General features: G+C 37.4%; 3 protein-coding genes and 3 long non-coding RNA genes across 6 annotated transcripts; 2 read left to right on the forward strand and 4 right to left on the reverse strand.

The window, feature by feature from the left end:
• Positions 1-12560: 12560 nt before the first annotated feature.
• Positions 12561-16363, reverse strand: LOC139130077 (uncharacterized). Its single transcript, XR_011551775.1, has 3 exons — positions 16169-16363; positions 15430-15558; positions 12561-14003 (listed from the first exon to the last, which is right to left on the reverse strand). It is a non-coding gene; the product is annotated as an uncharacterized lncRNA (long non-coding RNA).
• Positions 16364-16715: 352 nt separating this feature from the next.
• On the reverse strand, positions 16716-23565 carry LOC139130078 (bone morphogenetic protein 1-like). The gene is made up of 7 exons (XM_070695798.1): positions 23475-23565; positions 21150-21252; positions 20578-20694; positions 19909-20036; positions 17824-18085; positions 17218-17393; positions 16716-16926 (listed from the first exon to the last, which is right to left on the reverse strand). Exons 2-6 carry the CDS (start codon positions 21226-21228, stop codon positions 17293-17295), a joined length of 687 nt encoding a protein of 228 aa, XP_070551899.1. The 5' UTR covers positions 21229-21252; positions 23475-23565; the 3' UTR covers positions 16716-16926; positions 17218-17292.
• Positions 23566-27227: 3662 nt separating this feature from the next.
• On the reverse strand, positions 27228-29121 carry LOC139130091 (nicotinamide N-methyltransferase-like). Its single transcript, XM_070695812.1, has 3 exons — positions 28937-29121; positions 28191-28398; positions 27228-27763 (listed from the first exon to the last, which is right to left on the reverse strand). The coding sequence occupies exons 1-3, from the start codon at positions 29091-29093 to the stop codon at positions 27343-27345; spliced, it is 786 nt and encodes a 261-aa protein (XP_070551913.1). The 5' UTR covers positions 29094-29121; the 3' UTR covers positions 27228-27342.
• A 9395-nt stretch (positions 29122-38516) lies between these two features.
• Positions 38517-39885, forward strand: LOC139126665 (uncharacterized). The gene is made up of 3 exons (XR_011550681.1): positions 38517-38729; positions 39316-39414; positions 39765-39885. It is a non-coding gene; the product is annotated as an uncharacterized lncRNA (long non-coding RNA).
• A 3989-nt stretch (positions 39886-43874) lies between these two features.
• On the forward strand, positions 43875-46332 carry LOC139126674 (uncharacterized). The gene is made up of 4 exons (XM_070692733.1): positions 43875-43996; positions 44337-44645; positions 45096-45215; positions 45645-46332. Exons 1-3 carry the CDS (start codon positions 43947-43949, stop codon positions 45205-45207), a joined length of 471 nt encoding a protein of 156 aa, XP_070548834.1. The 5' UTR covers positions 43875-43946; the 3' UTR covers positions 45208-45215; positions 45645-46332.
• A 4232-nt stretch (positions 46333-50564) lies between these two features.
• LOC139126685 (uncharacterized) lies at positions 50565-54980 on the reverse strand. Its single transcript, XR_011550692.1, has 3 exons — positions 54669-54980; positions 54275-54334; positions 50565-50766 (listed from the first exon to the last, which is right to left on the reverse strand). It is a non-coding gene; the product is annotated as an uncharacterized lncRNA (long non-coding RNA).
• Positions 54981-72089: the final 17109 nt, after the last annotated feature.

Raw genomic sequence — 72089 nt, forward strand, 5'->3', positions numbered from 1 at the left:
CTTGCTGTTCACTAATCATCTTGTATAGTAGTGGTCAGTGCATTTGATCTTACACCTTCCATATTTCTGAAAAGTTTAATAGAAGTGAATCTGCAGGACCTAAGGGGGCGCTCTTCAAGACAGAGCTGGCCTCACACACAGCCAGACTCAACACGCTGCCTCACTCCATAGACAGCGCTCGTCATGCCACTACTGCCAAATGTCAGTATGAGAGCAAGTGTCTGACTCAAGCACGTTGCATGGACATTTCAAACCATAAACTTGGGCATCAAATCACACCACTTCACTCACACATTCAATTTTTATACAATAAACAAGAAAGAAGTCATAAGCGACGATACAGAGCTACATTCCAGTGAAGAGAAACTCCCATATTTAACTCACACCTAGAGCTATACTAGATATGCTGGTACATTTTCCGAACAATCGACGCCATCCATTGTTATATATTAAAAAGGTTTCAAGTTCTTTTATAGATAATAAACTTACAAAATACAACACTTTATCGCCAGACTTGTAGACAATGATAATTTCTCTCGTTTTAAATTCAGATAAATTCACTATTTCTATATTATATGTCGATGTAAGCATAAATTTGGACAAAAGACCATAAATGTATATATTTATCATTTAAAAAATCAGTTCAACCGTCTGTCAAGGGAGACACCAGGCAGCAAAGTTGATGCCGTAGCATGGACATTTCAACCAAAACTTGGGCATCAAATCACACACTTCACTCACACATTCAATTTCTATACAATAAACAAGCAAGAAGTCATAAGCGTGATACAGACAAAGACAAGGAGACATCAGGCAGCAAAGTTGACGCCGTAGCAAATGTATGATAGACAATGAGGTCGCTTGGAAGAGATGTCAACAAGTTTATAAAAATAAGGCAGCTATAGCGATGGAAGAAAAGCACCATTTATTGAAGAAAAGGCGATTTGTTGGGGAAGGGCATGGTGTGCAGGACGTCAGGATAATCAGCGATAATTTCGTCTCTTGCCATGCCATTTTCCCAGCTTTGTAAATCTCTATACTTTGAAGTCGAAAATCTGTCAGATTCTGCCATTCATCTGTTAGAAACGGGAAGTTTGCTACTGGCGTAGAAACTCTTATTGTAACCACGAAATAAAAAGAGAAGCCGCAAGTTGGAATAACTGCTAAATCTGCAGGTTGTATATGATGACAAAATGTTTCAGGCTGTCAAGAATTACTTCATTGAAGGTAAGTTTATAATTCATACAGGAGGTTTCAGAGACTCTACCTTTGTACAATGACAAGAATAAGTGAGAGTTATCATTGTTTACAATGCTTCATTGTTTGCTTCAATTAGATCATGTAAAGTATCATACTCCTTGGACTTTGAAGCAGAGAGAGTATAAAAGTTCATTTTCTTTTCACAATATATATGGAAAGAGGGTGAAGTGTTACAATTCATTTACTTGAAATGATCAGACTCACTTGTCGATATGATTTGATCCTCAGCTGCTTTTCTATATATCTTGTGATCCTTGTTCCATTTTTAGACCTTGCGATCGCAATATATTAATTTTCTACTGCTGGCGTCACCTTATGTATTGTTCGCGATGGTAAGACAATATTTATATTCTATCCTTGTATGTAAACGATCCAATGCAGTGATGTAAGCATGACTATATTTACGTATATAGAAAAGACTTTATATATTATATATATATATATATATATATATAGAGAGAGAGGAGAGAGAGAGGAGAGAGAGAGAGAGAAATTTGGGTTGAAACACACTACCACACCTGGTTGTTAGGTTCCAAACGTATTTATTATACCTCAAACACAACGTTTCGCTCTAAATTTAGAGCTTCTTCAGGTGTTTTCTACAATAAAAAGTACGAACATGAAAATTACAATGGTTGAATTGTGTAGGAAAACGAGCAATGTAGAGTTATAAGTCTGTGAAAATCTGGAATGTACATGACAGGAGAGACTAAAAAATTACAATGGTTGAATTGTATAGAAAAACGAGCAATGTGGAGTTACAAGTATCTGAAAATCTGTAAATGTACATAAATGAAAGGAGAGAGACTAACCTCGAGGTTGTGAGTACGGTCAAACTGTCTGGACCTACGCCGAGAGCTGGAAATTGGCGCGCTGAAGTCCAGGGGGAGTCCCTTTAAATACTCAAAGCTGGTATGTGGGGGCGCTGTCAAATGCTATGTAAATTTTGGGCGAATGTTTAGGCCAGCTGGAGACAGTGTGTCAAGTTTTTTGATCCATTGTGATTCTAAATGTTTGCGTAGTTTGTCATCCTGTTTATTGACTTGGATGATGCCAATTATTGAAACATCACTGATACTGTGTTGATCAGAATTAAAATGTATGGCGACCGGGTATCTTTTTTATGACGCACTGAGGAGAGGTGGTTATTGAAACGAAGTCTGAGAGATGTTTTAGTTTCCCCGACATATTGTTTATGCAGCGTTGGCATGTGAGGAGGTATACGACGTTTTTGCTGTTGCAGCTGATGGCATTTCTGATTGTGTATGTTTTCTTGTTGACTGTGCTTTGGAACTGTGATGTATTAAGGGTATATTTGCAAATGTTGCAACCCCTCGTAGATTGACATTTGGTGAAACCGGGGCTGGATTCACCGGCGTTGTTAATATTCGAGCGGACAAGGAGGTCTTTGAGGTTAACATTGCGTCGATATGATATAATTGGCATGTTAGGGATGGCTTCTTTACATTTTGATGACTTATGGAGTGTTGGGAGGTTCGAGGACATGATGAATTTCAAGTTAGGGTGACGGGGATTATATGTCGAGACTAGTGGGATTCGACAGTCTCCTGTTTGTTTTTGTACTGAAGGAGAGCCGGCCTAGGGATTGATTTCGCTCTATTTATTTGTTCTTTGACGAGGTTGTGAGGGTAATCCCGTTCAATCAGCGATTGTTGTAGAATGTTGAGGCGCGCATCACGCCATTCTGGCTCCGAACAAATGCGACAAATGCGTATTGCCAGGCCGTAGGGGACACCTAGTTTCATATGTCTGGGGTGTGCTGACTGAAAATGTAAATATTGATGGGTATCAGTTGGTTTTTCGTACAAGTCTGTCATGATTTTGCCATTGTCATCGGTGTGGACTCTAACATCTAAAAATGGAATGGAAGTTTGAGAGTACTCCATGGTGAATTTTATTGTTTTGTGGAATGAATTGATGTAATTAAAGAATTCTATGATGAAGTTCAGATTTGCCGTAAACAAACTGTAAATATCATCAATAAATCTATGCCAAAACCAGGGTGACACTGTACTGGATGCCTCCTTAAGTAGTTTGCTCTCCAGGTCACCCATGAAAATGATTGCGTAACTAGGGGCCATTTTCTGGCCCATGGCTGTGCCGTGAATCTGCAAATAATGTTGACTGTTGAACACAAAGTTGTTGTTATATAGAACAAGTTTCAAAAAGCGTGTTATAGTGGAAGTTGGTGGAGTTTTGTTTTCTCTTTGATCTAGTGCTCTTTGACATGCCGCAATGCCTTCCTCGATAGGTATGTTTGGGTACAGCGATACAACATCGAAAGTAACCATGGTACTACCGGGAGGGATTTGTTCCAAATTTTGAAGTAACTGTAAAAAATGGGTAGTATCTTTGACATATGATGGTAAATTAGCAGCTAATGGTTGCAGATGGTAATCGATGTACTCAGAAATACCCTGTGTAGGATGGCTTATTGTAGAAATAATCGGTCGAAATGGAATACCCTTTTTATGAATTTTAGGTAGCATATAAAATTTTCCTGGGCGAGGGTCACTACAAATGAGGAAATCACGAGTCTGTTTGGTGATATTACCTTGTTGATACTCGTCATTTATAGCAGCTTTGATAGCAGTGTTGATCTTATTTGTTGGGTCCGATTTGAGTCTCTTGTAATGGTATTTATATATATATATATATATATATATATATATATATATATATAATATATATATATATATATATATATGTAATTATATATATATATATATATATATATATATATATATATATATATATATATATATATATATATATATATATATATATATATATATGTACTGAACACAAAGGCACAATATAACCGTTGCAAGGAATGGATGTTTCGCAATGTATTATTGATTCATTGGAAAGCAACAAGCATACTATTTTCAACAATGTCACAAGTTATCTTCATAACTACTTGTTGGCCCTACACGTAAAAATATGGGAGTGCATAAATAACATAAGAAACGTACTTTTGATAAAAAAACACATTGAACAGTAAGTTGTCTAACTGTGAACAAAGCAGCAGTAATATCACTCAACAGTCATAAATGTTTTATGAAAAACAAGATCTTTATTTAAAGGTTAGACTTCCTAATACTCGACCTTTCTAGAATGTCGATTGATTCGGCAAGTTCATAAATAAATGACCCTACTGAGCAGGCCGTTATTCGTTAAACTTCAAAATGAACGCATTAACCATAACATGAAACTCTTAAAAGGAAGAGAAAATCAGATAACAATGGATAAAGGATATAAGCGTAAAATGTGATTTATGTGTATCGATAGCTGATTTGAGTCTTTGAAAGTCAAACGCCCTGATCTTAAAGAAGTACTAAAAAATTATGTGTATGTTCTGAGCAACACATAAAACGTTACATCATCATATTTGAGATAATGAAACCTAACTACTTGTTGAGTTTCAATACTGTACATTAAATACACAAACGGAATCCTGCAGTCATTAGTAAGTTTTTAGATAAAAAATGCTTTTGACAAGTTAAAAGTACAAACTACAAAAATATATTTGGTGAAAAAAGACAATACGTATTATCATGATTGAAAAGTAAAATACAACAGGAAATACAATGTCAAAGTTGGAGAATGTCTTAAAATCGATTATACTTCAACAAATCATTTTCGTAGGGTCATGTCAACAGGAAAACACAGGAGAAGAGGCCGTCTGAAGAATACACCCATCCTATAAATATATCAAAGTCACAAATTACAATATTTGGAAATAAAACAATGTTCTTGAAACATACACATATGTTATAGTTTATTACATTTGGATGATTCCGGACACTTTTTATCTTTGATTAAACCAATTCACGAAACTTTGTTGTCCTGAAAATAGCCATTAACTGAGGAACAAGAAATACTGGGAAAATGGCGACTATTTACACGCCTTTTTGGTGAATAACGAAAAAACACAAAACAAAACATACATCAATATGTCGAAAATATACATTGATAAGTTCTGTCAAAACACGTGCAGCTATGGTACGTCGGCTAAACACATGACCAAAAGTACTTGAATACAATACTTCAATACATAATGTATATAACGATGGACATAAATAATTAGCTGTGCAACACAACGAAAACTTACATTGAAAAAACCCAAAAAGGTCAACAATCCAAGAAAATACTACATACGCTCTAGTTACAGAATTTTTATGACTCGAGATAAAAATGTCAACTGAATAATACAACATTATAAATACTACGTGTACCTCAGCGCTACAGCGGGAATTTCTTCCGACCAAACCTGCCTGATGGTAGAAATTGCAATGGCACCAACTAACGGAGGCTAATGCATACGCGTAACAGTTCTACAGTGATATGAACCGTTTGGTTGTGCTCCTTATACAACACAGAAGTGTTCAGGAATACAAATAATTAAAAATGTCTTGAAATACTACATTTTCCGAATTGTGGTAAAAAGCAAGGCTTTCCACAAATTACCAAAAATTTGAACGACGACATTTTGTCTTGACTATTTTTTCTATGGTATTTTGTCTTGGACTATTTTTTTCTATGGTTTAAGCTATCTAATGAGTAAAGCGGTCGCCTAAAGTTAAAACACAGCTGGCAGGATGCCAGCTGAGTCACTATTTATTATTCAGTACCTTGAAATGCGCCGGTACAGGGCGAAAGGTTGCCTTACTCTTCACATATTTTGGAATTTCAGTATACACAAAGCATTTTGGCTATGGCCCGAGGGGGAGCTCAGTCAACTTTGACCGTACAGGTTATCCGTTGTTTGGAATACAAGGTGCTTTAAATGTCTCTACACATGCGCAGGGTAGCCGGGGTTGGGGGTTGAAGCGAGTCAACTACAAGCTTGTATAAGGTAAAGCGGATAACAATTTCTTCACAGCTAAAAAAAGTTCACTCTGAAAAATATGCAAAATATCATCAAAGGGTTCAATGCCACTTAGAGACATTACGAGAAATTCTGACTCTAATTTGGCTGATAATTATTGATTTTTGATGAAAAAATCAGGAAAATTGTGTCAGTTATGGTTGATGATGTGTTGGTTGTTGTTCAGTTGTACAGTTGTATTTGCTGCAATATTTGCTTGACTGTCTTCTCAGATTTCTTACTGTAAATGACCTTGACAGAGGAATCAGTGATATCTTAATAAATTATTCTACCGTTTGGAAACACTGTGATGTGTTCATAGTTAACATCTACAGTTACATTTTCCTGGTATTCACCAAGTCTATCAAATTTCAATATCTTCCGAACATCTGCCACATAAATATTGTCTGCATTGTCAACTGCAACTTTGCATGGGTTCTCTGACTTAGCGATCACTTTCAAATTTCTTCAATATTTCGAGATCACTGTCTAAAACATAGTTACAGTTTTCATAACCCTGACATGACACTATAAGTTGATATTTGCTATTCATGGTCAGAGACCAGGGCTGACTAAGTTGTCGACTTGTAACAAAGTCCCTTTCTTCATTAAATTTGATTATACGGTCTGCAACCCAGTTTGCTATGAAAACATTTGTCTTTGTCAACAAGTACACCAGTACGGAGTTTACCCATTCCAGTTTACCCATTCTAATTATTTGTTTCACTCTACTCTTTGCATCAATCACTACAATGCATTTGTTGTCGTCATCCGCTGTGTAATAGTCACCATTGTCTGGCATTTTTGTGTCTGTTGGTCTAAAATTCTTAGGTAAACCACGAACTGTGACAGATGTTAGAATTTTTGCAGTGTCTGCAGTTACTGCCCTTGCACTTCCAGGCTGGTCATCACGTACTCTGTCACAGACAACTACATGTCCATCCTGATTTATTGTCAATCCACATGGCACAAAGACTTCTCCTAATGATTCCTTGCGTCTTTCGACAATAAAACCCTGATAGTGTTGTTGAACGGGTCACTGTAGGGTGACAATGTCCAAAAGTGACAATTTCTTGCCAAATTTTTATCATGTAAACAAGTAAAATGCTAAATATTTTACTCATTTGCATAATTATATCGAATTTGTGATGAAATCTGCAATTTTGTATTTTGCGGCAGTTTTTGCCATATTATGGTAAAAAAATTTGATTCCTAAAAAATACTTGTTTGATAGGTTTGGTTAGACATATTCTTAGGGATGTGATTCTGTATTTGATATACAAATATATTGATATACAATTTGTAATTTTGGTATACATTTTGCAATTGTTGGTCAAAAATGATTTTTTTTTCAAAAAGCTACTCATCTGATAACTTTGATATTTGGTATAGAGGTTCCTACAAATGAACTTGAACTAATGTTGATAGCGAATTTGTGACGAAATCTGCAATTTTGTATTTTGGGGCACTTTTTGCCACATTCTGGTCAAAAATTTGTTTCTCAAAAACTGCTTGTCTGATAGTCTTTGATGTTTGGTATACACGTTCCAAGTGATTATTTAGTATGACATATTAAATTATGAGGAAATCTGTAATTTTGTTTTTTGGGCAATTTTAGCCATTTTTGAGCAAAAAAGTTGATTGTCAAAAAGCTACTAGTCTGATAGCTTTCGTTGACATTTTCTTAGGGATTATATAAATATGACATGTTCAAATTATGATGAAATCTTGAATTGTGTATTTTTGCGACTATTTTGCCATTTTTTCCATGTCATTGAAATAAGCTATCAAACATTTTTACCTTCTTCATCAACACATGTGTCAAAATAGTTATTCTCAGCGTAACACAGCGGGTCTGTATCGGCCTGTTATCGGCTTGTTACAAAATGCCGGTGTTACGCGGGCACAATTATTATCACTATGTATTTCTAGCAAAGTTTTCCGACTGAAAGTCTACACAAAAGAGCTTATTATGATGCAACTAGTTAGCCCCGGATTCATTTCCGCGCCTTGCACGAAAGACTTAAGGCCATCGTCTGGGCTAAATGTCGGTCAAAATGCTCAAAAAATCTAATTTTATTTTTTTCCTTCATTGTCACCCTCGACATGTATACTTTCAAATAAGCTATATCATTCTTCAAAAAATATTAACTAAAATCGAGAAAAATCGCGTTTTTTTCCCACTGACCCCTGGTCAATTTTATTTAGTCTAATTATATATTCAAAACAGGTAAATCGCTATTTTTGGTTGCCTAAAAACTTTGTTGAGTTATGGCATCATGTATGAAGTAGTGACCATTTGCTTGCTTATTGAAGCAGCTTTTTCAGAGGTAAAAATATGGCGTTGTGGAAATTGTGAGTTTGAGACTAATTGCAGTCTAAAAAAGCCAGATCAATGAGTAATCGGAAGAAATTTGCAACAAATGATTCTGTTTTATATTTTGTGTGGATATTACTGTAAGGCATATGAAGATTTTCATTCAGGTATAGCAATTAAACCAGAAAACAAACCATATTAGACGTTATGGTGTCCATATACATAACAAGTAAAGAATCTCACATGAATTTCATTATCATGCTGATTATAAAATCAATGTTTTTTTGATAATTAACAGTTCATTTTTCACTTAGAAAGCAATTACAACCAGGCTTTTGTTAATAGAATTCTAACTGACAATTTAAACTTGTCCAATACCCTATTTGAGGTCGTAAACTTTGCATGAAGTATGAGTATCACCTTTATGTTGTAAACATTTCAATCCAATACTCCTAACAATTGTGTTTTGTACTGCATTCGTTTCTTGTGGCAGTAATAACTCTTGAAAGAATGGTTGGAATGCAATGAAAATCAGCCAACATATGTGAAATTAAATACTTTACAAAACAAACTTCAAAAAACAAGGTCATCCAATCATGTCATAGTAGAAACTTGACGGAAAGTTGTGAAATTTATTATTTTTCAATCTTACCGAGATGACTATGATTTAATTATATTGACATCTTATACAGTCATAGATTTAGGTTCATATTGTAATACATATACATCTGAATGCTACAGAAAAATTCGGTTGTTGTATGACTTTTCGTTCAATAGATATCTTTGCCACAAATTTTCTCATATTTTTAACCCTGAAATTGTCGCCACGGCAACCGAATATCCGTTTTCCCCCTGCACTGCATTTTACCATCTACTGCAACAAAAAGATGACAAACTCTGAAAACAAGGTACTACACGGTTAGTGTTTAAAATAGCCCCTACAATAGCCTTAAATTACAGTCTTCGACACAGTCCCTGCGAGCTACCAAATAACCCTGCACATCAGGCTGGCTATTGTTGTTTTTACTCTTTCCACACTATAAGAGTAAAAGATTCTGTCACTCTAATGAAAGAGACTAATGAAAATTTACGCGGGCTTGCCAACATAGAGTAAACTCCTACCCGTCATAAACAGTCAGGAAGTAAATGCAGGCATTCAAATTCCTTTGTATCACTGCTGAAAAAAGCTGAAAACACCGATCACCTGAACGAGGTCAATCGGGTCAAACACCACACCGCCATTCTGATCACAAACAACGCTATCGTCAACATATGCCTGTGCTTCACATGTAGTTCACTTTGCCCAAATGCCTCAATTTGCATTCTCTATTTGGTTTGGTACAATGCCTGTTTGTGAAATTGTTTTTTCAATATACCGATTGTATAGTACCGCAATAACCAAACTCATGAAAAACACTGTACACATGAAGTCGTAAACTGCATTAGGGGAAAACCCATGTCCTAATATGTGAACTACGTCATCTTGACAAGCAGCAGTTGTTTATCGAGGATCGAAGCCCGTCTGAAGCAACTCTCTATTTCCGTAACAAGTACTGTCCGGTAAAATTGAAATGTGTTCCATTTGCAATGTTTTGCATTTGACTATCTATATAACAAGTTGAATACACCCCCTAGACCAGTATCCGGTCACTTTCATAAAAAACGACACTCGCGCTTCATCGGCAACTCCGATACTAGAACAATGCCACGGTTTTTGAGGACTAGAGGTCTGACATTACAAACAATCATAAATCAGGGCCAATCGGAAAAAGGTCAAAGTGAACGAGATCACCTAGCAATCGGATGCGCTAGACCAATATGCGGTCATTTGGACCTGCAACCCGGTCATATTGCAACACTTTTGTCATGAGGGAAGAATTTTAACAGGAATTGAAATAAAAAAGTACGCAATTTCAGATGCCCCGGTAAATTACGAATATGAGAACTTCCAGGGAAAAAAAGGCACTGAAGTCGGGACTTTATTATTGGCAACAGTGCACTGCAGTGCCAACGTATAGCAAGTCTAGGTGACCGGTTTACAGGTCTACAGTATCCCTTCCGACGTACGGGAAAGGCGCGTAAAAGTTTGCGTCAGTTTTGAAATCTGATATATGAACCTGTTCATGATGACACGACAAGTACTAAAACAGCAATTTCGGTAGAAAAACTAAAAAATAGTGACGACAGGGCGATGTTGAAAGTGCGGCTCTTGCGTAGCCACCGTAAAATGTGCAGTAGAAGGTAATGAACGATTGTACATACTTCTTTAATTCTGACGATTCCGCTCGAGTTCAACACGTACAGCGCCAAAATTTCAACAGATTATCAATGAATGTATCCATCAAACACTGCAATTATTGAATATTGTGTAGGTATTGCGAGAAAAAAATGAGGAACGTCTTTCCGCGAAGTGACCGGGTAATGGTACCGACCGGATACTGGTTCAGGGGGTATACTTCAATAATGAGTGAAACAACAAACCCACTCTGTAATTAAGCACATCGACTTTTCAGACACAAGTAGATTACACTCCGCAAAAACAGTAGTTAGCTAAGGGATTGAAATCTAGTTTTGTTACACACAGCATCTTCGCTTGACAAAGTCTATTGTCCAGGAAGCGTGACAATGCGTGCAGAGATACACTAATCGTGACAGCGCCAGGGTTACATAGCCGAAGCATATTTCTACACGCATGTCTGTCTAGAAGCTTTTCAACTCTATAATTTGGCATTGAGAAAGGAATATCGTTTGGAAATCATTGCGATTTGTAGCTTTAGTGACATAGGATAGGGCACAGAACAATATAAGGCCCTGTGTAACTACATTGGTATGCAATAATGAGACACTCAGGATAAGTTATCCGCATAATATATTCTGCCTAGTTCAAAACCTGTGCGAGGATAAGTGTAGATATAAGAGTCAGGTAAATCTTTTCCATTTAGTATCACACATACAAAATTAGATTAAGCATATGCAGTAACCAAATACAAAGAGTATATTCTTGTAGATCTTGCGTTTTCGGGGTATAAGGGTAAATGAAAATTGTAACGATGTTAATACTTTTCCCTTCATTGCATTTCACTATGAAAAATGCTAAAAAAAGTAATAAAGGGAAAGGTGTAATTTACAGGCAACTGATTTCATTTGTATTGTACAAGGACGAATAGTGCATTTTCAAATTATTTGGTACGCTGTACTTGCGTCATGTTAAATAAACAAACAAAACATACAAACAAAATCCCCAAGTGAACGAACTGGAAAAAACGAAAATCGTGGCGTCGATTCAACGAATGGCCTAGGCTTACCCTATGCATATTGACTACTTAGTAAATTCTGTTTTTTAAAACTAAATACTTGAATTGGCTTTTAAATCTGCCTTATTCACGCTAAGAAAATGCCCCCGTTTCTCACAATCATGGGCGAATTTTCCGATAAATTCTTGAACACAGCAGTCACATCCGTGTGACGCCTGCCTTGTACACAACTCTTGTTATTTCCACAAGCCCGTGTAGGACATGTCAAAGTGTCTTCACATGCTCCCGGAATCCGAAAAAAAGTAATTTTAAGAATAATGAATAAAGGAGGACTCAACATTATTCATTTTTTTCATTTGTAAATTGTTTGATAATTTATAGAGTAGAACGATGAATTTTTAGACTAGGAAAAAAAATAGAACATGTCGAAGGTTCACAAGAATTTCATTTTTATAGCTTGGGATACTTCTACCCGGAAGTAAAGGCAGTGGGTATTGCGATAGTTTGGCTAATACTGTGGGAGGGCGAGAGAAAATGACTATTAATTTATTGTCTCGACTCTACCTGCATGCATTTTTAATAGTTTTTAAAAATGGTAAGTTTGTTGATCAATTGGTTGTTTACCAAGCCAATGATAAAATTGAATCTCTCTACCACTGGATGGAACAAAAATTGACTTAATCTTAAAGACGTGATACGGAAATCTTCTTTATAATGAAGTTTATGTCCCTACCACAATACATGACACCGTAATGACAGTAATATATTATGTTATTTAAAACGCCAAACAGAACATTAAATGTCGTAATATTTCTCTCTGTGACATTTAATTCTTAAAATTCTATGTTTGGCATTTTTATCTGCAACATCTCACTATTGCCGTTTAAGAACATTCCATTTCGAATAATTTGTAAAACTCTACAGGCGAATAGACGTATTAATGTCTTGAGTTGAAAAGGAGTAATTCCAATAAAACTACAGCGGTATTGTAACTAAATTAGCCGATTAACGGTCCCGCCACTGCGGTATAGTCTTGCAAATAACACTTACTCTATCAATGCTACGACTAAAAGCGAATTGCATTAAAAAAACTGACATGATAGCCTACATAAAAACAACAGAGGAAATAGCTACTGTAAAACTGACTTCATATACAATTTTATCTGGATACTGCTTCTTTAATTACTATAGGGGAAAACAAACATTGTTTTCAGTCATTCACTGCACAATGTGTATCTTAAGTTAGGATGGTCCTCGGGTATATATTTGGGACTCTCACTTTTTAGAAATAATTTTTTTTTCACTTACCGCTTGTAGGGGCTCATTTTAAAGCTGAGAGAACAAGATTATGATTTGCTGTTTTACTATTTTGAAAATCACAAACTGTATTTTTCCTCGTAGACTTCATACTTGGATGGTAGCCATATTCAATATCAACTAAAAATGGTAACGCACCTATAATATCTTAACAATGTAAGGGAATCGTATTTCAATTACTCAATTGGTAGTTAAGTAAACAAATACAGAGGTCGATAGATCGCTTCTTAACAAAGAAACGCGGCCTGTACCGAGAACATGTGGCTGCTGAGTTGAATGGAGTACTCATATAGTAGAATAGAAGTGCCGTGATATCCGGAAAATTTAAGTACCTAGCGATGGCCTCGATGCCTTTTCACAAAAGTCTGGGATTGTAATCAGTGATAAAGGACGGATTATATTTTTTCTGTGTCCATTTTTGCGCAAAACAGATATAATCTAGGGTCAGTAAGTTCAGCTTATTATCTTTCAAGGCGCCACCATACAATCTGGACGTGAGGATTGCGTACAGTGAGGCGTGACAAATACATGCAAGGCATTTTTTGAAAAATTAAAATAAACATTAATACCTAAGGAGCTTCCAATGAAAAGTAAAAAAAAAACCATTTTATCCATCTGTCCAATAATCTATCTATATATCTATCTATCTATATCTATCTATCTATCTATCTATCTATCTATCTATCTATCTATCTATCTATCTATCTATCTATCTATCTATCTATCTATCTATCTATCTATTCTTTCACATGTATATATATATGTTTCTTAATTTAACAGTTGCAAAGTGCATTGGAGCACAATGATATACATTTTTAATTTAACCTTGATTAGCGATGTAGGTAAATGTGGCATAGATCACAAAATGTAAATGAAAGATTGCTTCTTGGTTTGTATTCTTGCATCATTCACAATGCTGAGACGATCGACAGCAGCAATGGAACTACGATCATCAGCGTTAATCCTGAGAGAGAGAGAGAGAGAGAGAGAGAGAGAGAGAGAGAGAGAGAGAGAGAGAGAGAGAGAGAGAGAGAGAGAGGAGAGAAGCGGAGAGAGAGGGAGAGAATGTAAAAATCAGAGAGAGAGAGAAGAGAGAGAGAGAGAGAGAGAGAGAATGTAAAAAATCGAGAGAGAGAGAGAGAGAGAGAGAGAGAGAGAGAGAGAGAGAGAGAGAGAGAATGTAAAAATCAATCTGTTGATATGACCGTTTTGAGTAACTGTCTGTGTGCTTTAAAGCAACAGAACCCAATGGCATGAGACTGCAATCAAGCTGTAATAGGAATATTTTTACAAAGGTTTGCGGTGTATTCTGCGGCCGTCGCCGTACTCTCTGGACGCTCGAGCGGGGACAGCAGAATGCGCCCAAAGCCTATGTGCCACACCCCGACGGAGTTGAATGATCTTGCACTCTCACTGGTGGGTATGGTTCTGTTAATTTTACATATGTTACAACAAAAAGCAATACACAAAATAATTGATGCTCGGTACGATATGTTCAGACGTCTGAAGTTTGACTGACTAACCTATATTGTTTTCCTACATTTATGACCAGCTTTGATGTAAGATGACATCATTGATTTCTCATAAGCTAATTATGCCAAACCTCCGGTTCTGACTGAGTAATTAATTGTTTACATGTATAAAGGTCAAAGGCTACTTCAGAGGCAGTTTGTGAAGAAAAATTCTCGCCCAAACCCACAGTACATCCGTGGGTGGAAGGACTGTGCCCAAACCTAAATTTCGCTGCAATCACGGTGGAAAAGAATAGTGCAACAGCCTATATTTCAATTAAAGACTCATTTTTTAATAATTTACATGGTTTTTAAAATGTTAAATTCTACAAACAACAAGGTAAATGAGCAGAAGCCTGTCGGAACTGGCGTGATCGTCAGGAAAGGAAACATTGGGGTTTAAAAATATCTAAGCCTTTAAAACTATTGATCTCCTTCTCTCCCTTACACAAAGACCAGTCTTTTGGGTATCTATAAATAAGCTTTAGTATTTCACATCTGCTAAAATCGTATTTTTCCCGAAATAGTATAGCCTTCGGTTTGTTTACAAGATACCAGTCGTATATAAATAATTTGTCTCGGTTATCAATGCTCATTTACATAAGGTTTTGCACTGCAGTGCTAATACCGATGCTTCTCTAATGCGCGTGAATATGTAAAATAGGCGACACTTCTTATTACAGCATGTCAAACATAGGTTGTGCTTTTATTTCGTACTCTTGTGTCAGTCCTAAAAATAACTGCCTAGAGAAATACGATTCCCAATATTAAGTATATTATATAATAAAGAAGTAAACACATGCTCTTAAATGAAGCAGTTCAATATTTATATGTTGACAAGAAAGTGAATAGTGAAATCATCACTTGCATATAACTCACCTTTCGAAGCAGTTATGACGTTGGAGGCGTTCCCACAGTGATCCATTTGTTTATCTCGAAGATATCCCGGAATGCAATGACCATTTGCGCATCTGAAATCATCCGTGTTTCGGCACTTACCATCTTTATCTGATAGGGAAATAATGGTTTACTTGACCTATTTTCTCATTAGTTTATCATTACGGCATTTAAATATTTTCTACACTTGTTATTACGGAAACAACGGCTCAGCAAGCCCGTTAATTTTGGCTTTCCTCTCGCCCGCGTCCATAAATAAACGTAAATGGTCAGCGCTGGGTCTGTTATTTCCTTATATTATCAACGAACCCCCCAAAAACCGTCAAAATTTACGAAAATTTCCGTGCGAACGACAACTTGGCCAAAGAACTTGTCAGTAAGTAGTGCGCGCCCTGCAAAAATTTTGCACATCCGGAGATTTTTCTGAAAAAATATCTAAACTTGGCCCACAAGTGCTCTATTTTATTTTGTGATTGATTATAATCTTTGTAGAAGTCACGATTTTCGTTTTAGCTGTAAAATTAATATGTTTTATTAATATTTACATTACGGGCATGACAACAAACAAATACTGTGTATTTGTGGGTAGTCACGTGGTTCTGGTCGACCAATTAAAACGCGATGGACAGGGCATGGTAATATATAATTTTACATATAAATCTCTCCATTGTGCCTTCAAATCTGCATTACAATATCCGACGGCGTGATTAGACATATATACCTGACTTGTGGAGCAGCGTGTAAATCGCTTCAAAGCCCTTTTTCGTCTCGCTGGCCTCGCTTACGTGCATCTCCAGTGTCACCCTTCCGTTCAGGAGGTAGTCCTTCCCATAATTCCCTCGGCAAAGTACGTCGACGAGCTTGCCGTTGCTTTTGATTTCGATTTTCTCACGCATGCTGTCACAGTTAGTTACGATACCTGTGTTTGAATGTTTATTGTGTTAGTACATGTATGTTTGTTTTGTTTATTAGGTTTTTTAAAGAAAATATTTGATAAAGTTTTAAGGAGATATGAAAATACAACTAATGACAGGGTAACTTGAATCTGGCCACACGATACGGTACACTGCACAATGAGCAATGAACTATACAGCTAGCCCATATCCTATTCTTGCCGTCTGTATATCACTGGATTAATCCATACAACAAATGACAGTGAAATTTCAAACATTCGTACGAAGTTCGTAGCTACTCTTAATTCCATTATCCTAGATAGTGTTTTTTTATCTTCGTCATCAAATTCTGTAATTTACCAATACGCTGCGGTACCTGAATGAAAGTCCTTCGAATCCGATGGCGACGGGATCGTGTCCTTCAACCAACAGTTGCCTTGTCTGGTGTCATAGCCGTATGACTTGCAGTTTTTATCAGCCTGGCAGACGTGGCAGCATTCTTCAGCGCTGGCAACCACCTCAGCTTCACCATCATTTATATCTGATCCGTCTCGAGCTGTGAATTCTTCGATGTTACATGCAGCATCTACGTGGCAACCACATACAGACGAGCGATTCAAAACCTATAGCCAAATCCTTAAGGTAGCGCACGAATAAGCTTTCACGAGTTCAGTGTAGGAAATAAAGGTGAGGCAGAAATACACGATCGCTTTATTTAATACGTTTCAGTGCAGCGGTACCTACATCGCTGCAACACGAGGGCAGCATGCATCGTTATGACGATGCAATTTACGAAATACTATAAAATGCTATCGTCGCGCTAGAATTTTTTTGTACACGATAAGACTCGACAATAGCAAAGCATGCTAAAAGTTACCTTCAATCTTTTCATTTGTCAGATGAACGTTCTTGAAATTCAGATATATCTCGCCGTATACTTTATCCTGTCGTATCATAAGTTCGTATACTCCACGCGGCAGTGGGGCGCTGTCACGATAGCCCCAATGGGAATACAGTGTACCTCCCCTTGCTCGTGTCTGTCATCTTCTTTTGCTGTTTGTGTAAGAAATGTTATGAATGTGAAAAAGGTAATGTCATTAACAACGTGGTTTGGTTCACTGAGAGAGAGAGAGAGAGAGAGAGAGAGAGAGAGAGAGAGAGAGAGAGAGAGAGAGAGAGAGAGAGAGAGAGAGAGAGAGAGAGAGAGAGAGAGAGAGAGAGAGAGAGAGACAGACAAGACAGACAGACAGACAGACAGACAGAGACAGAGACAGAGACAGAGACAGAGAGACAGACAGACAGAGACAGACAGACAGACAGACAGACAGACAGACAGACATTTCCATGCCTACATAAAGCATGCACAGCCAACTGAAAAGCGATCTAGTATTCTTTATTACTTCTTTTGTTGGTCACAATTTTGTCTAAATCAATTTACTCTACAAGTCATGAAGCACAGCAAGACCATCCGACCGACGCTCACCTGTATAGTCTGTTCTTGTCGATGAGGGCGTGCCATCGTCATCAATTGGTGTTGCGGTGAGGTGGAAACCACCGTCGACGACAGATCCGTCAGAGCGAAACTCAATGAAAAGTCTGGGACCGCTCGTTAGGATTGTCTCCGGTGTCTGGTTTCCACAATAATTGTTAATAATCGGACTTAGGGTATCACCTCCGTCGAAGATGTCAACAAAGTCTTTCTTACATTCATGCGAGTTTTCCAATGCAAACTTAGAAAACTTCACCTTTACGAGTAAAGGGAAAATATATATATATATATATATATAATATATATATATATATATATATATATATATATATATATATATATATATATATATATATATAATATACTTGTTTAGTTCAAGATCAGCTGGAGTAGAGTGCTCAATACTAGAGTAGAGCTAAATACACAACTGAGTTGATCAGGATAATCTAAAATATTACATTTCCACTACAAATTTGTTTCGTATAGGCTGCAGAGCCGCCTACACTCATCGGGTGGCTGTGATCGACTGAAACTTTGGGCGGGAACGATTTCTTTTGTTTTGTTTTTGTTGGCACCTGTTTGTTGCAAATGGTTGAATAATTAGTGACTGCACAGGAGAAATTTTCTCCTGTGTCTGCAGGTCGATACTAATTCGTTTCTATTGTTGAGGGAGCACATTTCTGGATATCTGAGGAGTATGAATTTCTCGTGGAGGCACAGATTGCATTTTTTTGTGACGTTGGAGTATGGATTGCATTGCTTTATTATTTTCCAGTCAATCCTGTATTCTGTCTTTGCATCTTTCAGTGACCAGATGTGCTTGCTCAGTTCGGTGCTGTTTCTGTATTTTGTGTTGCGGAATGATAGCATGTGGTTATTATATCTTGTTTTGAATGGAGTCTCCGTCAGGCCGATGTATGTTGCGTGTGTATTGTTGTCTTCTCTGGTGACCGTTGCTTGGTAAACCACGCCCTCGGTGAGGCATTTTCCTGGCAATGGGCATTTGCTCTTTTGTCTGCAGTTGCATTCTTTATTGGCGATGGTGGCGGTTGTGTTCTTGTTTTCCATTTCCTTGGCAAGTACTGATTTGTTGTGTGAAGTGATAATACTTTGCATGTTCGGCATACAGCTGTAGCTTAGTTTGAGTGTATTCCTGTTGAATATCTTCCTGAGTGGATGATCGTGGCGGAAACATTTGTCGATTAAATGTAGAAATTTGCGCCCGATGTTGGTGTTGACGCTATTGTCAAACGGTGGGTTGAACCATATGATGTTTCGTGTTCTTGTGCGTTTTTCCTGTTGTTGTACGGGTTTGAAAGTGAGTTGGTGGTCGTAGCCGCTCTTTTTGAGTGCATCTTGGTATGGTGTGATGGCTGAATTGAATGTTTGTTTGTCTGATGATATGCTGGTCAATCGTTTGTTGATGGATTCTGGTATTATCCATACTCCAACGTCACAAAAAAATGCAATCTGTGCCTCCACGAGAAATTCATACTCCTCAGATATCCAGAAATGTGCTCCCTCAACAATAGAAACGAATTAGTATCGACCTGCAGACACAGGAGAAAATTTCTCTTGTGCAGTCACTAATTATTCAACCTTTTGCAACAAACAGGTGCCAACAAAAAACAAAACAAAAGAAATCGTTCCCGCCCAAAGTTTCAGTCGATCACAGCCACCCGATGAGTGTAGGCGGCTCTGCAGCCTATACGAAACAAATTTGTAGTGGAATGTAATATTTTAGATTATCCTATCAACTCAGTTGTATATATATCTATATATATTATATATATAATATATATATATATAATATATATATATATATATATATATATATATATATAATAATATATTATATATATCAGTATACCACTTCAACTACCTGTCCTGAAGACATATAGGGTTTCTTGATATTGAACCTATTGTATAATATTCGGGAGCTTTTATTCCCGAGAATGATAAATGATGTCCGTTCACTACTGCAATGAAGACTTTCAGTATTTCAGCGTGTTCAAGCTTGAATAAATACACATGCCTAAGCGCAGCTACATGATTGACATCACAGCATTTAATACCTACCTCAATGAGTTTACCTGGCTCAGATTCAAGACGGTATGAACACCTTTTGTAAAGGGGATACTGCTGTGGATAGAAAGGTGACGTGATTTCCATCGCTTCTGTCATAAACTGTTGGTTACCGCAGTCCACTGTGAAAACATAAAACAAACTTAAATGTAAACCCCGACGTGCGTGAAGTGAGTAAAGATTTATAACATAATAAGATTTAATTTTAAGAAAAATCTGTTGACTGTACAGCTTCAGCAAGATGAATAAGTACAACTATAGCGTTACTTTAAGGAAGGCATATTGACATTTTCACCGAAGTCGACGCTCTTTAGAAATCTTGAAATCATTCTCACTTATGTTAAAAAAACCCTTCTGTACACATTCAACCTCCAATAATAGACACATCCTATAAGCATGGTTTTCATGTCCCATGTAGCCAGTGATTGTTTTATAAGTGCGACTGAATGTTGAATGCAAACATTTTGTCCTGAAGGACAAGACTGATTAATATAGCAACATTTCTTGACATAACTTAGATATCGTATAAATTTCCACCCTCTCGTTTTACTGGGGAATTTATTCGAGTCATCAAAATTTGACATTTCAAGTTCACTTGTACCGTACCTACACCCATTTCATAAAGTAACGAAACTAAACGACATGAATTTTGAATGTTATTACCGTCATGGCATTCGGTGCCTACAAAACCCGCTGCGCAGTCGCATCTGTACGAAGTGTTGTTGTCGAACACACACGTTCCGCCATTTTCACAGGGCTGAGAGAGACATGGATCAATACCTGTTGAGCAATTCGTGATGGAAACATTTTATGAAATACCATTGCCATAATGGCTATAAAAGGGTGAAAGTCACAAAGTATTTTAGTCCTGGATATACCTATCATCTACTTAGATACTTATATATTTCAGATAAGTCGTAAGTATGTGACGAACACGGTCCACTCCTTACTGCGTACAAAGACAGTACTTTATTATTAATCGATGTTTTTGTCTGTAATAATTTATTCAGTCTTCAACTCCCTGAACGAGTCAACGTACAGTAAACTCTCTACACAGTTCAAATGTGCCAGAAGGAGAGTAAAGCCACACTTTTTTTCTGAATATATGACTCGGTACAATCTTGTAATTGTAGTCCACATCAATTTCTGTGTGCAGGACATCATAATTTGCGTTGACGGTGAAATTAAACAGTGTAATATAGAAGACTGGCAACGTCTGAACTTGTCTCATTTACCTGTCACGGGCGTTTGTTCGCTTGATCGACTTGACCATGCCAGCGCGCACAAGATAAGTAAGCCGAATACTGTTTTCATCTCGTCCGGCGTTGGATCTTGAAACTTAATTTATAAGATGGAAGAATGGTGAGAAAAGAGAGAAAGATTATCTTATTTTACCACAATTATATGGAAACTGACGACAATAACGAGGGGCTCTAGCCAAAAAATAAAAGTACCTCAAAAATGGCTTATAAAACACAAAAAGGGAATTGATTTTGAAGGAAGTAACGTAGAAATAAGAATGTCATAAGAACTTTCAAATTTAACATGTTGAGTGAGCAATTCGTGTTGTTTTGAGATTTCCAAAGATGATACCGACAAATGATGCATGCAGGTTAATGGCGACAAGACTTCGCGTCATTAGAGCTTGTACTGCTCATATTTGTGATATCCAACACAAGTTTCTTATCAGTGTTGCAAAAATTTGACAGTCAGAAAAAAAATGTTACTGGGGTGTAGTAATTTCCGTGACAAATTTTGGGGGCGACTTGCAGCGATTTCGAAGCTGTTATCCAATTGGTTGGCAAATCTTAACCGTTTACAATTAAATAATACAAATAAACTCCCTAACTTGCTGTGAATAGTGACAATCGAACAATCAGATATAACCTTGCAAACACGCTGCGAGTCAGCCGCAAATTTTCTGAACTTGACTAATTACAAAATTTGTATGACAAACAAATTCATTGCCTTCTGTTCATGACCCATCCATGGGCGAAAGTTAGGGTGTGGTCAAAATCAAACCTGGCAATTATGATTTGAAAATCCCGAAAACCAATTGATATGTTGCTGAAATAAGTTACCATTCGTTACGAAGCTGCAGGGCGCCAAATTCGTACCGTGCATGTAAAAAAGCTTGCACAGCGTAGCCGTCGCATAGAGATTGCACAACAGACACCGAAATAGTCCTATTTAATTCCTCACTCCTAATCGTTGCCAGTCTAGTTTGCCTTGAAATTGTTGTTATCATCCACGGTCTACTATGCATAGAACTTACACTGCACAAAACGGAGGTTTTCTGCTGAATAATGCAATTTGCCAGTCCCCTGTGACCGTGACATTAAGCGTTGTCTTAAATTTCATATCTTATTCTATTTGCGTAGTGACGGTCTTTAGCACTCTAAAGATATGGCACACACTGCGTACATTAAAGTGAAAGTGAAAGTCTTGAACCTTTGCGAAATATTTCCTCAAGGAATCCTTCAACCATGATCTTTCAAAACCAAGAATAAAATCGGAGGTCATCGTGCAAATTGTAGTAACACAGAAGCAAATTAATCAAATTTACCGATATTTAAATTCAACATGGCGGCCGTCCCTGAGTTTGCTCTGTGGAGAAAAATAAAATTTTCGACTTTCGAAAAACTGAGACGGTGAAATTAACACCAAGAACTTTAAGATAAACCCCAACAAGTGGTATATCAGAGAAGAATTATAAACTTTACAGAGTCCGATTATCTGTCCCGAGGCGCGTTCTACCTTAATGTGCACTTCTCCACTGAGCGTTCATTTTGAGGACAGTGACTTTCATCGACCCTCATTTTGCCATAAACCTTTTGTCCCCATAACAATGGGTCTTAGATCACTTCTAAAATAGAACTTAAGCCTGTAAACCTCTATTGAACGGTATACAAGTGAGCGCGTCAGAATTGTCTTTCGACGAACATTGATTAAATCGAAAGTTCTCAACAAAACAACATCTCTTTGTTTTTAAATTTAATTCAGTAATTTGTAATATCATGACGTGTCCGTGATCTCTCAACAATTAAGCGAGAAACTACTGCCTCGAAATGTTCTTCATCTCCTCACCCTAGAGTTAGTGACAGCACGAGGGCTGTTAATTGATAACAAATAGTTCCTGCTCAATCAAAGGCAAACTTCAAGTTCATTATCGTTCAGTGCATATGGACCATATTTTAAAAAAGCACATGTACAATGACAATTCATATCAACTATCGATGATATTTTACCAATCTGATCCGCTCACTCGCAGAAACGGACGAACTGAAGAAGCCAACAAAACAGAAATGACAACTGTAAATGGCAATTTATCAAGTTCACAGACAAAAGTAGGTGCGACAATTAACAATCCTATGATCGCTGACGGTGGAAATTTCGTTGTGATAAACGTCCGTTGGTTAGGACATTGTTCACGGACGCTCTTCACAAACTAGATTTGCCCCTGTATACACATAGATACAATTGTGATACGGTTGAAACACATAAGACACGGTAAATTGGATGCGCTTATAAAAATGGAGCATGGAATGATTTACAATTACCGAAAGGCCTTTTCTCCTGAGCTTAGATCCCACGATAAATGCTTGTTCCCAGTTCTCTGTCGGAGATTTGGACGCAGGTGAGTGTGTCAACAGCCGAGGGAGATGCGTTTGTATACATGGCGTGGTATATCGTCGTTAAGAACTCTTGTCACTGGTATATTTTTAGCACAGGGGGATTTTTTGTTACTCGCCTTCGGGGATGTCCAATATTTTCAATGATTTTGACTAATGTGGGCGTTATTTAGGGAGTTGAAATTTATTCAGTTATAATATAATATACGATGTTTTCTGTTACTGTGTCGACAACATTATGACAAGAAAATATTACGCACATATCGAATCTCTCGAATAAACCCTGTGTGAGGGCACACATCAGAAATTGAGTAAGCCGCCAGTCGACGGCTATGCCATTACACAGAATCACCATATTTTCGCGTTTCGGCCATCGAAATACGAAGGCCGAACTCGTTGTAGTTTGAAACACTATAGCTGTTGTTCAATACTCATAACGTTATATCCATGGATGATGGAAGCTTAAATAACTCAAATGACTTTAAAGGTATACGCTTTTCAAGGCGACGAGTGACAAGAGATTGACTCTGAAGCAGTGAAGTATTACAATGTCCGGGCTCTTTAAAAAAATCTGCACGATCACAGGCACAGTATTAAAATAAGGTTGTGTTTTAACTTTTGGTTGCACTTTTCAGGAGATGCTAGCCCCTACCCAATAGACGCTTGACTAGCTGGCCGTACCCTATCCTATGTTCCGATACACGGAGCAATGTCGTAGACATTGTTAGAGTGCGCTGCTGACCGAACTCGAACTCAACCACTAAAATCATCTTAGGTTCTTTTCAGATTGCATTTAGCTACGAGAAGGATATATATATGAATGACTTTGAATTTCATGTCTCATATATTCACACACACATACATACATACATACATGTATATATATATATATATATATAATATATATATATATATATATATATTATATATATATATATATATATATTATATATATATATATATATATTATATATATATATATATATATATATATATATATATATATATATATATATATATATATATATATATATATATATATATATACATATATATATGATTTTTGACTTTCATGTCGCTGGTTTCACCTGTCATGTGATAAGTGATGATAATCTTGTAGGATACACCAGAATGTTAAAGATCTTTTTAATTGCTTTTTTTAAAATTTTACAAATACATGTATTAATATTTAAATTTTCTGAGGGAGTCAGTCAGTCAAAATTTCTGTGTCACAGAGGGGGTTACTCAGATTCATAATGCTTGGCAGGGATTGGGGTTATTCGAAATTTCAGAGTTTACGATGGAATTCCCCCTGACTCCTCCCAGGCCGTAAATAATGACCACACCCTAATAAATAATGACCACACCACTACTTGCCACCACAGGACAGTGATCGATTATTTTTTCGCCTGAGCGATGAGGTTATTGTATATAGTGTGACGTCAGGACAATTGTCACATGGGCGATGACCTGCTTGGTAGGGTTTGTATGCCGGGTATTTCCCGTTTGTTGTTTAATTGACTTCTTAGAAAGTGTGGACTTGCTTCATGCTGATTCAAGTCATATTCGGTAGACAGGTTTGATATGCCTATGGCAAACACTGATTACATTTTTAGTGAGTGTGGCTTGCATATTAATGAAGCTATGAAATATCTTCTTTTTTCACACGATGGTTTCCTATGGAGATAGTCATGACAGTGTGGACTCACATCAAGAAATACTGCACAAAATTTCATGAAACTTTTCAATGATAACAATCTCAGATCATTTTTTGAGTACATGTTGTTTCATTGCTCCCTATTGAAAGACTCAGGGTACTTTTTAAAACAATTATTTTGATCAAAAATCTCACTTCATTTTGATGATACTGTGAATGCCATGTCTATTATCTCCTCATTTGCATATTGTCCCATATACCTGCTACATATATGAAGGGACAGACATCTGATATGACCTTTAAAATTAATTTGTGGTATATATTGTCTATGATGTTGATCATAACACCTTCAATGAAGTTGTAAAACATGTGGTACAAGTTTAACGTTGCAAACAACTGCAATATATACTGAAACACGTGAGCATATTCAGTTTATATCTGGTCATGTATATGGTCAAAAGTATGTTTCAGTGATTGAAAGATTGTCGGCTTCGGAAACAAGCAATGGATGTTAACTAAACTCTCACGAAGATAGTGATAAAAAATAAAAGTATTGTCATGGGTTGTCACACGATATGATCATTTGTAACGTATTGTTTACTTTGCTACATGTATGTAAAGGGTATTCAAATAGCATACGAGGAAGTCATATAAGTTGGGTTAAATAAAGTAACCAAAATTCCTGGGTTGTTCAGCTGACCAATGATGTACGTGTAAAGCAATGCATACTGTTCAATAATCACCATGCACAATAATCGTCAGTAAATTGATTCTCGACTTTCTGCAAATTTTTTTGCAAGTGGACCCGTAGACTGGTGTGAGGCCTTTTAAAAATTGAAAAGAAATTACCAAAACAGATGCTGTATTTTTAGTTTCACCACATGAAGGCGCTCTTCAAAACCAAACTGGCCAGATACACAGTCAGGCCCACCAGGCCGCTACACTGCAGTGGCAGCACTTTTTAACGCCACTACTACCGCACGTCAGTTTTACAGAAAAATGCAGTCTACTCATCACCTCATCAGCAAGTGACTCAAATACGTTAGAGGGACATTCCACATCATAAATTTAGGTATCACATCACATCGTACAGTAGAGTCACAAATTCCTTTGTTGCTTACAACGAACCATTACGGAGTATGCTTATAAGCTGATTGCGGCACACACTTTGTGCTGTTTTAATTTAAAACTGTTGGAAGTTGAAAGTTTCGTTGTGCTGAGTTAAAATAAATGCAAAATCACACAAATGAATCAGTGTTTAAACAGCAGGAATGGACGAACAAAAATATACATTTTAAGTAGTGAACATTTGAAATAATTTGTGAACGTATTTATACGAGGAACAACAATATTGGAAGATTCTATGTCTTCAACTAAAAAACATGTGAAACCTCATCAGTTTTTAGCCAGGTAGATAAACCCAATACTTGGTTATTTTAACAACGGTGACATGATACATGTTTGTATAACACACCCATTTTAGATGCCAAAATGAATTCCGCTGCAGCAAAGAATATTCATACATTGCGACACATGATGACGTTAGGGCTAATATATTTTTAGCTTCGCCATATGCGGGCGCACTTCAAAGCGACCTGGCCACATATACAGTAAAATATATGTATAGTCACATTACGTCAGTGCTCAGAGGTTAGGTATGGTTACCATAACTATTTGCAGCATATCAACATGAAGACATTTAGATTCACCATTACATTGTCATACATTCACTTGCTCTCTCTCTCTTGCGGGCGCACTTCAAAGCGACCTGGCCATATATACAGTAAAATATATGTATAGTCACATTACGTCAGTGCTCAGAGGTTAGGTATGGTTACCATAACTATTTCCAGCAAATCAACATGAAGACATTTAGATTCACCATTACATTGTTATACATCTCACTTTCTCTCTCAATTATCACCATTTTTTATCAAGTTGTGGTTTACAGGCCACAAACAAAGCGTAAAACACAAACAAATTGTAGTTTTGAGAATGAGAAAAGATATAGCCTGAGAACTTCAATACTAAAACGTATCATTTTTATTTCATTATTTTATTTGCCTTTCATTTACGTAAAAACATTTTATAATGTCGATATTACTTAGATTGTACTGATCCTAGAGGGAGCGTTGGTAGTCACTCCTTCATCGCGCTTATCACAAAAGTGAAATCGTAATATGTATTTTCACCAGCGGTACTAGTCCGCTTGCGAGACCGACAGATAATCTGTGTAAAGCCTGCCTCTTCCAGCGCCGACTTCAGAAAGGCTTCATCGAGGAGAATGCCTTCAAAGACCCAGTCACCGAGTCGGTAAAATGACAGGGGTTCACAAAGCTGAACAAACAAACCTCCCGTCTTCAAAAGGCCGGCCATGTTTTTCAGGCATTTCACATATTCTGGTTTGCTTCGGCACGCTACTTCCAAACAGTAAGCAGACGACATGCAGTCAAACTTTTGCGGGGAAGCATGACCGATCAGCGGATTAGCCAGGCGGACGTCACAGGGAATGATGTCTTTGATGGTCTTACGTAGCAAAGACTCCCGTTCTTTAAATTCACTGAAATACAAAACGAGCGGTAAGTGGTCCAATTCAACAGCTGAAATTTAAGAAAAGCAGGCAAAGGATAATCTTAATTATTCAAGTTTTAATTGAAATATTAATTTGAAGTTTCATGACATGAGTTACAGTTTAGCCAGATAAAATTGGGAACATAGGGAAACCACTATTGACTTGGGAGGCATCCAAGGCGAGTAAGAGTTCCAAGGGTTTCGCACTAAGGCATATAAGTAAATACGTAAAATTATGTGATGACGGGTAGACTGGAAAAGGTGAACTTGAGCCGACCGAGCAATAAAATCCGACGATGTTGTGTGGTTATATAATTTCGAATTCAAGTTATGGGAAAGACGGGATTATCTCATCAACCCAGTGATCTTGAAAGGCTGATTAAAAAACTGCGACTTGGAATTTCACTCGAACTTACCTATGACCTTCCAACTGACACACATGTTCAATGATCGACGACCAATCGAAGCTGCCGGGTTCGTTATCAACCCACCGCTTGAGGGCGTTCCTATTTTGCTCACTGTACTCACCAACGACGATCTCCTTAAATTTTGTACACGATGACACAAATGAATAGATGCATGGACCCGTGCCAATGTCGATTAGACGATCACCTGAAACCCCCTCTGAGAAGATAAAAACAAAACAAAAACCATAAAAAAATAAAATAGCAAACACATTCCAAAGGGTTGTACAAGATATTCGAAAAAAGGACAGAAAAGATTTGTCTTTTAAACGCGTCTCAGATTGTTAAAAAGTATATTGGACGTATGTCGTAATTATCTTTCCCTCACCCCTGGGTGTTGGTCTATTTACACGGTGGGAACAAGTCTACTTTTATGAAGAAATACGTATATTATGCATAGCTTTTATGGCAGCTTATGTACATAAATTGAAATATTATTTGCCACGAGAAAATAGTTCCCATCGTAGTTAGATGTGATATGGTCTGAATTATCTAAGAATCGTAAACCTGGACTAGGCTATTTTACTCGATATGCGTACAGCTATATTTGCGTATATGAACGTATATGGAGCACCACATTAGTGGAATATGTGATGTATGTCTTTGTGTAAGGAACAGACATCGCAGTGCAAGAGTACATATAGTCTTCTTGCAATAGACGATGGTCAGGCTATTTTCATTGACAACAAAAACCTTACCATGGCTGAAAATACTGTGCAGAATCTCGAGGGTCCAGGGAAGAACGCCCTCCTCCTCTTCCACATATCCTTCCACCGAACTGTAGTATCGTTCCAAGTATGCCTTAGGGTTGAAGTGAAGGTTGTAGTTGTCGGTCACGCTTGCCTTTGACTCCATTTGCCCGCAGAATTGTACGAATCTTAAGTCGTGGCGTCTGATGTTAATATGGTAATCGTGGTGAGCTAATCTGGAATATGATCACAAAGAGAGCCCATGAATACACATTATAAACTCATGCTACTAGTATTATCATGCAGGGTACCGTCTTCAAATCTTTTTGTTTGTACTCAAACTGAACGACAAAACCCAGCACAGTCAACAGCACTTACCATATCCATGACTGACTGAAATTAATTCCCAACCTCTCACCTTTACCTGTACACGCGAGTTTCTGTGAAGCTGCAGGACTCGGTCACATGAGAGCCCTATTCTTTGATGCCTAATGCTTAGATTAAGGGCTTACAGGGCATGAAGACTGTTTTTTAAGACAGCTGCGACGGTGGCATGACGCATCGCCTAGTCATAGAAGTTGCACAGTGTTACTAATTTGTCACTCAAGCGATGAAATTTGACAAAGAAGGGCATACCCGTGGGCCTGTTGCTGCCTAATCTGGTCCGACGGTCTACCCTAGAATGTACGTAAGCCTTACGAGGCAAACTATAACCCCTCTTTCCACACACCTACGTCAAAGGGGATCTGAGACTCCCCATTTTGTCAGTGTGTCACTCTTAGGGAGCCTTCAGTAATTACAGGGGGTACGCCGGGGAATTCCATGCGCACCTGTACTGTAATGTTACCCCCCCATCCTTGCTAAAATGTGACCCTCTTCTTGTCAGGCATTCTAAAACTTGACCCTCCCCCAATCACTGCGGTATTCTCCCCAGGAATAACCAAAAACAGTATCAGCTAATTTACATAACAATTAAATTTAATTGTTTTGTAAGTTACAAACAAAAATTAAAAGGGGAGGGCTGGCGTTTTGGGAGGGAGGGTTACAATTAATCACACAAGCGTTTTTGAAAGGTCATGCATTTGCGGGAGGGTCACCATATTCTCCGCAACTATAAGGCGGCAAGATGTGGCTGATATAGTGCTTCATCCAGAAATATCAAACCATAATACATGGTAGTCGATCAGGACAACTATTAACAATTTTCCACCAAACAACAAGCTATATCTGTGCAATTATATATGTTTGATAATATATGAAAATGTACTTTGCTTGAAGTAGGAAGTAAAACACGCATGTGTGAGCAAGAAATCGGATTTTGGAATTTCACCGAAATGTTGATTCACTTTACATGGTATTCTATGACGAAACTGTGAAAATATTTTTCCAATACAAAAATAGGTATATTTGTGTATTTATGTACTCTTGATTATTCATATTAATGTACTTGATTAGACAAAGGTCGTGACAAATGGATCGATTTTTTTGCCAATATAAAACATAAAATTAATAATATCTGTGCATTTATAGACATTTGATAATTGATATACACTTTGCCATCTATCCCATATGTTTTGTCTCTTGTCTTTCATCAGTTGTAACTGTTCAAGGTGTTTAATGTAGGATACCACGGCATCTTCTTTGCTTGTGAAGCTTGTCGATATCGTGTATATATTTAAAAGAATCGCATATTTTGTCGGCAATTTCCTATTTAGGAAATATCAAACAGACATTTAAAGGTTTGGCTCTAAAATCATTTTCTGTCAAAAGTGACCCTCCTCTAAGATAATATTATAAAAAATGACCCTCCCCCTGGACAGTTTTCTAAAAAGTTACCCTCCCCCTATTTCCCCACCCCCTGTAATTACTGAAGGTTCCCTTAGGAGAAAATATTACTAATTCACATTATGTAATTGCCCCTTTTCAAAAAAAGGGCTGCCGCATATCTCTTATTGATTTTAATTTAATAACGGGTTAAGTAATACCTTGGGATTTAAAGCAGGTTGTGCTGTATGACCTGGAAAGCAAAGCTAAATTGTAGTTGTGTTTAAATAGGTCGCCATTTAGCTTGAATCGGATAGTGGTGTCGGACCATGAACCGCCCACTCCCCATCACAGACTAGTGGGGTCACCGCCATTGTATTTAAACGGCCTGGTTTGTCCAGACGGAGGCCACACCGTTACAATCTTGCTCAAAATCTGCCAATGACTGGTACCAAGATAGTCCAAAGATCGTGTCTTCGCCCTTTCTGCTATGGGGTAACACTTGCGTTTTAAATCTATGCCGTCGTCTACAGCTTTTACCTGAGAATTTTGTGTTTTATGCAAAGTCACACACAAAGGCCCTATTATGCTACGAAACGACTTTTCAAAAGCAACACACGTGACTGCCAGGGTCAGAAATGTAGGTCTTTAAAACTCATCTCCATAGACAATCTGTCTATCTGTTGATTTGATCACAGACCCAAGTTTATCTCTTGGGTATATGATTTGATCTACTCTATCAATCAACAAAGACAAACTCAACATCTGCACACTAAACGACAACGATCCAGTATATCGTAGCGTTCACGAAAACACTCTCGGACAAAGCACCTAAAAAGTTTGAGACGGCTTGACAATACGACAACGTTCGTGCTCACTATGGTCGCTGGATTCATTGCGTTCGGGTGAGCGACATTACGATAACGAATCGGCTCGAGAGTGATACTTGCCGAATATCAAACTAACGACTGACTCTCTTTCCAGTGAGAAACTGTACCGGCGCTCAAAATACAAACAACTTGAAGCAAACACACAGTCGCAGCTGTCCCCGGTGACAATGACTGACTTGCAGCCTACTAGACTCGAACACATTTCCTTTATAGTACAATTAAAGTACGGGTCAAGGTTCGGATGAAATGACCACAGGCAAAGTAAAACAGCGCCTATCACAGAGACCGAAATCACATTGTTACGGCGCCCAGTCAATACAAATTTAAGCAAGGGAAAACAAGAAGAATAGTTAAATTGAGCTTAAGCTTAAAACGTGCACAGTAACTTTGAAACAACCAACAAGGTATAAAACGTCACTTGTTTAAGTAGTATGCACCTCGAAAGTGAAAGACTTAAACTTTTGCTCTAACTTTCCTCAAGGGATCTTTCAATCATTCTCTATCAAAAATCAAATTTTGGTACTAGAGAAACAAATTATCCAAGATTTACCGATATTAGAAATTCAAAATGGCCGCCATCCCTGTGTTAACTCTATGGAGAAAAATAAAAGTTTTTGAATTTCGAAAAACTAAGCCGGTGAAAAGTTTTCTTTCACCAAGAGCTTTAAAATGAACCCCACATGTGGTATATCAGAAGAAAATTGTAAAAGTTTAAGAGTCCGAAAGTCTGTCCCCGAGGTGCGTTCTCTTTAATTTGCTGTCACTATCACTTACATATCACCCTCCGGGAAGTTGCACATCCCCGACTATCAACTCAGTGAAGATGAGGTGCTCACTGAGTAATTATACGCCAATTGTGTCGTCGTGGTCATTCGGAAGAGTTGCGATAAGAAGATAAATTATTCGTCGCAAACAAAACGAAAATAATAAGACGAGAATAATTATAAGCCCCGAAGTGTCATCATTTTTCGGCGATACCACTTGTGTGTTAGTCCCTGAAATCTTACATAGGCATCTGTCACAGACCGTCATGATGTCAATTTCAATAGGTCCACCCGGAAGAATACAACAACTTTTCGGCAGCCGCATTTGATGACGTCAATTTCAATAGGTCCATCCGGAAGAATACAACAACTTTTCGGCAGCCGCATTCGATGGTGTTCGCGACAGCAATATTGATCACCCCAGCGCCGAAGGCGAGGTTGTCGTTACAATTCGAATATCGGACAACAACTAGGGACCAATGCAAATCGCTGGCTGCCACTAGTGTTCCTCGCTAGTGCCTGTGGGAAAACAAATGTTATTTGTAACCAAAAATACAATTATAGGTCGATAATAATCGTTTAACATTGGATTTGACGCAGTTTCTGAATTAATTCCCCATTTCGTTATTTAAACAACTAACCATAGATACGTACCTTTTCTCTATAGGCCCATGAATTTACGCATTGTAAATTTAAACTTATAAACAAAACATAATGCTGTAAAATAAGGTTACTGTATAGTTTTTCGCTCAGGCTGGTTGATTTCGTGTAAACCCGAAAATGATAAGGTCTAGAAAGTACTGTTGTCTTTGTCAATTTGTCACCGGGCCGAATTTGTGTCAAACGATTTCGAAAGCATTTTCAGCATTGTTGTAGCTTTTTCCTAGTACACTTCAGGTAAACTTGTACTTAAGTATGAACTATTCTGCTAAAAGGGCACTGTCATTTGTCAGTTTTATCCATAAGCAAATTGACTACCTTGATAAAAATTTCAATGGATAACAAAGGGCATCATCTAATTACTCAATGTTGAAAAAATACTAATCCGAGAATCAGGGCTCGAGAACTGCCACTAAACCAGCATGATTTTTGCGCATGTTCAACAAGTTTGGTTAGGGGGTCATATTTAACAAAAAAGGACTTGGAGGAACATTTATGAACATGTGCCGATTTCATCCTACCCATTCCCTATCTTAATGCATGAAAGCTCCCTTAACACGATTGGAACTAATTTGGGATAATTGCATCTTCATATTTTTCAATTTTTTTTTATTTTTCAAAAATGTTAGGTGCTCTACAGCTGAATGTTGCAATATTATACGTTACTCATAGAAACGACTGTATAACTTAAACAGATAAGCAGATGACTTTTCACTTGCAGATTAAACCAACATTACTTCACCACCCATTACCCCAAATTAGTTCCAATCGTGTCCCATTTAACATTCTGGTCATGAATCTCTCTCTCTCTCTCTCTCTCTCTCTCTCTCTCTCTCTCTCTCTCTCTCTCTCTGCAGGATTAAAAAAGTTGCAGCTCTGCATTGGCTACCGACGAAGCCTGGTCTATGATAAATCCTCGTATAAAGCCACAATGACTGTGCGCCGACTGAGAACAAACTTTCGGACTTACGGCCCATTTTTATTGCAGAAATTATCGCACGCTGCTCTTCAGAATGTGAACCGGAAGATCTGTCGAACGAGGGCACTCCATACTCCACAACCAAACCCGGTAGGGCAAGCCCTTGTTCGACGGCCCGGATTTCATAGTCTCTTTACTCCTGATGTGCAGCATGCTAATAAGGTTATCTCTGATTGGTCCATTGTCATTATTCACAGCGACTTAGGGAGTCTATTTTTATTTTTTAATCATATTGGTAAGATTCAGCTACCCGATTGGATAACAGCTTCTTCAATGCCGCACAATAGCCCTCTTTTCAGGCTGCTGATACGCTTTCAGATTTACTGGAAATTACTGAAAGCCTAATAGAAATTGCAATACTTAGTTGCCGGTGACTTTCACCTAGGCTCAGACTTTCAGCTGCCAGAATATACCCTTCACAGAAGGACTTACATTGCACTTCAACAGTTTTTTTATGATTCGTTTACGCTTGACCTTTGAGTGTTATTACGAAGGGGAAGGGGACCGTCTTTGACATTTACTTCGGGAATCAAATCGCTGACAAAAGTAAATATTGACACCACATAGGTTAAGTGATTAAATAACAAGACATTACAAAATTGTGTGAAGGTGTAGTATGCTTAACTGAGAAAGGCACATCAAGTCCCGGTTAGGTGAAAGATGATTAGAGTTAACACAGGGATGGCGGCCATTTTGAACTCCAAATATCAGTAAATATTCGTTATTTGTTTCTCTTGTGGCAATCTTTGCAGTGTGATTTCTATTCTTGATTTGGTAAAAGAAAAGTAGGAATTTTCATTGAGGAAAGTTAGATTAAACATTTGCTTTTTACTTTCACTTTCACGACACAAACTATATGTAAATTATAGTGCCAAAATAAACCCCAGGCAATAAACGTTGCTTGATACGCAACTTCTCTACTAGTAAGGGTCACCTAAGGACAATGACCTGACTATCACAGTGTAAGTGTTCAATTGATACACTATTTATATAAAGTCTGCTTCAAAGAAGTGATATATGTCGGTTGCAAGTCTCAGAGAAACTACAATTCGCCAATAATGGTTGTATATTTTTATTGTAGTTATCAAAAAAGCCTTAATACATGCCTTATTACATGTGGGAAAAAATTGTTTTAAATTACAGAAGCCAATAGAATATTGAACATTGATCATACATTGTCATTATCATGTGTCTAGGTGGATACTAGAACTGTAAATTCCCCACTTCTTATTATGTGAAGACACTTTCTTTTTTAAAGGCAATGTGAAAGTCAGTTTGTACAGAGATAATCAAATCTTTTGTATGCTATAAATCTGGGTAGTACCTTTTACTACCACTTTCTGCATAGATTCAACACAGGGATGACGGCCATCTGACTTTTACATATCGGCAAATCTTACGTAATTTGTTTCTATAGTTTTTAAGAACTTTGCATGATCAACCACGATTTCTTTTTTAGTTTTGGAGAACTTTGTTTTGGAATTTTCCATGATAAAATTTTAAGCACATTTTAAAGCCATTTTTTTCAATTATGCGTCGCACATTTTCTTTACATGCAACTAAATGAAGACTCCCTTTAATAATAAATCTTAACTGCATACGAAGGACTGTCCTTGCAGAAGCCTACTGACGGAACAGAATGCAATTGGACAAGCGATATTTCAGATAAGGACAATGACACACGAATACACCATCAAGTAACACGGTTAAATCAAATAAATTATTAACTTCTTCGTCGACAAAATACACGAGAAACCATTTTATCTAGCCAAAACAATGTCACAGCGGCGACTACGAACAAAACTCACAGTTTAAGTAAGTGTGGTGATAGTTTGACAAACGGAAACGAACGCAAAATCTTCGCCAACTTCAGACAACTAAATTCGAAACTATTCTTTAATTATTTGAGAAATAGAGCAAATACAAAAGCCTTTGTCAACTTCTTTCCAGTTTAGCATCGACAATGAAAATATTTATTTGAAATGTTAGAAATTATTCCTCCTTACTTGCAGACATTATAGGGTGGGTGTGGTTTATCATTGGTAAACAGAGAAGCCTATCCTCTTTTCAGTGCTTCAGTAAACAACTTGAAGTTCCTTGGAAAATCTGCTCAGTAATTCCCAAACTTGCAGAAGCATATGTGTGATCTTGGAAAATATAAGCGGTGGGATAAAGAACCTGATACTACTCAATTGAATGACTTCAACTTCTTTGATCCTCGTGGGTCGTAGAATAATGATTCTGCTATTTGTTTTTTTCCTTGCGAGCTAGTTGAGTCTAAAAATTCCAGATTTTGCCATAAGCCATCGCTGAACTAATTCCCGCGGGAAGAGATATGCTTATTAGTTCACGTCGATGGTCAGCCGGACGCTGTCCTCTCGTGCGAGATTACAGCTGCAATGACATTCCTTACGAGTGTTGTCAGCGAATTGGAAAACGACCAGGAGCTGGGACAGCGTCGTCGGAAACCACCAGTAGGAAAGCAGCTCGGGCCTGATGCAGTACTGCGGTGGAGCCAGCCAACCATCGGTACTGGCCTGTGGCAGGAACAGTAAGTAAGCGCCTACAGGGAGGAAGATGTGAATGCATGTTTACTAAAAGCGGTTCCAACGTCAATAACCGGCTACTGCAATTATCTTTCCCAACGAGAACGTTAAAAAAGCAAACAAACAAAAAGAAAAAAGAAAAACACGAATACAACAGTCTCCGAAAGGTAAAAGTGATTAAAATTACCATTTGACATCTGCAGTGACCTTATCTAATAATCAATCCAGAAACAACACTGACGTCTGTTAAGAGAGAGTCAATCGAAAACGAATCAATATTTCCCGTAAAGTTGAATATTCGTGGTTAATGCCAAGTTGCTTGCCAGATTGGAGATAAACCGCCATCGTATGGAACATAACTCAGCAATGCAATTAATTTTACATAGTGAAAATGGCAAATAAACGAACCAGAATAGTGGAAAATGTAGCATACTAATGTGGAACTAACTGCAATTTCAAATTGATATTCTGGCATAAGATTTATTATATCCTGTATATTGATGGCGCAAATACAGCGATCTGATCGGTCGAGACGTGAAAAGAACCGTGGTATCTTCGCAGTATCGCATGGTTGGCACACGTGCGAGCTCTCGGCATGATATGAGCAAAAATCCCTTTTTGACGTTCTACACTAGAATTTACTCATACTGTTACATAGCAATAAATCACATCGATTTTGACCAGTTCGCTTCATATATGCACTCGCTATCGCTCGTGCAACTGAACTCGTGCAACTGAACTCGTGCTTGTGAACTGGTCAAAATCTTGCTGATGTACAATCGCTAGGTGTGCTGCATTGCTTAAACACAACTGGGCATAAACTACTTCTTAACTTTGCTTAAACTTTCCACAGGAAATTGTTTTACTATTAGAATAAAAATTAGGGTTCAGAACACAAAAGTTTATGTTGGAAAAACAAAAGGTGTAATTTTTACTAGCACTTAAGGAGGTACGCTACCAGTCCAAAAAAATTTGGGACATTCTTGAAGTTGACTTTTCTGAAATAATCTTAATGTGTAGATTGCAAAGATTTGAAAAAAATATGGGGTACCCATGCAAAATTTTTGAAAAAACACATGCCAAAATTGACAGAAAACCACTAAATCTCCCATTTTGCGAAATTTGCACTTACCAGCAGAATCTTTATTTTATTGCAAACGATTAACCGATCCCAGTGTGCATACCACATTTTTGCATTGCCAGGACAGCTGCATTAGGATAATCAACTAAAATTTGTGATGTCTTGTCTTAAAAATTAAATATTAGACCCTAAATTTATCATTAAATGTAAAATTAGTCTTTTTTGAAAAATATAAACTTCCTATAAATGCACAAAATAATTCTCAAAATGTTAAAAAGTACAGCAATATCTATCGAACAGACAGTGTTCTTTGATTTAGAAGCAAAAAAAGTTGGGGTCACCGCGCAAATTTTCTTACTAAACAGCAAAAAGTGACGAAAAAAGGTGAATTTTGTTAAACCTGAGATTTGACCCTCTAGCTTACTGATATTATGTCAGAGCTACAATTGTTAATTATTCTCTACTGATCTTTCAAAATAAAAATAACTGTCGATTTTTCAGAGCAAAAATATAATTTCGGTTGTTTTGATTCATAAAAACTTCTGAAAGAAATATTATAAGGTCACTAGCATGATTTTTGGCCATTTTGTCCTGTTATTCACGCTCACCAGGTTAGGTAGGCTAAAAGGAACATGTACATCTTCTGGGCAAAAGAGGGCGCTCTCCTATATAGAATGGTAGCGTACTACCTTAATATTCAGAATGGCCGTCATCCCTGTATTTACTCAATGAAGCGTGGTGGCAAGCCGGTCTTGATGAATTAACTCCCTTGCAGACTGAACAAGTTAAACGTGTCTACTGTTCCGAGGGATAACAACTCAAGATGAAACCACTATGAGTATCAGGACTTTGTGTCAAAATATGCCATCATGGAGACTGTACAGATGAACCATCTATGGTCTTCAGGGGTACCTAAGAAATCGTAGTTTTGCCAGTGAAAGAGATGTCATGACTATGCACGCAGTAGTTTTGACACAGGGTCTAGGTAGTCGCTTCGGGAAAAGTGATGCCGTGCCGGATTATCCAGAAGTCGTGACGAAAAAACAAACGTTTTGACTAAAGTTCCACCGTTGGTGGCGCTTACAACATGGCTGCTGATAAGTCACATGCTGGCGACGGTAAGAATTTTATGCAATATCTTTACTATCTTGGTGTTGAAGATCGTTTAAAGTAGTCCATACAGTGTCGAAGATGTTAGAATGTGTACCTGGAAAGTTTCTGGGTTCAATTTTGAATAATGGCTGAGAATTCAGTGTTACCGCGTCATTGCCAGTGCACTGTGCAGGTTCACAGTGACCAGCTCACAGTGAGCTCGGCCATTCACATGACACAAGAATGTCCTCAAGGCACTTCAGTTTATTCAGAGTCATGTTATCGATTTCTGTCCTACTTCAGATAGTCTGTTTTGAGATTATCATGCAGTTGTTAATGTTATTGGTAAAACTGATGGAAAGTATTTTTATTTGCTTTAAAATTTTAGAATATTGACTTCTACTGTATGTTGCAGATAGTATATAGCCATCCATATTTAATTAGGTTTGTGTCATTATTTTGGTAATTTCTTGGTATTTAGAAAGAGTGATGTTTTTCGGGTAATTTGAGTCTGCCATCATAATTGGGCACAAACTTGAGATAAAGGATTTCTGGAAAATGACTTTTATATGAAAATGTATATATTTATTGTTTGCCAAATCTACCACACAGGAGCTGAAAATTAAAAAATGCCCCCAAGAAAAAGAAAGTCGAAACATTTTCTGTCTCTGGACAGACATAAGACGAAGAGGAAGTCTGATAATCCTTCTGGTATGTATCATTGAATTCAAAAAATATAGCTTTAGTTTTGTACTTTAGAGAAATGTCTGATTACTGCTTTAGTCCATGTGATGATGTTAAAGTTTATTTATCATCTGTGTCACAATATGATAGATGCAGACCAAAATTTTCTTGTACATTGTTTTAGCGACCTTTAATTCGAATGTGTATGCTTAGAGAAAGCACTTCAATTTGTACTATTTATAATATTTCAATTGTAATGTGGATATTTAACTACTTTGGAACAACACAATATTTGTTTTCCATATACTTTGGTTTCAAGAAAGACTATAATTGTACTGTTACAATAAATAGCTCTATTTCTACCTCATGTTTTTCAGAGTGTCAAAGCAATGAAGTAGAAGATGGCTTACCAATGCCATTATTTCACAGCACGCCAATCAAACATGGCAGTGCAAATGTTTGTTGCAGCAGCACAGAAACACAAATGACAACAACAGAAGGAAGTGTTCTAGAGACAGCTCACCGGGCAGCAGATAAAAGTCAAGAAAATTTAGTTTGTTCATCTTGTAAGACATCTATCAAGAAACCAGATATATGGAACACATCTGATGATGTATATGGAATACTTTGTTCTTATTGTGGTGCAGTTACAAGAGCAGAGACTCCAACTACTGAGAAAGCTTGCCATCATTCTCTTCTCATAGCCTATGATATGTGTGACCAGTGTGGTTCTTTTAGGAAAACTGACATCAGTCATACACATTCCATTCTCAGTAGGGGTGAAGTTTGTGACAAATGTGGGTTTGGTGTGCCTAATCTCTCGGTGTAAAAGCCTGCAAAGGTGACTGCTCAGTAAGTGAAGATGCAACCAGTTTACCTGTAACAGAACAATCAGAAGTGTTTGCCAGTAGTTCACGTCCTTCTGAAACTACAGATAGTGGAAATGCAGAGCCAAACCATACTCATAGTTCAGTGAAATCAGGTGTGCATGCTGACCCAAGTACCAAGACAGATGAGGAAACAGGCTTCAGTGGTATTGACACACTAGACACTTTGGTAAGAAAATGTATGAGTATTCTAGTAGACACTGACATGGAGAACATTCTTGTGGAACTTCTCTTATGCATTACCAATGGATCACTTTCACCAGACAGTTTAACGTATCATATTTTTCTGGATACCCTCAAAGCACTCAATGCTGTATCACTGACGGAAATGAGATTCAGCTACAAGAATAAAGTTTTCTGGAAAACATTCATCAATAAATTTGGTGCAGCACCCATTCGCTTCCTGTCTTGATGGAAACACGCAGGGTGCCCTTTTACTAGGCAAAGGAGGAAAGGGCAATTTTTCTGGGGATGAAGCTGATATCATTTTGGCAATTCCGAATGAGGATGTGCTGAAAGCATTTGATCCTTACGATGGTGAATGGCCAAGAAGTATTCCTCCTGGGATATGTACAAACATCGTCAGCAAGTTGGCAGCTGCACATCAAGATACAAGTATTTGTATTTCTCTTGACGGGAAGAAAGTTGCTCCTGGACTGAAAGGGGATAAAGGGGAATATCAATCTTCTTGGTAGAGAGGGTGATATCAACAGTGTGTCACCTGCAGTTCAAAAACAACTCAACATGGAGGAAATAAATTATGTGAACTGCATTAAGAATTTGGTATGCAACAGTACAGAATCTCTGATAGAAAACATCGATACATGCACAATTTTAGAAAGGCTACAGAGTCTGCTAAAAATACTGACGGATAAGAAAGCTGAGACAAGAAATCTTCTTGAGAAGAAAAGTTATGCTCTGGAAAAACTTAAGGCCCGCGCAACAGCAGAACCCTCATCAGCCAAGTATCAATACCCTGTAAGTCTAGTGACAGCTAACATAGTAGAGCTGAAAGAACTTAATGCCATTGGTGACAAGCTGAAGGAAAGTATCGCTTCAATGTGTGCTGCGTTGGTCATGAATCCATTTCAGTGGGTGACTATTCAAGCTGTCAACATAGGTGATTGTGGTAGATACCATGCATTGCATGACATTGATCTCTTTATAGGCTCTCGTGAGGAACCTCTGAAGAAATTTGCACTACACATCATCAACCAAGGACTTCCATACATAAAACAGAGGTCTTCACTGTGGTTTCAAGCACGAAATGAGGTCAGAGTCACAGCAAGTACACTGTTTAATGCTGTAGGCTGTGCAGGATTAAAAGCACAAAGAGAACATTACCAGCATACAGTTCTTGGTTTTGAAAGACCTGCCCCTGACAACACAGTTCAGGAAGCCATGGACTGGGGCACAAAACACGAAATATGTTCATTGGCCACCTGGCAACCAAGTTCGTACCTGCCCTATATCCTGATTGCTGCTTGTTAGAAGTTGGTGCATTCCACATACAAGTAGGAAATGTTGCAATGGTTATATCACCAGATGGCTTCCTCCATTGCAACACAAGCCAAGAAGATATTGCAGCTGTCGAATGTAAATGTCCCAAAAGTGGTAAAGTGCCAAATGCAATACAGCCACACTATTACTTACAAGTACAAGCACATATAAGAAGCAAACCTGGTATTGAATGGTGCCTCTTTTGCGTGTGGACAGATGAAACAACGAAGGCATTTAGAGTAGAAAGAGATCCTGAGATATGGCCCCTTGTACAAAAAGAAGTGAATGATATCTACGGTGGAGATGTGACAAGATGTCCCACAAGACTTTCTGATACATCAAAGGCCATCAAAGAAATGATCAGAGTCAACATTCCCAAATATTGTCAAGTTGTTGCTGAACTACCATCTGTGCATGCATGCTGTTTTGAAGATGAGGTCATTACAGTATCTGCAGAAAATCCTGATCCATACACAACAAGTGTTACACATGATAGCTGTCTTTCAAGGGATCCACCCAACATACAAGAGCTACCATTATCACAACTAGGGGAAACACTGGATGAAGTGAAGTATTACTTAAAGCAACACCACCAGTTATCCAGGAAGAAAGCTACTGAAGTAGTTGCATTTGTTGCATGCAACACTGACAGACTTTGGTCTGCAGAACTAACACACGGAACACCCATTTGCTATTTTCTGAAAGGTTACAGCTTAGCTACCAGTGTTGTCAGAAACATTTTGGAAGATGTCCTTGACTACTGCCATAGCAAAGGCATTCATTGTCCAGTGCAGAGTTTTGACGGCCAGTATTTACCATTGCTGCAAACTAGTAAGGATGGGCACCCTCAAACTCTCCTGGAACTACAGAAGATTTTCGGAAGGAAGTTTGTAAGATGACCAAGCAACAAATGGTGACAGATATGAAAGTTATGAATGCTATTACTACACTGGATGATGTCTTGAAGAAAACTGTGACCTCAGCAGGAGTAGTTACTGTGACGCTTGCTTACCCAAATGTGCAACTTCCTAAAACAGCTGTTGCAAGCTTGAAGACTGTGAGAAATACAGACGGATCACTGCAAAGCCAAGCTACTGGTAATCAAGTCATTCGACAGATAATGGAAGAACTTCCAGAGAGTGTGATTTCCTTGGAATTAGATTCAGTTATTGATCAGGATAATCACCACACTGACCAACAAAATCAAGCTCTATTTGATATCAAGCTCTATTTGATATCAACTGTGACAACTTCAGTATTGAAGAAAGTGAATCCACTGCTCAAGAGGAAGACAACAATCCAACTTTTGATGGAGGGGAAGACTGTGAAACTGCGGAACATTCCACATTTGCACACACTGCTTCAGACATTGACACTACCAGTACTGGATACAGCAACATACTGGATGCAGATGACATGAACAACATACTTGCATTGTTGAAAGATCAGACTCCAAAATGGAATGACAAGAACATTAATGATTTAGAACAGCAGCTGCAAAATTGCCAAAGTCTTTCAAAGCTGACAATCACAGAATTGAAAGTTCTCATGAAATACCTCAAGGATTTTAAACACCACAATATTTTGATGTCTGGTCGAAAAAACATTCTTATCAGTACTCTGAAGAATATACTTCATCTTCCTGGTGATGTAACTGCTCCTACAGGTACAAGTCACCATCAAAGTTATCAGTGATGTGTGTAAAGCTGTTGAATAGCAGAGTGTATCCAAAGCAAGCTCTAGCCATCTCCTATGCTAATTGGAAATTTCCAGAAAGAGTATGTAAGTGGAGAAACACCTCAAAGATAAAACACAATATGGTGATTCCACAACTGGATGACAAGACAGGTATAGATTGGTTCTATATACCTGAATACTCGGCAGATAGGGGAGAACTTATGGTCAGGAAAATAGATCCACATCATCTATTAACCAGACACAGATCTGCCCTATGTAAAAGAGACATCGGTCAGGCAAGGAGAAGAGATTTCCTTGAAGTTGCAGCAGATAATACAACCTCTCTCAAACTTGTTTGCTAGAAGAGAGTTTGGATATGCAAAATACTGACTTTGCACTGATCACATTCTCAAGGATGTTCAGGATGAGTTGGCAAAGAAGGGTCACAATTCTTCAGCCAGATTCTGTCAGCTGGTACGAGATTGGTTTCACTCGATGGATGAACCAGGAATCCCTTCAGTGGAAAGATTTAAAATGAAATTGAGGTAGGTGTTAAGTAATATTAAATGTCGTAATATGAAAAATTGAAAATATGTTATCAATAATGCATCATGTAACTGCTTAATGGAGAAACATACACTGTAAACATACACTGTGCATTAAATGTACCAGCACACACATTTTGTATTGGAGTGTTTGTTGAAGAAATATGTAATTTTCGTAACAGCAAATGAGGACAATATATTAAAGTTTGGAATAAAGCACAAATATTACATCAATGAAAATGAATTATAAAGAGTTGCACTAACATCTTGGTGTCATAATGTGCAAACAGTCTATGACAGTACTCTCACAATTTACAATCTCTTATTTATTAATGAACAGATACCGAGAAAGCCTCCTATCGATGGTTGATATGTACAGTTTTCCACCACCAAGAATGTATGTCAAAGGCTATCCAAAGGCATTGTGGGAGTCTACAATTTCCAGTATTGATGCAGACCTTATACTGTGTGGGCTTGTGAAAAGACGAACTTACAATCAGCGAGCAATAAGCAGTCAGATGTGTGAAAGTTTATTTGGCAGTCTGTCATCGCTTTCAAGTTCAAGGAATGGAGTTCCAAATTGTGTAGATTTGGAGACAAACTTTGCAAAGATATGTGGAGAGATGGTTGTACGTTATGATCCAAACAGGTATGATTCCTGCACATAGAGCTGGTAAGACATACTTGTAATTACATTCTATCTGTTAATGTTATGAAATGGAATGTTTTCTGTATAATTTTTATTGAAAGCCACTTCATACACAGAATATCAGCCCTGTGAAGGCGCAGCATGCATGTTTCATCATTGTAGTATACATGATCACCATTATACAAAACTTCTGCATGATGATGACATACACATAACATACTTGCTAAAATTACTGTTTCTTTGTTAAGAGACCACTGCTTAAATGTATGGGCAGACTCATACTGGACAACAAGGACATTATGATGTAAAGTCAGACAGTAATTGTAAATTGGCTTTTGCAATGCACTGAATAATTTAATTGCTGCTCCTCAAATCATTAATATTGCTTGAACTAGCAATATCATCATGCATTAAGTTCAAAAAGTAATTTGTTGGTATCATTGCTTACAGAGGCTTTCCTGTGAGGCTTTCATCAGCTACAGTATATCCACAACAGCAATTAGAAGTGGACTCTGGACCATTGCCTCAGCCTATGCCCCTCCGGCTTTCATTTCAGAGATAACCCTACATGTAGGTAGTACACATAATGTAATGTACTCATGTAATAATGTACTCTGGCAATACTGATACACTGCTAGTAAAATTGTCAACTTTTTCATTTGTCCTTGGCAGGCTCTATACATACAGTGGGCTGTTATATGCAATCACTGCATGATTATAGCTATGACATGGGTTTGCATATGGTTTTGAGAACAAAAATTTCTGCAAGTGTGCATCAATGTATTTTCACATCTTTGATAAGTGCAAGATAAAGCTAGGAAACTGGCAAATTTACTGACCGTGCAACAGACCTTGTGACTCATAATAGATTAATTATTTTGTGTAAATCCCTTGTATCCAAATTATCAGTGAAAGAAATTGAACCAAACTTGAATCTTGAATCAGGGCTGAATTAGTTATTGCGAATTATTTATTATGTAATCCTTTCAATTCATTTAGGATCATCCATTTGATAAGCCTGCCAGGAAACGTACAGCTCGGCGAAAGTTACAAGGACTGACAAATCTCCATGAGCCAGCTAGGGGAGTCACTGGTGTCAGGGTATTTCATAGAGTTAATGAAGGACGGCTTAATGCCCTCATAAGACTGGGCAAAAGTGGAAAGACAGAGTAAACAATTATTATGACAACCCCTACCATACTACCTGAAGTCTTTGTTACCTTTTTCACAACGGATTAGCATGTGACCAAATCAGAAAGCACACAATTCATTATGCTTTGTATCCTCGGAGATACCTGAGTGAAGTCTACCATGGCTCCCATGTGTAGACAAATTCACAGACTATTGATCAAAGTTTTGAAAACGTACTTTTATGCACACCATTCCTCTTAATTCTCATTTTCAATAATTTGGAAAATTATGCATAATTGAGAGAGGAGATAGCATTTTTGTGAAATTTGCCACAGATTGTGTCCTCAGCCATACAGAATAATGTGATGGAAAGTAGGGAGACTAGTTGCACCTGTTTTATGAAACAAAAGGATATTGATTTTTTGCAATGGAAGTAACAAAAGAAATTTGCATGCTCAGTTTTCTCAGAGAATGGCCCCTTCAGTTCGTCATAACTTGCTGCCCAAAAAGCAAGGCATTTGTAGTACCTACAGAATGTGACTTTTAGGTTGTTTAGTGGTTATTTTGAAACTTTCACTGACATATCTCAACGTACTTTTACTAGATATTATTTCTCAATTATTCTGATGCTGCACATTAGTGCTTACATGCAGAACTGAAAAGGTTTTTAGAAAAGTATCCTTCAAGGATACAAACCAAAGAGAATTGTGGGTAATTTATTGTACTGTGAAGCATTGTCTATGATATATATATTCCTCCCACCATTCCATAGGTATCTAGTGACCTTGTCTGTGTTTTTCAATGTGTAAAAAGAAAAGTAGACACACAAGTTATTAACAATGTAATAGTTTAATATATATTTCTCATATATTTTGTGTTCTCATAAAAATAAATGGATAAACTAAAAATAAAATTTCACTTTCAACAAACAACAATAAATATATACTGGCAGTGAAGCTCCTGTAAACGTCAACATGTGTCATATGTAACTCAATATCCTGTTTTGCAAGTTCAGATGAAATACCAATTAACATGAATACAGCAATCCATAAAAAGAGTAAAAGAAAAAAGAGTGACTGTCAGGTTGGCTAAGATTTGCATATCATTCTTGAAACAGCTAAATAAAAATGCACATGTTAAGATATTCACAATATTATTGTTTCTGGAATGTTCTTTATACTGGACTTGTAAATATATCTTGAATACCTAAGGAATCACTTAAAATAAAGAGACACTTTGCTTACACTTGGTTCAACTTAGCAAGCCAGAGTGAGTTCACTTAACTAAGTTTATACCTGGGAACATGCATACCAAGTTTCAAAGCAATCACAATAGTTAAAGGGACAGAGTCGCCCATTTTTCATGAATTTTGTTTGATACGAGATACTACTTATATTATTTGACATGTTGAAAGATAATGAATGAATGGGTTACTATGCATATATTCGACCAAAGTTTTGGACAAATTAAATGAAATAATCACAAAAATGAATTCATGGTCATGACCATTAATTGGTTTCATGTGTTGTGTCCAAAACTGGGGTCGAATATATGCATGGTAACCCATTCATTCAGTATCTTTCAACATCTCGAATAATATTAGTATCTTGTATCAAACAAAATACATGAAAAATGGGCATGTTTGTCTCTTTAAATCAGAGAAAATAATTTTTTGACCAAAAATAAGAAGAATTGCCCTATAAATACAAATATCAACATTTAACAATTTTAAGAAATCTGACACAAGAAAACCCTAGGACCAAGAGTATCAAGTTTCAAAGCAATCAAACAAAAACTTTGGGAGAAAATGATTTTTTGACCAAAAAGGGGAAACATTGCCCCAAAAATACAAAATACAAGAAGTTCACAATGTGAAAATCTGGCCTGTGGTTATAGAGGTTTAACAATTTGCTGGATCTTCCCTTTTTTACCCCATTTGTATGATTTTGATACTGATATATACATGTTCATTTGAACAAATTCACATCTCCACCCCTGGGTGCACCTGTTCACCAAATACTAAGACGGTAGGTGCTGCAGTTTTGAAGTTTTTGATGATGGAGCAGACATACACCGGCAATAGTATACAGACGCTGCTGACTTACCATGTAAGTTCTCTTTGGTATACTGAATGTGAGCTAAAAACCGGCTGAAGTTGACTATGAAGGGAGGAAACGTATTTGAACTGAGTGATTTATGCAGATATATTTAATTTTGGAGCAGTTCTGTTAAATAACGAGAATAAATGCTATCACCCCATTTGTTCCACTACAGTTGAAAGTGGTGTTTCTCAGATTTCTATTCACTACTTCTGCTCAGACACTGCTATGAATCTTGACCTGATATGTTATGAATTGAATAGTATGACCTGCTCAAAAGTCAGATTCTGTTGTTGTGGCAGCCAATGTTATGTGCGGTCGGTTTCAGCAGCACTACAAGTAAGTATAATTATGGTTGGAGTATTTGTATCAAACCAGTGTATTAATAGTATTTTGTAAGAACTGAATTAGCAATGAGTCATACAGAAGTTGTACTACCTCAGCAAAAATTAAAGGCGTTTTTTGCTGACATTTTATACACCAAAGACACCTTACTTGGTAAGTTGGTGGAGTCTGTATGTACCAGTATGTTAGTATTTGCAGATACTCCAAAACCTCAGTACAACCATCTCAGTATTTGGTGTACAGGTCCACCAAAGGGAGGAGATATGAATTTGTTGAAATGAACATGTCAGTGTCAAAAATATAAAAATGAGGTGCAAAAAGGGAAAATCCAGCACAATGTTAAAACTCAAGATCTTGTTTGCAAGTTTGAAGTTGCTAAGTGCATAAAGTCAACAGTCTTCCCAGAGATGGTCAGTAGTATTATGACAAGGCCTCTTTCTGGCTTCATGCTTTGACAGTGCATCTTTGGTTTTGAAACTTTGGCCACACAGGGCACAAACAAAATCTCTTGCATTGCTATGCTTGGAAATCTGGTGTTTCATCAAGTCTCCCTTTCTGTAAGTTTGGTAGTCACAGGATGAACACCGAAACTCTTTGTTGCCAGAATGTGTTTTTAAATGAGTAGTGTATCTAGATTTCAGTCCAAAAGTTTTTCCACAGGTGCAGGTGTACTTCTTTGTATGACATCCTTGTTGATGTTGTTTCAACGACATCTTAAAGTTGAAGATCTTGGGGCATTCATTGCATGAATGTATCTCTGCAATATGGGAAGCCTCGTGCCACTTCATTCCTTTGAAACTCTTTGGCTCAAATCCACAAACCTTGCATTTTTTAATGCCTTTCCCACTGTGTGTGCAACTGTGCTCTTTGAGATGTCTCCTTTCAGAAATCCCTTTCCACAGAAGCAGTTGAAAGGAAACTTGCCAGTATGTTTCCTTGTATGCTTCCTGAGGCCAGTTTTTGATTGGTAGACCTTGTCACATACCTCACAGCTGTAAGATACTCTCTTGTCTTCCCCCTCGACTCTTTTGGCCGCATCGGTGTTTTCATTTTGTCCGGCAACTACCTCATCAGGAAAATCTCCAGCTTCAATACTGTCTACGTCTACTTCTAAAGAGTGAACTCTTTCTTCCAAATTCATATTTCCACTTTCCGCAACTGCCTCTTCTGAAAAATCTCCAGTTTCCACACTCTCTTGATCTAGTTCTGAAGAGTGCACTGGACTCCTGACAGCAACACCCTCAATGTCAGCAAATATTTTCAGGGCATCTGATATAAAATGACAAGCAAAAAATAAAATAATCTAGTTACACAACTGAAAACAATCCTTTGAATTTTGGGTTTGCACTGCATATTGAAAATGCATGGAAAAACAAAAATTTTGAACGATTTACACACTTTGCTCATCATGTTTGTTACACTGTAAAATACTGACAGGCAAGTAATGGTAGGAGAGGAGCTCAAGTTCACTGAACTTCAAATTGGTAATCAAATCAAAAGTGATAAACTGGCCTATGATTACTGGTTCATCTGCAATGGTATTCAATGTATGAGTTTCAATGCAATGTATACAGGGAAATTAGCAGCAGAGGAGTTGGTTTTACTCAAACTATGGACATGAAATTCCTCTCTCTATTCAGTTCTACATGTTATCATCATTATTATTCGAAAAGCAGCTCAAGATCATGAAATTTGGAAGCAAGATCGAGTAAAAGTTCAAAAAAACGTCCTGCATGAAGGTATAGGAGGTTTACCACTCACTGAGTGAACTGACGCGGTAACACTGAATTCTCAGCCATTATTCGAAAACAAAAAAGAAACTTTCCAGGTACACTTTCTAACATCTTCCACACTGTATGGGCTACTTTAAACGATCTTCAACACCAATATAGTAGAGATATGGCGTAAAATTCTTACCGTTGCCAGCATCTGACTTGTTGGCTGCCATGTTGTTAGCGCCACCAACGGTGGAACTTTAGTCAAAACGTTTGTTTTTTCGTCACGACTTCTGGATAATCCGGCACGGCATCACTTTTCCCGAAGCGACTACCTAGACCCTGTGTCAAAACTACTGCGTGCATAGTCATGACATCTCTTTCACTGGCAAAACTACGATTTCTTAGGTACCCTGGGTTTGCCAATTTTTAATTTTCCTGGTTCAAGTAATAGAGAGTTCGTGTTTAAAATGTTAATTCACGCAGTAATTTTAAGAATACAATAAGGTGCCTTTCCAAAATTGTGCCAATTTAACCCAATGAACTGCTACCTGTTTATGTTACCAATACCTGTAAAATCTACATGTATGGCAATAAATAAATAAAAAAACAAACAGTACTTACCATTTGCCATCAGATAGGTAAACAACCCAAGCATAGATATGGATAACAGAACGGCGTATCTGGCCATCGTCGAATTTTTCCAGCTTAACGTCCCGTTCCAAAAGAGGTAGACGTATTTAACGTTGGTGACAAATCCCAATGCACCACTGAACACGAAAAATGTAGACACGACCAGTAGGCCATGGCAAGTTTTTCTGTACGAAACACCTGTTGAGATATGTGAAATACATGGTGCAATCAGTAGCTGGACATTGTTACGAGACGCAGATTATGTTTGTCGTTCAAAATGCTTTTACACACTGCAGACACAAACAAGAAGTTTCAGGCCAAACAATTTTTTTTTTCTTTGCTGGCCATATAGATAACAAGTCATTGCTCATCGTGGCGTGATGTCCGTTTTCGGTCATTGTGTTAGAGCATAAAAAGTAATAGGTATATTTATGGATAATTTCAACTTGAAATGCATACAGGCCTTTATTGACTGAACGGCTTTTTTCCAGTTCTCACTAAATCTACTGTGATCGATATCAAGGGCAGCCACTTACTCGATTTAGAGAAGTTATTACACTTATCAAGTATTCACGTACTTCGACTACCCCCGTACTAATATAAAAACTTTTGACTCCCGCCGACAAATTTTCCCTCTCAAAACAAATAAACTTAAAGATTGCCCTATCCTAAAAGATAAAATTGCAGACTGATCACTCCCAGCTCCTGAAAGCTCACCAATGCCACCCGTACCTGGCACAGACCCATAAGGGAGCCGTCATTGTTTACGGCCTGGGGGTTGGAGGAATGTGAAGTGGCATGGTTACTCAAGAAGTTGAAAACTACAGGGAGTTACTCAAAATTTGAAGAGAAAAAGGGGCTACTCAATTTTTTTGGAAATATACTGACGCGTTGAGTATAGTTATTCAATGATACAAAATTAATAAAAAAATGAAAAACACTACAAATGAAAAAGTGAATAATCTTGACTCAAATTTAGTGTATATATACTAAAGAGAGCTTATATTCAGAATCTTGTGGCGTCATGCCGTCAAATTATTATTGATAATCTATCCGATTATCCAGCAATTCTGTCCCTGATTTTCCTCTATCTTCAAAATTACTAGCATTGCCAAAACTTTAAAGGAATAGCAGTGATGTAGCCCCTACGGGCCTATAAGGGAGCCGTCATTATTGACGGCTTTGGGTTGAAGGAATGGTAAAGGTCAATAAAAAGGTGAAATATACAAAAGGGGTTGACTCAAAATTTGGAGGGGAAAAGGGGGGGCTACTCGTTTTTTGCATTTTTTTGGAAAAAACCGAACCGTTGACTGAATTTATGAAACGAAACGAAAGTGATATAAAGGGATGAAAAAAATACAGATTAAGATGAGTAATTTAGCTTACATTGAGTATATCTATATTATATTATAATAAAGACAGTTTATATTATAAGCAAATGGAATCTGTCTGTCTGTCTCTATGTATGTATGTATGTATGTATGTATGTATGTATGTATGTATGTATGTATGTATGTATGTATGTATGTATGTATGTATGTATGTATGTATGTGTGTGTGTGTGTATGTGTGTGTGTGTATGTATGTATGTATGTATGTATGTATGTATGTATGTATGTATCTATGTATGTATCTATGTATGTATCTATGTATGTATCTATGTATCTATGTATCTATGTATGTATGTTTCTATGTATCTGTGTATCTATGTATGTAAATATGTATGTATCTGTGTATATATGCTTTGAAGTATGTATGTATCTATGTATGTGTATGTCTACGTATGTGTATATCTACTTATATATGTATGTCAATATCGAAAACTTTCGGTCAAAAAGTCTTCTTTACTAAAACCACTTTCCCAACTGTTTTAAAACTTTAAGTTGGTATGTATAGTCCAAAGGTTAACCACTGGTAGGTTTGTTCAAATTGCTGTGAACTTTGTATATTTGAATTTTGTGTCATTTTTTTTTCAAAATATCTTCTCTGAAATTGCTGCGCAGATAGCTTTGAAGTTTGATGTCAAGGTCAATAGGCGATGTTTCAGACCAGCTTTGAAGGTCAATAGGCGTTGATTTATATCAGTTTTGTTCAAATTGTGACAAAACCGGCAATATCGTATTTTGGGGACAATTTTTGCTTTTCTGGACTCTAAAATGCTACCCATCTCATATTTAATTCCCTGGTTCAATTGCAAAACTCGGGAACCGCTGCACATTTCACCTTTTTATTTGGCATGAGGGGCATGCTCACCTATAATGAGTATTTGTTCAAATGAAGTTATTATTTACCAAGTACACTTATGAGCAGCAAAAGCAAACTTGGTGACAATCTCAATTACTATGAGTATGAATTATACATGTTGGGTTACCTGTGATATCGTAGCGGTACTTGTGGCGTATATATCGAATGCGCTCGGGGCATTGGGGTCATCGCCACAGTCCCGCTGCGAGCCAAACCATAGGCTTCGTTGGCAGTTTACGACGAGACCGACCGGTGTCGTAGATTTAGCATGCAAAATAATAAAATAGATAAAGCTTGCAATAAATAAAATTATACCTACTGTATCACTGACTATCTACGACTCATCTTCTACTCCTACTAACGAACCCGATTGTGACAACGTGTTTTTCAGTGAGTCGTCGATGGTTCTGCTTGAATTTGAACTTTTGACCTCCAACGTATTCAGTGCGATGTACGCACAATCGAGCAAACATCGTAGAAACCGTCGACGGCTCACGGGAAAATGGACGAAAATACGTGTTCTTATCTTCAAGAAAGTTAGCAGGCGTACAGAATGAGTCTCAGATAATCAGTAATAAAGATGATACAAGTTTATTTATTGAAAGGCTAATGTAGTTCATTATTTCGCGAGCTAAATCTACGACACCGGTCGGTCTCGTCGTAAACTGCCAACGAAGCCTATGCGTTGGTCTCGCAGCTGGCTGTGGCGATGACCCGAATGACCCGAGCACGTTCGATATACGCCACAAGTACCGCTGCGATATCACAGCTAATGTTGGGTATGATCTGTAGAGAAACAAAACATGACAAACACTTTCTTTTTATATAGGGTACTCATTTGTCTGGAGAATCTGTAAAAGTAGGTAACTTTGCAGGCAGTTTATCACAGTTTGGAGTTTCAAATTAAATTTGTTCGACCCTAAAGGCAGTAATTATATGACAGCTCTCTAATGAGGTCAAGCAAAGTGTGTACTCTATGATGTGCTCGGCTTTGCCTCGTACTTTATGTTGTGCAACGTTTCTTTTTTTCTAATACGGTTCTAATATGGGGTTACATTATTGCTTAAATTAACGGACGCCTTGTGTTGACTGAGCTTATACGAATTTAGTCGTCCACAGTTTGTCGATTGCTAGGCAACGGGCCGGCAAATAGCGTTATTGGATTCCGCTTCGTGGGCTTCTTATAATGGTTACAAGTTTAAATGAACAATTCAAGAAACGCAGCCATCTTGACGGTCACCCGATGCGAGCAAGCACCCACCACTAGCCTTGAATTAGATAGAGTAAACCGTGACGACTGAAAATTGTATGCCCAGTGAATGTGTACTCTACACTGTTTAGATAAAACCCAGGTGGCAGTAAAATTTGTATCATTATTTACTCGAAAGGCATATGATCTATTTTAGTGCTCAATAAAGTTGATTGAATTGTGTGTTCTAGAACACAGTCGAAGATTACTTACCCATTGCTATAGTGATGACCTCCATGACAGAGAACACCAGGAGAAGGCCAAATAAAAAAACTGAAAAAAGACCATAAAACAAAAGAAACATGAACGTCATACTTTCTTCCGTAAATATCAGGTTGAGCATATGTTTATGTGCATAAAACATCTTTCGTTATTTTCAGATAGAGAGGGTATATACGGAATTCTTAGGTAGACAACCAAAGGCATAGAAAATTGGACATCTAACTTAAAGAAAGTTCGCCTGTGTAAATGTGGAGTGTGACAAACGTCGTATTTGCCGGAGGACGATAGATTCCTGGGCGGATATAACATAAGTCGGCCAAGAAACGGTGTACGGCCTTAGTACTGGTGGCAAACCCCCAAGCTTTGTCAAAAGTCCAACACTCACCGCTTCCTAATGCTGACGTCTGCTTGTACGTGTTCCTAGAGAGTGACTTTACATTGTATTCGTCCATGATGTACCTTCTTCTAACTCAGACACGCATCAAATCTGCGATCTTAAAAGTGAAATCTTTGCTCTTTTACGCAAATTTGAAGAGGTGGTAAGAATCTCGATTTCTCGCTTACCGATCACCTTTGATAATATGTGTGTGCTATCGGTCGGCAAAAACTTTGTTCCTCGTGTGTAGAGCGAGTAAAGGTATTCTAAGCTTATGATGACACAAACCTTCACCGTGACCCCGAAACGACAAGTCTTTCGCCTAATAGTGTCCTAAGTTAAGCGTCGGCGAATCACAAAAGCCTGGCGGCAGTACGGTGCAGTACGGTTCAACACAATGCGAGCTAATCCAGAATAGATTGAATATGCAAGTCTGGTGTTGAAAAGGCTATATACGCGATCAACTTGAATTCAAAAGCATGAGACGTGGCCTTACTGACATGAATGTACCTTGTTGAACTTTTGCATTCGTCATGTGACCTTACTAAGCAGGTTGAAGGTCGTCAGCGCAGGGCAAAGAAAAGACAAGATTTTATTTTCGACGGATCACCGGTCTTGTCAGACCGCGTCGGTTTTTTTCACTTCTGCTTGAGAAGACTGAAAACAGTTCGGGAACTTACCGCTAAAGATAGAAAATATCTTCACGTGACGTCTATTTACCAGATACAGTATGTTTTTCAAAACGAGGCGGGACAGCATGCGCTAATCTTGACCCGGAGTTGACGACTGTAAAAAACATCAAATACAGTTTGTTTTCCTCGCATCAGCCTGTTTCTAGTAGAGCTTTGTGCAACTTGTTCGAACATTAGTAGCTTGAATTCTCTCGCGGAGCCTACATTTTGTTTTTGTTTATACTGATGATAACGCCTAAGCTTGTAAGTGTGGATACGATGGAATCTGTACACGCGTTCCTATTTTGAAGTAAACGCTTATCAAGCTTACTGGCCATTGCCACGTCAGTTGGAATGTCAGCCCAATTGAAAAACAAACAAACATGCAAATCATGTCTCCCGAAACTCTAGTTGCAGGTAAAAGGAATTGTACCCTTGATATTTGTTTAAATGCGATAAAATTCAGAGAATTGTTTTTTTTGAAAATACGAAAACAGTGTCTAGAGTCCATTAGTTCTTCCAGGGTAGTGGGCTAAACAGAAATATTTTGTTATACGGGCCAAATCTGTGAAGCTCATCGTTTTCCGAAGAAACACACTGCATTTGCGCGTTGTTTCGAAGCATGCGTACATGGAAGGATTGACTGTACCCTGGGGAATGGCCTACAATTCCAACTGACCCTCCTGGGAATATTTCTTTACGCGTGCACTGTGTGTTGACAGGCCGCTCGCGTTAAGCAGGAGTGGGAGCGCAACCGATGTTAATACAGTGTTTTGCGCTGCAAATGGACGGAGGGCGAAATTTGTACTACCACTGCATCCAAGTCCATTAATTCTACACAAAACAAGACGTTGGCTTAGACAACCCACTTTTTTATTAATTTATGAGCAAGGATTGCCGAACCAGCCACATATTTGACCTTTGTTTCGCAGGATGTCGTCTTTTACCAGGTTCACCAGTCAATCGACATCACCAAAGCGGTTTGAACAAATATTGTTGTTACAATAAATGTATACTCTATTTATCATCACAGCTACCTTCGGTGTGGACGTAACTGTGTTACACAGTTGTCTATGACTCGTCCAGTAGCATTCTAGGTAAAAAGGTGGAGTTTAATAAATATCTGTCCCATCTTGAACGCTTTACTCCTGCTGTAGGTACGGCATTGGTTTCAAAAATATTGTTCATTTGATTATGACAATCAGGTACTTTGAAGATTTTCCCTTGCTCAGTACATCTGCTATAAATAGAATTGCCTTGGTATTATGACGACGTCAAATTTAGACCCAAATTAAACTGTTTTTATCACTAAGCTAGAGTCTTTTTCCGCTATGTGACTTGGATCGTTTTGAATGATAGACTGTATGTTGACGTTACGAGAAGTACGTCATGTAATATAATACACATTTCACCTTGAATCGATGGACCGGTAATTCACCAGTATGTTTCGATTAAACACTCTCACAAGTTGCCATGATAAGCCAAAGAAGAACAATGCCTAATTTTGATAAATCTTTCTGGAAATGTAGACTAAATACCAAGTATTTGCTTAGAGCAGACAAGAACAGACGTTAATTCACTAAGTCTCTAGGACCAGCCTATAGTTTTCTTTACCAATAGGCCAAACCCGGAATTCGAATCGACCACGGTACAAACAAAAAAATGTGCGCAAACGAGCATAGAAGTACGTGTATTTCCATACGCGTTGGTACGCATGTGGGTTCGTTTGTACCGGCTTCAGTGATTATTTGGCGTACTGAGTCTGTAGAATGCATCCCGTCCTTTTTATTCCGGAGTAGAACCATTGTGCTACTGTGACCTCGACCTCCTAACCACAGTATTACAAAAATAGGCCACTACAATCGATGATGACTTCAAAAGCAATCAGGGTGTGTACATTTAGATAGAACCAAGTGGCCAACGAAAGTTATCAGATGTGCTTTAATATTGGATACTTTCCTACAGTCTGTCCGAGCACCTCGACTACGTTAATATGAAAAGTGGTTAACTAAGATCTGGCTTGAATAATTAATTTGATTCTTTCAGGATAATCTTAGTCACACCCTTGAATATGGCGTGTTGGTAAACTGATCTCTTCAGCGCTGGGTCAAGGTAGATATGTCACAGACGCTTTAGGTAGAATGCACGTCGTAAAGTTGAGATAAAACTTTTGCTCAAACTTTTCTTAAAGAATCATTCAACCATTCCCTTTCAAAATCAATGATAAAAATCGGGGGTCACATGCAAATTTTGGTACTAGAGCATCAAATAACCAAGATTAAGTAACATTTACAATTCAAAACGGCCGCCATGCCTGTGTTACCTCTATCGAGAAAAAATGAAATTGTCCAATTTGAAAAACTAAACCGGTGGAAAGTTTCCATCTACCAAGAGCTTTAAAAGTAAACTCCCACAAGTGATATACTAGTAGCATGAGAGAATGGATAAAGTTTGAGAGTCCGAATATCTGTCCCCGAGGCGCGCTTTACCTTAATGAAACGCAACTGTCAATATGGGCGGAAGCTGAGGTGAAAGCCTATACCTTGATCAACTTGAAATTACTTTGGGAATAAAGACTAAACACGAAGCGTTTTACTTCAAGCAGCCAAGAATAGACCACAATTCCCTAATCTTTAGCCTTTCCAGTCAATTTAGACAGTAAGGACAGTTAGAGGTCATTTGTGCTTGACACGTTCACAATAATGAATCACATATGATATACATTTTCCATTTACAATGGCTTCAATAGCAAACATTTGGCCGTATAATTGCCTGCGTCATGATACAAAACTTTTGACAAAACCAACTTCATGACAATAGTACTTTTGAAAGTTTGTAAATCGAAAAATATAACCTGAACGGTTATCATTTGTACATAAAACCACATGACAGAATTTCTCGCTGGAAGTAGGGTTTAAGTGTACCTTTCCCCCACCCCCGCCCATCAAACAAACAAACAAACAACAAAAAACGTATCGGTTGAAGGCTGATGTTGAGTAAATATAACACCATTGGAACTAACTTGGGATAATTTGATCTTCATATTTTTCAAATTTCTCAAAAGTGTTAGGTGCCATATAGCTGGATGTCTCAATATTACAAATTACTCATAAAAACAAGTGTGTAACGTAAAAAGAAGAGCAGACTAGCTTACATTTGCAGATTTTAAAGACATTACTTCACCATCCATTTATCCCAAAATTAGTTCCAATCGTGTTATAAGTAGTATCTAAAAGAGGCCAGGTATTACTTAAATTGGATGAATTTACTGTTAAAATTTCTTGTATGCAGTTAAATGGTTTCAGTAATATTAAAAATCTATGCATTGCTCTCTAATTGAACTATCATCAACGCCCTCTAGTATCAGACGAGCGCGACGTGTAAAGGTAAAGTCCGTGAGCTTGACATATATCTCACATCGTCCAGATCTGCATGTGAAAATAAAGACAATGGCCGCTTTGGCGATTGAGCACAAAAAGTGAATTCTCTTCTCTTGGCGTGTTTGTGAATCTATGTCATCGCATGGGAGGCGTAAGGGCCTTAAGGCCGACTGTAGCTACCCGCCGTCTCATGTACTGAACCCAATTGCAAACTCTAAAATCACTGCTTTGAATTGTTCTGCTTCTACAGGCGTTAGGCTGCCTTCACAAGAAAAGTGAAAGATGGGCTGGAGGAATATAGGATGATTTAATTTTTCTGGGTAGGGGGTAGGGGGACTTAAAAGCTTTCCTCTGCCTATAAGGGGCCTGAAAATTGTTTGGTTCCTTTTTTATGATTTCAAGGATTGGTGGGTAACTCAATAAAAACTTAATAACATTTTAATGTCATCCAATTGTTATAATGTCAGTCACCATGTTGTTGCATTTCATTACCTTTGTCTCGAAATATCAAAAAATGCTTGATTTTCTAAATTTTCATTTTCTCATCACAAAATAACGCCGATGTAAAACTTTGTAAAGTAAAGACTCTAAATGAAAAGAGGTGTGACCGTATGAAATTATTTTAATTTTACTATATTTACCATTATTGCTTGTCATAATCATTTTGTGTGCTCTTCAGCAGGTGCCATTGAGCTTGCCAGAGTTTAAGTAAACTCAAGTCAGCTTCGACTGATAAATCAAAAATGTACACTGATATGTTAAACATGAATCAATTTAAGAACTTGCTTTAGGAAAATGGCACAACAAATTGCTAATAACATGTAAAATGTTTGGATTTACTGACCAACGTCACTTATCAATTTGGGTAGTTGTCGACATAGCCTAACACATTAAACAAATCAACCATGCGTCCGTCTCTTCCAAAACTTAGTCATTAAAGCTTCATTTCTCATGAAAATGTTCATTTCTTTTGTATTTAAATCATAGAAAAAGTCTACAGGGATTACGGAGGTCATTTTAATTCGATCTAAATTGACCATTCACCATTTCACTGACATCAACATCTGTTCCTGTGTTATTGAAACCACTTCATTTGCGAGGAACATCGGTGTAATATTTGATAACAACCATACATTCCAACAACATATTGGTGCCACTTGCAGTGCTATTCACTTCCTCCTTCGCAAAATTGGTCGTATCAGAAAGTACTTGTCCAGAGATTCCTGTGCCACCCTCGTCCACGCCGTTATATCTTCAAAGCTTGACTACTGCAATGCTCTACTATATGGCTTGCCCGATACACAATTACAGCGGTTACAACGTGCCCAAAACACAGCAGCTAGAATTGTTACAAAGACCAGGAAATCCGACCACATTACCCCCATACTTATGCAACTTCACTGGCTTCCAGTACATCATCGCATTGTATACAAACTTTTGCTGATTACTTACAAAGCCCTTAATGGACAAGCTCCACAATATCTCAGGAATTTAATAACACCTTGTGCCTCATCACGTGTTCTTCGTTCATCTGATAAATGCCTTCTGCACACACCTAGATGGAATCTGACTACCTATGGTCGCCGCTCCTTCTCTGTAGCAGCTCCTGTCCTTTGGAACTCTTTGCCCCTGGACATAAAAACCTCTCCTAATGTCAACATTTTCAAAAGACGCTTAAAAACTTACATCTTCCAGAGAGCATTTTCATTGTAACTCTAAGCGCCACTGAGCATTGTTTAACTTTGGATATTAGGCGCTATACAAATTTTTTAGATAGATAGATAGATAGATCCGACTGCTAACAATATACCCTTCTCAACATTTTTATAGTTCCATTTCTAATGAACATATCAACTATGTTTATATTCTAAAGACAAATTGACTGTCAAGAGATCCTGCGGAATTATTGATCGGCTGAATTACGGTTTATGATTATATTGAGAATTACAAATTTCGGTTTTCCTGCCTGAACTGAGTCCCTCCTTGGCAAGTTGACATCAAAGAAAATGTAAAATAACACGAATTGTACGACCAAAACGACTTTGTAGAGACGTTAAATACTTTCTTATTCTGTGTTAGCAATTTTCTGATTTTTTTGCATGTACTGTACAAAAAACCTATAATTACTTACAATATTAACATGGATTATTGCCTGTATTTTTGCTGTACATTGCATATACAGATGAATACAGTCAATAACTCATTGCTTGTATTCGGCAAGCGTGTATTCATGTTAACTCATGCATTATTCAATATACAGGCAGCACATTCATCTGTATTATTGCTTTGTTTGTACTGGCAAGTTTGTGATAACTAAACTTTCGAATGATATTGCAGTTACTAGTATTATTATCTCTCTTAAAATATTGATTATTCTCCAAAAAAATTTGATTACCTTCTAAAAGTAAAAAAATTCATTGTTAGATCACTAATTGCCTATAATGCAAATAATATGTTTCCAATTATATATAAGCGTATTTGCGTATTTGCGAATTTGACGTAAATTGAACGTTACTTATAATCCATACCTATGCTTGGCGTTTTAGATTGTGTATTGAAAGAAGGTACAGCGGGAATAGCAATTAAAAGTAATAAAAATCATTAATAATAAAGACATCTTGCAAAGCCTGAAATGTCATAAAAGTCAATAGAACGTTGAAAAGCTGTCTGCAATTATTATCCAGTTTAGTTGTTCTGCTCAATGTTGTCCTCTTCTGACATTCATATTTTTAGCGACAAACAAGATTAAATTGCTATATTAATCATATCAAAATTAATAAAACCAAGGTTGACCCTGGCATAAAAGACAGTGTAATGAATGTAGATTAAGCTTGGGAAGAATTAAAATTAACAAAAGAAACAAATAGCTATATTAATAATTTGAGAGACATCTCTCGAATGTACGCTTAAGAACTATTCCTAATTAAGCGATGTTCGTATGCCTTAAGTTAAAAACCTTCGGCTCGTCGATATCATATATGGTTTTTGTTTACCAGCAAATAAGATTTAAAATATGCACAGTTGTGCTCTGCACATTTTTGAATTCTGAGACATGATGTGAAAGTCATAGTGACCATCCTAAAAACTAGCATTTCATTCGAAACTGCGAGAATACATGCGCCCTCTCAAGTGCTTCTCGTTATGTGCATAATTTTGCCTGTCAGTTAGTAAAGCTGACGTTGTATTGTTATGGTGGATGATTGGTTTGAAAATTTATTTTGTCATATCGTCTCGCATGGACTGCGATTTCGCGGTCACCCTTCATTATGAGCGCAGATGGATGTCATGCTGATGTTCATTCTTCACTTGGTGCGATACATTACTTTAGGACAAGGCAAAAAATGCATCTCGATTGTAGCGCATACAACTATTTGTAAAAATGGACTTTCTGTCATTTCAAATTAGCGTTCATAATATTTAACGATTTTCTTGGAGGCCACTGCTAGTACATTGCTACATATTTGATTATTTAACAAGGAAAATTCCGAAATTGATATAAGTTATCGCATAAATAACTAACAAAATAGGTCTACGCTGAGTGACATAGTTAACGTGAGGGAAGCGGATATAAACGTCGACTTCTCGATCGTTGAAGAAATTGTAAAATTAATTAGTGTAAAAATGACTTTCGCAAATGGGTGGACTGTGTGGTGTGGAAGGTTTCGGTAAAAAGATTCCCAAAAGTTGCCCTTCAAAAATCAAGTCAATGGTTGAAAAAATAGATGCATATGAAGTATAAATGATGCTTCATTTTCGTTCCCAAAATGCCAGCACCTTCTTAATGACCTCGCACTTGTTTTTTGTACCTTTGGTCACCACATTTTCCTAAGACCTGCATTAATAAATATTTTATTTCATTAATGCCATGACCTGATTATTTTTTTGAAGCATTAAGTGGCATTATTCATTTGTTGTTCCTCTGCCAAGGCTTCTTATTCTTGCAGCCGAGAATATCTTGAATACTTAATTCAGCTTGTCTGTATAACCTGTATTGGAGATCTTATTCCAATTGTTGTTCCTTACTGTAATGTGCCAGGCTTATCATGACTAGTCAAAAAGCATTAGTTGTAAATGATTGGTTCCCCAAACTAACCTCAATATTGCCTGATTCTTATTTCTAACAATTTCAAGCACGAAATTTGCAGTGCGTTCTGACGAGGGTTGGACACGGAACTATTGGATATTGTATTTCCATTGTTGGTTTTTTTACTATGATGTGCCAGGCTTATTATGACTTGAAAGAAAGTGTTAGTTATGCAATAATGTACCCCCTCCCGGCCAATATGGACGAAAGCAAACTTTGCACGACATAACGTACTCGGCTTCGCCTCGCATTTTATAGAGTGCAAAGTTAGCTTGCATCCATTATGGGCCGGTATGGGGTACATTATTTCTATTATTTTATGGTTTTGGTAATGCCAGTGAATTTCTAATTGTAGACAGCGAATAAGAAAGGAAATTTAAACTGAGTTTAAAGCCAGTAAGCGTCGTCCGGTATGATCGGCCCCGACTCTGTACGCTGTATACATTTACATGCACTCCACACTGCACTGCACAGAACACGCACGTTAAACACACAAACAAATGAGCAGCACTTTCACGGGTCAATTTGGAATTAAAAACAGTAGTGTCGAAGGAAGTGAAAAGAAATGCGTCCCTACCGTCTATATCGAACTTGAAACATCACCTCTCAATATCATGCCATTCAAAAAGCCGACACGGTGAACTGCCAGACTTTAAGAAAACGTAATGTTCATGCATCGACATCAGCACGATCAGCGAGCTGCATGGTATCAGCTGATCAATACGATCATTATTATGTTGCTAGTAGTACAGCATTCAATTGCAAAGGATGTCAACAGAGTTCAACAATGTTATTTAAATGTTTAAGTTTCATTAATAATTGTGTCTATAAATTTAATTTTCGATGGCTTCTTGAGAAGACCTATTTTATTTCGGCGAACGAGAAAACTCGGCTTAAACGGGTGCTTGAAAGGTACACTTGTCAAACAAAATGTTGGGTCTCAGTCACTATGTCGAGAACAAGGCACGGTGAAACCATGGACAAGCAAAACAAGCGATGAATGAAAGTTGTCTCCGATTACAGTCAGTGCGCATAAGGTGCCCGAGATGTTAGATCAACGGAGAGCCCACCGGGTCGTCATGACTGCTGACAGTAGCTGACGTTGGACGGAGACTGTGGATGGCTAACAAAAAACTTATATTGGCATTTAAGCGCGTGTATATACTCAAGAAAATAATCTTCTGTGAGCGTGGGTAACAACAACTTCGTTTAAATTCACACATTTGAAACAAAATTCAGGCTGAATCAGTGTGGTAACAAATACTGCCCAATCGTAAATCTTCCATCCCCTCCCGATTATTAAATGGTCTATCCCTTAATTGCATTGCATCTTTTGTCAAAAAGGTACCTTGGCATGGAGAAATTGCTTGAATGTAGCCATATCAAATCTACATAAAGCCTAAAAACATTTTGGTTAACGTGATTATCTTTTACATGACTGTTTTGATGTTTCTTAGTAACAATTGCAAATAATAGACATTTCAGAATAAAAGCGTGCAATCATAATAAAAAGGAAACTACGATGCATGGCATGACATGTAGTAAATTTAATATTGATTGAACGCTAAAGAAAATTAAAATTTGCAGAAACAACGAAAACACGTTATTAAATTCAGGATTTAGGAGATGTACCATGAGAATTATACTAAGGATTTAAGTTAATTATGCGTGGAAAAGCATTAGTGAAAGAACAGGGTCTCATCTACTTCCACCTTGTAAAACATTTAACCCACTGTTGTCAATGTCTGGTAGTCTGTTTATGTGACAGACAAAACTTTAGTCGACATTTCGCCATAAATAACAAAATGAAATGTTGCACAATATGTGCATTCTTTGATTTGAAAGTCTTATTCACACTTTAAAGAATCCAGATGTACAATTCATCACTGTGACCATCCATTAGAAAAATTGCCTCTTTCAAAAGCTGTCAATAACGTGAATAGTAAGACAGTAAATTCATAATTTTACTGCTGTTTTATAGACAGTCTAGTACATGACACCTACACTCAGAATTGTATTGTGGTGAATAGTTCGCTTGTAAGTTCATTTGGTAAGTTGTCTTGCATGACCTACATCTCATATCTCACATGGATGTTACCGTAATAGTTATACCACATTTCAAGTACCATGTCGTTGCAGCAAGACACAGGCAAAATATATATTACTTTCATTATGTTTTTTATTAGCTTACTCGTGGCAACTGAATATTTCATCATTGGCAAATATTAGAACATCAAGCATGAAAGCACAGAAACGAAAAAGTTGTCTTGGATTCCCCATCAGAGTTGTCGTGATCGCACTGGCTATTTCCCTCCACAGATCAGGTAAGTCTGTAATTTTGTTAGGAGATATATGAATTCGCATATATCTTTTATTTTTGCCTAATGGAGTTAACACCGATACTTTATTGTACACCTAACTGTCAAAACCTCTCATTATAGCACCAGATAGAACAACCGCCTTGTGAATTTTGATGGAAAAAACTTTTTGATTCCAAACATGATCGTTCTTATATTTGTAATTGTCATACTTTTACATAAGGCCAAAGATTACTGATGATCCGACCTTACCATACAAAAAGGCAAGGTAAAAATTATATAAGCTTGTAAAGACAAAAGCTAGAGACACGGAAGATCTATGTATGCAGAGAGTTATAATCAACGTTAATCAATATGAAAACGGTGTGGATAATGTCGTGCTCTCCGTCTACTTTCGATCGGGATCGGAAAGTAATAGATACATTTCACATGAAAAAAATCAATATAGCAAATTAAGAAAAAGCTTATTCGTATATACAGGCAACGTATCTGTAAAAGAAATATTACATGCAGTGAAGAATAATTCCCAGTTAGTTTAGATCATATTAATTCCTCGTCAATTAATTACATGTCTCGGTCACACGTCTTACTTTGATTATATTTTGTTACTCTCTTTACTAATAGCTTCTGCAAGATATATATATTTTGGTATTGGAAGCCAGTATCAAGGAAGGCTGATGTGCCAACGGTTTGGTTTACGACTAATAAAAGACGACAGTGAAGAAAAACATGGACAGATAGTGGAGAAAATTAAAGATCAGTTCACTTCGTACTGGAAAGACGCCCAAGTAACATCGGATACAGAGATATTGAAGACACACGATAACCAGGAACTTACTTATAAACCTTTCGCGGAAAATCACATGCCGCAAGCGAACAACTGCATAGCTTTACTGTAAGTCAGCAATATTCAACAAGCTTAAAACCATCATGTGAAAACGACAGAGATGGCCTACATTATTCAAAATCCTTTCGTAACGAAAATCTTCAAGAATTTTGCATTTTTAGTTTACATCTTACATGATTAATAAGCACGTCAGAATGATGTAGCAGTCGCCGTTGAACAACAAAGCTGCAACTCAGGGAATGTGTCGATGATAAATTTTGCCAAAACTTGTTGATTGCAGGAAAGCAAAGTGGGAAACCATACCCTGTGATGAAAATTTGATGCCGATTTGCGAAAATGCGGGTGAGTAAGTACTTATTATTCATATGTCGATATTATCCATTAATATAATTTGCGTCATGATTCTTTTAGGCGTTTTAAAGTAGATTGTACTTTTCTTACAATAGTTTTTAACCATTAACAGCCTCAGGAGAGCCCGTCGTCATGGAAAAATGGAACAGGGCGGAGGCACTCGAACTCTGTAGGCAGTTTGGTTTGCGTGCAGTTCGAATTACGGACGAAGAAAAACATCTCGATGTGGTGAACTTTGTACATGCCTTAGGCATTCAAAAGTTCATATGGATAGATGCTTATTTGAATGTTACTTCTGGAGAGTTAACAACATGTGATGGTTTTGTTGTGACATACAGACCAGCTGTGTTTGATGTAGACACCAACAGCACCGATTCTTGCATTGTCGTGCTAACTAGGCCAGAGAGTTCGAGGTATGCTATAAATGAGTTTGTGTTATATAGATTGAAAGATTATACAATTAAAGTATTGTTCTGCAAATTTTGCCAACAAATTGATACTATGGAATAACAATCCGATGACGAATATGGAGATATTAAGGGGTCCAGGCCTAAAGAGAGCTGGTCCCTATTGAATTCTTTCGAATTCATTTTCTTTTTCAGCGAGTCTTCCTTAAATTTTGTTGCTCCTAATTTCTGAAACTACAACTTGTATCATACCGTAACCTGATTTTGGTGATAGTGATTGTTGGTAGGCTTTGATTACATCAGATCATATGACATAGTCGGCCATATTGATGTGAAGACGAAAAGGAAGTGCATATTCTCAACAATACGAACCAAAACCATCACTTCATATTATTAATAAAGCTTTAACTTGGTATGTTATAAAATATGGAAATAAAATTGAAAGAAGTCACGCGAACTTGACCATAATATTACACTTTTAGAACGTTTGTTCCATCTAAAAAAATTCTCACAAAGTTTCCTAATGTCATGACACATGAGAGAACAAGAGAACCAGAAATTTTCGAGAGACGTTTAGTCACGCACTTTGACAGCCATATAACACATGGAAATAATTCAAAATATAATCACAACTTCCCCATAAGAACAAACATATTAGATCTACAAGTATATAGTCAAAAACAAAAGTTGTCTCCGGAGAGTATGATAAAACTCAGATGACCTTTGACGCACTTTTATGTATTCCAGTTACTGCAATTTTTGGGTTGTTTTTTGGGCCTATTGTAACTAACTTTTTTCGACAATGTTGAGATGATCTAAGATGACCTCTATCTTCATCTCAGCAACTACAGATCTTTTTTTCACATAAAGGATGACCAGTGTGAGATAAATAAACCTAATTTATATGCACATACCTAATTTAAAGCTGACAAATAGGTCTGCGCAGTTTAAATTACCTTATACGTAGCTTTAAGGATCAAACATTCTCAGTTTATGAACAGGCTATAACGGTATTTATTGCAAGTTAACAGTTCATTGTGCTTAGGCCCCAGCAACGGTGCTAACAGGTGTACTTTCAATTGCTTTTAAGGCAATCGTAAGATTCTCTTCATGGTTGATATCTATTGATAACATCAAATCCATTGACACATTTAAAGTTCGACAACCAATCACCACAGCTCTATTAGTCGAGCAGTGGACTGACTTCCTTTAAAATGCCAGGGAAATCAAAGACTTGGTATCAATATACACAATCATATCGACTGACCATGAGGGTAAGAGCATATGTCTATACACCGAGGGACTGTGAGTCAACTTTAAACCAGACAGTCTGTTTTTGGGATGATTCACAAGGCCCGGGAGGCTGATACCCTCATGATCCGCCAATGTGTTATATAGCACACACTGCATGAAAACCCAATAATTCAGATAAATTCACATTAATGAGTTGCCTGTATTATAGTGTAATACACGTGAATTCACATGAATCCACATGAATACAGGCTTGCTGAAAAAAAAAAATATTCTTGACTGTATTCATCTGTATATGCACTCTTCAGCTAAAATACAGGCAATAATCCATGTTAATACAGTAAGTATTATAGGGTTTTTATGCAGTGACATCTCATCCGTTATCATGCATAAGAATGTAACATACACAAAATCGTAACATTAACTTTTAGGATGTTGGAAAAATTCAGCAAACTTCAAGCTAACAAAATGAAATGCAAGGTATATAGTGCTGTTTCCGCTAATATACGTTCAGGGTGACCTTTGACATTTTGTCATGTATCTAAGCCACTAAACAGCTAGAAAAAAATAAATTTTCTGCTACTTTAGAAACATCACATTCACGTTTTTCCTGATGTTGTTTATAAACAGGGATGTCACTGGGCCTTCAAGTCAGGACTACGCCCACAGCTGTGGAAAAATGAATTTTAAAATTGAATCTGAGCAAAGCAATTAGCTAATTTATTGAGCTCGCCTCTTAAGGGAAACACCTATTGTAACCATAAAATGATATTTAAAAAGACCTGCATTAGAACCAACAGACCATTTTAACTGAAATGAATAAGCACGGTAGCAACATTTTTGCAAATTGAATGATCTTTAATCAGCTTTGTCTTATTTAAGAAACTAAGAGTTAGAGGTCTATTTTCTGGAACAATGTCGAGCATGACATTTTTCCAGTCGAAATTGGGACGACCTATCAAGACCTTTGACCCAAATTCCCTACATTGCGGCATCTATGAGTGGTAGGAATTTAGTGTCATTTGTATATCAGTATAATCTGTATATGACACAACATGTATGATTTTAGGATTAACTATGACGTGCTTCCATCAATCGTTGCCTCAACGAGTGCCCAAGGTTTAATTTTTATTTGGATATTGGCAAATGTGGCACCTAATTTTCTTTTCAAAATTGAATTTTACCTTGGATGACAGTTGACATTTTCTCGTCTATGTAAGAAACAGCGTGAGCAAAAAGTTAGGGATTTGCTGTTTATTTACAGTACGTCTCAGCAAGACAATTTCCCAGTTTTTATTGGTAACCTACGTGAACCTTTGACCCTCCTGTTGAGATTGCATCCACAGCTTTGGCAAAATTGATCTGTTCATCGGAAAAACAGGACGATTGAGGTTATTTTACGCGCAAACAGCTATAAAAGTATTTTCCCTAGCTCCATGGCATCCATGGTACCCGCTTTGACCCAGCTAACACTATTTTCAGCTTTAATATGTTATTGTTTTTATTAATTTCAGTGTTGAGAATTTGGAGTGGAAGACGCAAAGATGCCATTTTGAAAGAATGTCCTTTGTGAAGAACTAGGCAATGGTATTTCCTCATAGAAATTGTTCAAGACAGGTTTTTGGCTGGGAACATATTTACCTCAGAAATCATATCATTGATAACAGTTAATTATGCTCGACCGCTTCCTTCTTCGACGCTGTTCAGTAATCAGTATATATTTTGATGACATTTGCAAAGTTTTTACTTGTAACTAACATTTAGCTGAAAAATATCACTATTTCATTTATATAAAGGCTTTGAGGTAAATACATAACTGATAATACCTTTAAAGGGACAATGTCGGCCATTTTTCATTAATTAATTTTGATGAGGTATTGTTTTACATGTTGAAAGGTACTGAATGAATTGGTGTGACCATGCAGATATTAGACGCTATTTTCGCCCTGGTTTCTTCTAATTTGTCTAAAACCGGGATCAAATATATGCATGGTCACCCGTCCATTCAGTATCTTTCAACAAGTCAAACAATATAGGTGGTATCTCGTATCAAACAAAATTCATGAAAAATGGCCGACTTTGTCCCTTTAAAGACGCGCTAACCACATGCAACCGTTCGCTAACAAAAATATCGGCAATTCCAATAGGCTCAACTTTTTTAAGGAGGGAAGGGGAGGGGTTATTGTTTTAAATTTGATTTTGTGTTCATGATATCTTATGCACGGCAGCAATCCATTGTCAGAGGTTTTCTTGGCGATTTCACACAGCGTTTTATGCCAAAATGTTATAGGTCACACTTTCAACTTTGTTGTCGATGAGCTGTCGAAGTTTCGATGCTTTGAATGGAAACTTTGTCTGTCGTAGTAAGTGGCCTGTCGCTTATCACGGGCACCCTTCATGTTCTTGTCACCCGTAATGGTTTCAAATTAGCTTTAGACGACACTATGTGCCGAATTAAAATTGTGCTATCATCATAATTATTCACCTGCATGTGTTATCTATGGAATGATTTCGCAAAGTAAGTCTTGTTCCCAGAGGACGCAAGGTCAATAATTTAATGTAGAATACAATTACTTTAGGTGTTATTAGATGCTATTTGACAATATGACTAATTTATGACAATACTGGGATAAACACAAAAAAATTTACCGAAGGAAACGGAAATAATGCATCTTAACATTGGGTACTATAGCTTAGTCAAGTTAGTAATGATCAGTCCAAAACCTGAAATTTGTGTGATTCTGCTGCACTACAATTCTACCATGCACTCTTTGCTCTGCAGGTTGTAGTGTTGTTCTATTTACGTAGCAGACGTACTGGACGCCTCAAGAGTGTGTTTGCTATAGCGAAACGCAATTTTGAGCTGGGATCGTAAAAAACCCCGTTAGGTTATTTAAAAAAACGGCGATTAATGTTCACGTTTTTGTATTGCACAGGTCTACGACATTAGGCTATGGAGTTTAAGAATGCACCAAACGTGAACGGATACGTCATCATTTTCTATGCTCTTTAATCATGCTCAAACGATTTTTCTCGTTGTCTTGTCATTTGGCGATCTTTTTTACCTGAAATGGTAACTTAATATGTGCACCTGTTACGAAAGCGGTTTTAATACTCAGTATTTCAAGTTATTTTATCCCTGTGTTCTATTAACCTAATATCAAAGAAAAAATCTCTAGACAATGTGCCTGTGTGAGTCTGCAGTCTTAATCTCGTCTTGCTCTTAATCTGTGGACGTAAGTTGTATAGGCTGTTGAGATTCTCGACGAATTGAGGTTGAGCGCTGTTATTTGTCAAATAAACCCTCCCAGCACCATCTTTTCTTTATACGTCTCAGACCGAATTCCTCTATGTAGGTCCCCTGCTATAAGACGAGCTTATACACGTTTGTTTCCAATTTAAATGCTTAAACTAGATTTAAGGAAAAAAATCCGATGATACATGTCTGACTTATGGCTCCGTACATGAAAAAATCATAACAAAATGGCCGCACGGCTGCCATATTGGATCATATCGTGAAACAAATTGACGTGCATATGTATGATATAGGTCAATGTCCTTGTACCAACTTTGAATAAAATCGGTTGAGACGTGCCTGAGTTATGGCTAAGGACATGAAAAAAATGTAACAATGGCCGCCATGCAGCCATATTGGATCATATCATGAAACAAATCAATGTGGATATGCACGACATAGGTCAATGTCCTTGTACCAACTTTGAATAAAATTAGTTGAAACGTGCCTGATTTATGGCTCCGTATATGAAAAAATCAGAACAAAATAGCCGCACGGTAGCCATATTGGATCGTATCACAAAACAAATCAATGTAGATATGCATGACATAGGTCAATGTCCTTGTACCAACTTTGAATAAAATCGGTTGAAACGTGCCTGATTTATGGCTCCGTACATGAAAAAATAGTAACAAAATTGCCGCATGGCGGCCATATTGGATTTTATCGTGAAACAAATTGACGTGCATATGTATGATATAGGTCAATGTCCTTGTACCAACTTTGAATAAAATCAGTTGAGATGTGCGTGAGTTATGGCTCCGTACATGAAAAAGAACGTAAAAAATAGCCGCACGGCGACCATGTTGGATCGTATCACAAAACA

Source organism: Ptychodera flava, chromosome 3 (genome assembly GCF_041260155.1).
Source record: "Ptychodera flava strain L36383 chromosome 3, AS_Pfla_20210202, whole genome shotgun sequence".
Lineage (NCBI taxonomy): Eukaryota > Metazoa > Hemichordata > Enteropneusta > Ptychoderidae > Ptychodera > Ptychodera flava.

Bases quoted from the DNA above. Each gene is read 5' to 3' on its own strand.
- LOC139130091 (XM_070695812.1), bottom strand. From the start codon at position 29,093: ATGGAGTCAAAGGCAAGCGTGACCGACAACTACAACCTTCACTTCAAC. The intron at 28,399-28,936 runs GTAAGGTTTTTG...TTATCTTCTCAG, and splicing joins GCACAGTATTTTCAGCCATG to AGGGGGTTTCAGGTGATCGT. The intron at 27,764-28,190 runs GTAAGTTCGAGT...TTTGTATTTCAG, and splicing joins TGTCAGTTGGAAGGTCATAG to TGAATTTAAAGAACGGGAGT.
- LOC139130078 (XM_070695798.1), bottom strand. From the start codon at position 21,228: ATGAAAACAGTATTCGGCTTACTTATCTTGTGCGCGCTGGCATGGTCA. The intron at 18,086-19,908 runs GTAGGTATTAAA...TTACTCGTAAAG, and splicing joins AGCCAGGTAAACTCATTGAG to GTGAAGTTTTCTAAGTTTGC. The intron at 17,394-17,823 runs GTGAGCGTCGGT...TTACACAAACAG, and splicing joins GACAAGAACAGACTATACAG to CAAAAGAAGATGACAGACAC.
- LOC139126674 (XM_070692733.1), top strand. From the start codon at position 43,947: ATGGATGAACCAGGAATCCCTTCAGTGGAAAGATTTAAAATGAAATTG. The intron at 43,997-44,336 runs GTAGGTGTTAAG...ATTAATGAACAG, and splicing joins AGATTTAAAATGAAATTGAG to ATACCGAGAAAGCCTCCTAT. The intron at 44,646-45,095 runs GTATGATTCCTG...CATTGCTTACAG, and splicing joins GTACGTTATGATCCAAACAG to AGGCTTTCCTGTGAGGCTTT.